This window comes from Photinus pyralis, unplaced genomic scaffold (genome assembly GCF_008802855.1).
Source record: "Photinus pyralis isolate 1611_PpyrPB1 unplaced genomic scaffold, Ppyr1.3 Ppyr1.4_LG10, whole genome shotgun sequence".
NCBI lineage: Eukaryota > Metazoa > Arthropoda > Insecta > Coleoptera > Lampyridae > Photinus > Photinus pyralis.
The window spans coordinates 17,832,257-17,900,238 of NW_022170250.1; the positions used below are offsets into that span (position 1 = coordinate 17,832,257).

Consider the following 67,982-nt stretch of genomic DNA (forward strand, 5'->3'; position numbering starts at 1 on the left):
ATTTCGACTGTTTGCTATTATCTGGAATGATGGGCGGCAGCGTTCAGGCCGAATTCGGTGATCGCCGTCTTTGACAAATTATTAGAAGATGTGAATCTTATTTAAATATGTTCCTGGATAAGGGCGCCATCCTCGAAACAAATTCTCAGGATTACTCGTTATGTGCCAAATCGCATAAATCCAAATTCGGCATTTAACACGTTTTGTAGCCATTGATGAATAAATTAAGATACAGATAAAGACAGTGTAATTGCTTCCTCCAATCATTACTCAACTTTTACGTGAGACTAAAATTTATAATCGTTGCACAGTTTCTCTTGTTTCGTTTCCGGCGAATTGGTTTTATTCGCCGTTTTATGCAAATTAACGTAATCTTAATGAAAGTGGTCGTGAATTTAGGTTAGCTTACAAATGAAATTCATTCATTCGGTTTTGAATTGCTAATAGTTGGAATATCGGAATATTTTCAGCGTTTTCGGTTGGTCTTCGGAATCAGCGCTACTGAATCCGTAATGCCTTAAAACATTTAATAAAAAATTGCTTAAAATGTTATAATTATAATGAAAGGAGAGGTAATTTTCAAATTTCGACCTTATACATATATCATTTAGTAGTTTTGTTTAAAGATTTGCGTCTGATCCATAGGCAACCAACACGTCGTTACTTCATGGGCTAACTCTAATAATCTCAGAATAAATGGGTTGGTGTTATTGTTTTTAGCATTGGAAATGCTATGTTTTGTATGGGTCTAAAGCTTTGATTATAGGTCTGAAGTTACTGGTTAGTCGAGCAGAAAAGAAGACAATTGGTGTCGCATCAAGTGATGATTGTCCTGTACTCGACTGCAATCGGTAGATTCAGGACAAGTCGCGGATACTGCCGACACGGTACTTACTTAACAGTGCGCAAGGGTTTTGTTAATTCGAATATAAATTTATCGCACATCGCCTTGATGGTATTACACGCATGTTATTTAGATACGTTTGCGACACGAGCGAGGTTGTGGAGCAAGTGATACCGTATGAATAAGGGTTACTTGTGTTTTACATATGGCGTAGTACGGTTATTATTTCCAATGCTTCCGATGGTTGTAAGGATTGCGAAATCTGTGAATTTTTAGTATATTAAAGCATTAAGGTACGCAAATTACAATTCCCCTAACAAATATTCAATCTAACCCCTGAAGTCAAAAAGGGAAAGAAATGAATTAAAAAGGAATTTTTTCGCAATTGAATCTCGTAATTGACTCATTGAAATTTCTAAACTGCGGATATGTGACATCCCTAACATTTTTTTTGCAAATATGGCATTTTCGTATTCTACTAATTCGAAATTTGAACTTGAATTTTATATTTTATGTACGTTAAGTATGCTTAGACTGAAACTGAAGGCAGTTCATAACTAACGGTAAATTAGTTAGTTTTACAGACCTGGAGAGAATCCTTCGGGATAAAATACTGTTTCCATTCCATTATGGTGGTCCCTGTTTGGCAGACCTAACCTTGGTGGCGCATTGATCTTTCCGAGACCCCTAATATTGGCAGCTGACCATTGCAAAACAAAATGGAGGAGGGTGGAAACTCTGATGTGAATTTTGATTTTGACAATATTTAGGTTACGGTAGTCGTTGATTATTTAAAACATTGTATTTGCTTTCGATTCCTATGTATCAAAACGCTAGGATATGTAAGCGATAGCTGTGTTGGAGTATCACGGGTAGCTTATAGACCGAGAAAAAACGACAGATTTTGTACGATGAATAGTAAACGTCTGTCATCACAATTTTCTCTTCATATAACTAAAATCATCAGACTACCGAAAGACACTACAATAGTAGACATGCTGTTTTTCATGATGGACCAACCGCGGCTGTTATTATTTTATATTTTATAATGCGTCGTGTTTCATTTGTTTAATTTTCCTAAAAGTGTAAGGTGCTTTTCCAAACAAACTTTCGCGCCATCGACAAATGCCGGAAATACGTCAAAAGTAAATATAATTTAAGTATTTATTATTTTCAGTATTTATTAATTAATTAAGATAGATACTTTTATTCTTTACCAGAGAGGTGTTGAATAATTCAAAAAATTTACAAACATTATAAACAAGCGGCCTCATTTTCTCATTTTCCCAAAATTTGAAGTTAGGAACGAGATGTTGAAAAACGGTTTTCACTGGCCTCTATGAATGTTATTTGGCTACTTTTTCATAAAGAAAAAGTCATATCATTTCATTTGATCATGGTGTCAAAATTAGCCCCCTGGCGGAGAAGGATTCAACTAAATTAACTATATTTTGGTTGATTCAATTGAATGGTGAATTGAAATAACTGAGTTTTTTTTACGAAAATGAGAACCAAATGAGAACCAGTTGATTCTCTTTAAAAATTTCAGAGCAGGCACCCTTCACAAAATGTTCTGAAAGAAGTAATCTAGTCACACATACAAAATTGTACTGAAGCGGACGAATGAACAGACAGAAAGTCCAAAATCATGAACTCGCTTAGGAGTTCGTCCATAAATCAGTTAATTGTTCTAATAATGGCATTGTAAAAAACGTATATTTTAAATCCAATTCGAATATTTATAAGTGGGCGAACAAAGTTCTCACATACAATGTGCATTAATTTGAAAAGCTGGAGATTTTTCATTAAATATGCAAACGAAAAAGTAAAGGTGAACGAACTAGGAAAATTGCTTCGAGCTAACGTAAGCTTTTAAAATTGATTTTTTGCTAAATCGAACAGAAAAGCGGAATTTTCAATAACGTAGGTATTGGCAATGCGATGTTCAAAGTATTAAAATTTATGCATGCTTGAGGATTATGATTTGCAAAAATCCTATAAAATTATATCGCAGGTTTAGATGTGGACTCTTTAAACTGTTTATAGCATACAAATATAGTAATCCGAACACGTAACCACTAGGTTTTATTGAATCCGTGTAAATCACATTGATAACAAGCTGCGAGAGAATTACGTAAACGAACATTATTAACTTATTCATAGAGGAACGCATCTACAGACACATACATTTTCATTAAAATTCAAGCTCAGCAATTTTTTTGTGGGCTGTCTAATTAGAGCCAAGTAAAACCTTTAAGGGAACAGAGTACAAAAGTTTAATGCTTATTTGTCCGATACACTTAATAGAAATTGTATGTTACAATAAGCCATTTTTAGCTAACATCAACGAACGTACATTACATTACAATACATAGATATATAAATACATAGATACAGCCATACCCCAACATAGTTCAAAAGGACGTACCATCTATTACCATCACTTTCGGCACATTAATTACGTATAGCGCTATCCTTTATAGAGGTACCCTGAGCATGGAAGACAAGATTCGCATTATTTATTATAACTGTCAATCAAATTGTTACCACAAATCGCACAGAAAATTATCATATTTGAGACTTTACAACATAAATAAACCGCCTTTTTATTTATTTAAATCGCATAGCAGCAAGAAATGTTACATTTAAAATGGAAGATGTTACTTAGAAAGCTGGCAAATGAAGAATTTGAAAAAATTACAGCTGACAACTGGAAGAAAGTGTGTGAACATGTGGAAAGTGATTAATTTAAAAGAGAAGTTATATTGGTTGATGTTTCGGAACTTTAAAATAAGTGTTAATAATGACACGTGATTATTCGGATTGTGAACTTTTACAAACGTAATGAATGTTCACTAAATGAGTATTATCACATTGGATATCATTGTTAAGATGTTGTATTTATTTTAAATAAATGTACACGTGTAGCTTACTTACTACAATTAGCACTATAATTTCAAAAAGAAACCCCACCGATTGGACATATGTCGAAAGGTAGGCAAGACGCGTAGCGACCAAAATTTGATATTGCACGCACACACAGTCTATAAATCTCGTTTTCCTAAGAATATTGCACGGATCCTTCTTTGTGATCATGATACAAACGCACTGCATCAACATCATATAGGCCAAAATGATAATTGGAAACGAATTCACTTCCTGTCGCAACGTAATCTCCGTTACCATTACGCCTAAAACCATGCAATTAAAATGTTGAACATAATCTTTACTTACTTACGGTTTTTTTTGATATTCTGCAAGCCAGCAATGAATTCACTGCAGCACATCATGCCAAACAAGGTAAACATAGTCCCAAATTTGAATGGCGTAGCTCTATGTAATAAAACTATTTCAGGAATAACAATTATGGACGCGTCTATCATTATGGCAAGCACTAATCTTATTCGTATTCAATTGATAACGCAATAATTACATAATATTTAGTGAAAAAACCGCCCATCATGTTTAGGGCGAATATTTTTAGTTAGATTTGATTTCGCGCGATCGTGAAATGTGTCAACTGTCACATGACTTATGAGACGCGCTAAGTTTGTTTTAAGCGTCCGATTCGCGTACGACATAGTGGTTAATGCAATAAAAAGAGATAGAACATGTTTCTTCTTAGTTAGAAAGTAATGGAGAGATGTACAAATTTCTTTGATATGTTTTTTAAAAACCGAGGTACGTTTGTTAAGGATGGCTGTATCTAGGTATTTATATATCTATGTTACAATATGAACATAAGCGACATCTATGATACCTATAATAACCATAACGTCAATGTTTTAAATCTGATTATACAAGATGCTTCAACAACCTTTACTGAGAGAAAATCATATAAAATTTAGTATTGACTGTTGATAGCATGAAACCCAATACATTGAAGACCCGTCTATAACAGTGTGAAATTATGTGAGAGTATTAGTTCCGAGCAGCTATCTAAAGCTAGCTAAATATAAGGACCTTGTCACAGATAATTACTTATTCGTTCCCTTTGCTGTCGAAACTCTTGGACCATGGTGTGATGAAGCAATATCATTCATTGAAGCTATAGGAGCGTTAATTAAACTTAAAACCTACGACAGTCGTTCAACATTATTCCTAAAACAGAAAATGAGTATTGCAATTCAAAGAGAGAATGCAAGTTGCATTATGGGAACTTTCAACAATTCTTTAAAGCTAGAAGAGATTTTTTATTTACTTTGAATAGTGTTATTGCAATTATTTGTGAAATGCGTTTTAAATTAAAATAAATTATATCGTTTTATTAAAATTATTAGGAAATACAGACGATTACCTTTTTCTTTCCAAAGAGAACCTGGTGAGGTGTTTCAATGTCCAAAGCAGAATATGGTTTGTACTTTGTACAATCCGTTGTGATTCCGGAAAGTTCGAACTTGTAGCTTGCCGGTCAAGCTTTTTAGTAATTTTTTACGACAGATTATTATTATTAAAAGATGGTTGCAGCTATTATTCACCCTTGTTTACCGATTGTCGTCATTGGCATGGCTGTTTGCATTTGTGTGGTGCGGTGAGTGGAAAAGAGTACTAATGGCATTATAATAAACTAAATAAAATACGACCAAGCATTCGTTTATTATTAATTTTGGACAAAACACGAATGATACTAATTAAGTAGTTCCTATTGAACAGAGGATGGCATAGATTGTACAATGTACATGCACCTTTTTGCTGGTCTCCTATTTGTAAAAACTCGAAAACATTCTGTGACTAATTAAAAAAAACATGCATTCGTTTCTACAGAGTAACCAAGTTAATCAAATTAAAAATGTAAAAGAATTTAAATGTAAAAGAATTTTTAATGCGTATCTATCGAAAAACTTCTCACAATCTAAAAAATCAGTTGGATTAAAAATTAATTTCTTAAAAAAACTTCTACGATAACAGAGATACATCAACATCGAAAATACGAAACGCCAAAATGATGGATTAGCAAACATAGCATTATTTAAATTTACAAGGCAGCTGTTGCCTCCAGAACTCCTGCCGTGTATTTAAAAAGTCAACGGCGTCTTTAATGTAGCCAACAACAGTAGAATCGTCTTCATTAATTTTGCATTTCACATCCGGTCTATTTAACAAGCTATCCAAGTATTCCTTGTCCGTTCTAAGTTCCCGTAACAGCTTACTACTCTGATTCGCAGTTACTGGTCTGGGCATCGGTGTATGCCCATGAGTCGATTTCGGCGTATCTTTTACAATTGCAGGCTCGGGCGTATGTTTTACCGATGAAAATTTCGACGAGACCGTTGTAGCCGTACCTTTCGATTTACCCTTGCCCGAACTCTTCGAGGTAGAGCTTAAGCCGGGCGATTTCTTTCGAGCGAGCATCGCTCCGCCCAGCGCATTTTCGATGGCTTTTTGCGCCTTACCAATTCCTAATTGAAAGCCGTCGTAGTCGGGCCGAATACGCAAGCCTCGATAGTGGTACATTAGGCTGTGTTCAAAATCTCCAAGGTAGTAAAGAGATTCAGCTTTCTGGTAGATGCCTTTCATAAAATTCTTATCGACGGCCAGTGCAGCTTCCGCGTCTTTTAAACCACTCTCAGGTTGTCCCAGTAGTAGATAACATTTACTTCTTGCCACAAGACAGTTTTTGTCACTTGGGTTCAATTCCAGAGCCTAAAACAAAGCGCAATTAGTGTATGTTGTCAATTTGTTAGATCTATAGAATTCATATGTCTGAACCCGAGTAATTCCTATATCCATATTAACAAGATAATTAAAAAGCACCCTCACTGTCAAGTTTTTGAACTATGTCGCATATCCTGAACCTTCCAAAATCGAAATAAATATTGTGTATATCTGTTTGATCAATTTCATGTAATGATTTGCTTTCAACAGGAAGATATTAAGTGTAGAACTCGACATAACCAAACGCTAATAAACCAAAATATAAACGGAAACATTTCTTTTACCTTATTGAGAAACTGTAAAGCGATAGCTTCTTCTCCTTGACCCATTTCAAAGTTAGCAAGTGCTAAAAACGTAGTAGGTACAGCTTCTTCGGAAATTTGCAAATTTTTCGATCGATCTTGCCTTCGTTTAATTTTCAACGACTGTTTTATATCTCTGGTCCCCATATTAACCGCAGCGGCTCGATCTTTATCTGTATATAACTCTTCCGGTTTTGTTCTCTTTCGCCTTCTTCTCCTCATTTTTAGTTCCTCTTTCATCATTTTTTGCTTCTTCTTTTGGTCCGTGTCGGATTTCTCCGCATCTTCGGTCGATTTCTCACTTTGCTGTTTTACATCTTCGGCCTTTCCCGAGGGCACACTTAATTTTCTTTCCTCTACATGACTTTGTCTTCTCTCAGTGAACTTGAACTCGACATGCTTTTCCTCCTTCTTCTTGCCACTGTAATTAGCTCCACGCGGTTCCGATTTCTTTACGAGTAGCGATTTTAAGGGACTTTTTTGATCGCCGTCAACATCTTTATCTGTTTGATCGACGTTTGTAAGAAGAAAGCTATGCAAAACCTCTGTATCTCGATTTATGTCTAATATTCTGCAAGTACTTATTGTGCGATTGAGCATTGTGCGTTTTAATTCAAATTAACACGTACCCTTAACGTAACTATTACCTACACTTTCTTAACTTTATATTAAACAAAAAATTCGTCAGGATTTATTTTTACTTGCTGTGCTCGGTGTAATTGTGATAAAATTTACACTTTTATTGTGTTTCCATGGCTACCTTGGTGTGATCAATTGAATACAGCGGCACTTATAGAATTCTCACCTCATACCGTCACCTTTTGGTGTTAGCGTGGCCTTGTTGGAGAGATGGCGTTAAAGTGATACAATTCTGACACTGCAATTTTTATTAATTTCCTTAAATATTTTGTACATCCGGCCTAGAATATCATTTATAGATTATATAGTATTCAAGTTCCGGGATTGCATATTTAGGTTTCTACTTTATTTATTGCCTGTATTCAATAGGACAGAAATTTCCACACAGGTACTCCTTTTCCATTTACGTTGATGAACTTTGGTAAGTTTAAAAATCAAACAATATAAAGTATATACAAAATGAAACATGCAGCAATTGATCTTTTTTAAAAGAATTGTGACTGAAAATCTAAAAGTGATTGATTAATGAGTTAATAATGTTATAGTTCTTATCCTTCGTCTGTTAAAATAGTACCTTTTAAGGTTCAACCCATGGTACAAACGCGCAGATGATATTGTCTAAGTTTCAATGCGTAACTAGGGTAACGATATTAGAAACTATAGTAAGAACGCTGCAAATACAGTAGCAAAAAACCTTCTACTACTTTTCGTAAGTTTAACTGAGTTTCATTATAAGAAAAATGTATTATGGTTGTAACACCTCCATTAGCCTTCTTGGCACTTATCCCAACGGTGGTTCCTTGAAGGAACCTTTCGGAACCCTGATAAAATGGGCGTTGCCCGTTAGGATTGAAACGATTGCAGGATACCATCTGATACCGTAATGAAACATTTTAATTTTCGCCAATCAGCCTGTCATAGCAAACAGTATCGAAAGAAAAAACCACAAATAAGTTGGCCGTTGAAAACCGGCGATCAACAGCCCTTACAGCTGCAGCTATATACTCACATAAAGCGGTGTCGGTCAATCTATTATTCTTCATAAAACCATGCTGATGGGTATGAATGATAAAGAATTGTTAAATAATTCATTAATTGCTTTGGAGAAACTTGAAAGCAAAGCCTGGAGTTGATAACGTCACTTGGGTCTCCTTTTTGGAACAGGAGCTTCACAATCGCAGCTTTCAAACGACTGGGTAAAACACCGGGTGGATAACTTAAATTACTTATGTAACAATAATGGTTTACCAAGTAAATCGTTGACTAAGTTTAATAATCTATTACTTATTTCAGCTAGAAAGGATAATTTCATCGATCGGATCGCAATAAAAATATCGTCTTCAACGAGAGGAGCGAGGAGTGAGGAGTTCTGTGTGAGAAAGGTTTTTTTTTTATTTTTACAAGTTAATTTGGCGGCACTGCTATAAAAAGGGAAAAATGAGAGGTATACATGTCAATAGCTTGTGAGTCAGGTGCCATAACTCCATAGTATGTAAGATTAGAATGTAAGGAATAGTATTGTAGAAGTAGGCAATAAACTCGAGTGGTTGAGAGAAAGCGTTTTTCCTTCGGAATCCAGGCGAGACCATCCACATATGACATAGGGATTAATCCCGTAACTTCTCGGACCGAGAATGCGAATGAATCGAGTGGACCTTGTGTGCAGTTTTGTTACAATTCGCGCCGCTTAGGTTATACTATATTAAGTATGGAGAACGGTAAGGGATTTTCACTGTTCGAAGACAATTGTTTGGAGGAGGAGCGAAGCGACGACTCCAAGTATTGTCTGAGAACGGTAACCCTTAACGTTCGACGTGCTTATAACATTTTTTGCGCGATCGAAATTAAAATTATGCAACCAATATTAGTCCAGTAACTTTGTTCCTAAAAATGGGGGGACAAGCGTCAAATCCGGTAGTTCTGATTTTTTGTGGGATTGCTTATGTTGTTAACCCAATGTATAATTCAAGTTTTCGACCTCGGCTAAAAACCGAGGAATTTTCGTTTTCTTTTCAGATTTTGACGAGATCAACCCTGAAGGACCAGTTTGTCGAAAAACTAATGAATACGGTTTGAAAGTAGATTAAATTGTTTACAATTTGAGGCTACAACCGTTTCTATAGACGTAATGGTTTACGAGATAATGCTTTTCAAAGTTTATCGATTTTTTCAAAGTCGAAAATTGTTAGCACTATTTTGTTGTTCTGTAATTCAAAATTCAAAGGGCTGTAACTTTTGAAATAGTAGCCTAGCCTAATCTTCGAACTGTTTGAAATTATGGATTCTGCGGACCACATTCTATAAGAAAATTTTTTTTCCGGGTCGATCTGAGACAATTTTTTTTTCGGGGCTCAAAAAAAGGCAGTGTATAACCTTCCTTTTTTACCAAAAATCGAATGCACCAAAATTTCTCGGGAAAACACTTTTTCTTATTAATTTTCGTGCGTAGAATCCAAAACAATTCGTACTTTTTCGATCGGACTTCTCAATCAAAAGTTATGGACTGGAAACCAATTTGGAAAGAAAATTCAAAGGGCTGTAACTTTAGTAGCCCAATCTTGGAACTGTTTGAAATTATGGATTCTATGGGCCACATTCACTACCGGATTTGACGCATGGTCTGATGTATACAGGGTGGTGCCTAGCGCAACGCAGCATAGGGATTTCAATGTTAATTTCTTTATAGTCAATTACTAGCTCCCCTAATTATTTTAGAGCAAAAGTCTAAATAATTTTTTTTTTAGAGAAAAAAATACTGCATGTGTTCATACTTTTAGTTACAATTTTCCATTTTTCAAAACCGTAGAAATCGACAAAATAAAAAATTACATTTTTATAAATCAGTGATGCTTTGGAATCTTTTAACAAACTACAAGGGCATCGCATGTAAGTTATCGTTGTTTGACGTCGAACGATATTTAATTCTGTTACAACTATCCGATGCAAGAAAAGGCGGCAATTGGGTAATGTTTTTTTAGAGAATGTATGCTGCATTTGCATCAGATACTATTTGTTTATCAGAGAGAATCAGAGTACCTACATAATCGAAGGAAAAAACTGATTTGACAAACTTATATTCGGATTTTCCACTACTGCAGTCAAAACGTTGAATGTATTGTCGTTTTCCTAATGGTTTTGAGGGACATTTTGAACGTTATTGCACTTGCAGTTCTTTAACTAATTTATAAACAAGTACAAATTTAATATACGGCAAAGGCAAATAATGAAACGTGATCGCTGTTTTTTTAGGTAATTCCAAGGCATATTTGATTTATTGTAAAATGAAAATTTTTATTTTGTCGATTTCTACGGTTTTGAAAAACGGAAAATTATGAGTAATAGCATGAACAGATTCAGTATTTTTTTCGCTAAAAGAAACTTATTTAGACTTTTGCTCTAAAATAATTAGGGGAGCTAGTAATTGACTATAAAGAAATTACCATTGAAATCCCTATGCTGCGTCGCGCTAGGCACCACCCGGTATAGTTACTGCACTATATAAATATGCACTAAGACGAGCAGAATAAATCGAAATGATCGAAGTGGTATGGTGTACATCACTAGGCAACCAGTTTATTTGTCAAAACTGAAATAGATAATTTCATAAAATTATGCATGTCTGATGTAGTTTGCTAGCTTTGCACTTCGGTTATGATTTTATGAGCGAGGTATTCGCCGGTGGCCAAATGGTATGTCGAAGATTCTTTTACAGAACAAAATTGTAATTGAAATGTGTTAAGAAAAACGAAAGCACATCTTCAAACACATTGATGGTGAAGAACGTGTTCTTTCTATAGGAAACAACAGCACAAATTGTACGTTTAATGTAACAATAATTAAAGATTAAATGTAATGTTAAGACTGTTGATTTTGAACCGATTGTTTTTAAAAAGGCGTCGGTAAGTATTTTTGCTGTTCTGTTTTTAGATCGGTAAGTAATTTTGGCGTCGTCGTAATCATAGCAACTGGTAAATTCTACGTACTGTCATGGAAACACACATGGTAAATAGTCAGAATTGACCGATCGCGCGAAAATAATATTAATGGCCGTTTGCACCGACAAATTTAAGCGGCGCTTAGCTTAAGCGTAGCTTAAAATCCATGACAACCATTGTCTCAATAATCGTTGCCTAGGATTACGCTTAAGCTAAGCTCCACTTAAATTTGTCGGTGCAAACGGCCATAAGAGGTATTAACTAAGTCTCTTTTCGAATAGCAAATATCCCTCTTCAACAAGTGAATTCATCTGTAGCGAGTTCGCAAATATCTGAAGTTCTTTCCATTGAAGATTTCTACTATTCTGAATCGCAAGGGCAGGAACAAATTTCGGACGAACATGCTTTTGATATGGAACCGGCGACGCCAGCAAGCGCGCGAGACAATACATGATGTACGTTTCCATCGTATTGCTCTGCAGTCTCTCATTACCAAACCGTTTTATGATAAGTAGGGATTAAGGTGGGCTAGATTAAGGAATCCTATTTGTGCTTATTTATGACTAAATGGAGAAGTATTATGCCCGTTTGCACCGGTTTGGCTTAAGGGTTTCGTTTAACTAAGCCCGCTTAATATTTAAGCTTTGTTTAAATTTAATATCTTTGCACCAGCATTCGCTTAATTAAGCGAAATAATTAATAAGTAAACTATTGACAACACTGCTAAATTTGCTCTAAAGGATTGCTGCGATTTCTTTATAATGTCTAACTGACTTTTGATAATATTATATTTCCCAATTCACATTTCGTTTTGCATTACTGCTACGAACCGTGCTGTTATATAATGGTGAAAAATAAAAAGCTTAGCTTAGTTTAAAGCGTTTTATTAAAACATTTAACATCGGTTTCGTGATGGAAAATTTTAAACGGAAGCGCAATCCCAACTTTATTATTTTATTTTATATTATTTTCATTTAAGTAATCATCTATAAATGCTCTTCGTAAGAGGTTTCCTGCTCCTATAGGCTCTGGTTCATTGTGTCTGTTTTGTATATCTCGTATTTGCCCATCTTGAATCAGTTGGTCTAACACGTGTACATCTACTTCATCTGGTGGCTCTCTGTCACCCATTTCCATTGCAATGTTATGTAAAATAGAAGTTGCAACTATTACCGTTGTGATTGTTGTTAATTTTAAACGACATCCATATGCCAAAATCGGAAACCTTCTCTTAAGAACGCCAAAGCAACGTTCTATGGCATTCCGAGTCCGAATGTGACTTTCGTTGTAGAGGTTTTCCGCGGCTGTAGCTGGATGCATCCCGCTATCTCCTATTAAAAAATCTAATAAACATAAAGCTACGAAACACACTGGGTTCTTGCCTAGTAATAACCAATTCTCAAATTCATTGTTTACGAATCTATCTGGAAATCCTATAAACTGATTATAGGCATGCAATTGCTTCCGCAACCCTAACAATAATTCGAGAGACGGTTGACAAGTGCATACCCCCAAAATCAGCAAATGATTGCAGGTGTCCTCCTGTAGAAAATAGTCTGAGGCAAACCAGAAGCTAATTAACAGGAGTCACACAGTTATTGCTGAAAATTTTAAAAGATCAAAATTAGTCAACACATATAGTGATATTTCGTTCTATATAAATTTGTTCTTATTTTCTGCATACTACCATTTTGGAAACTCCAAACGATCCTCTATCAAATGCAACACACGTAGCCGCACACACTCCCTAGATAGCCGAAAACTAATTCGTCATCCTCGTCCTCTAATAAGAATAGTTCCATCGTAGAATATTAAAATGATGAAAATTACTGACACACTTTATATTTTCTGACATATGTCAATGTACAGGTTTAGTTAAGCGGTAATAAGTTTTCCCCTTAAAATTTGTAAAGCTAAGTGACACTTAAGTATAGCTTGGGTGTTCGTGCAACAAACTTAATATTTAAGTGACACTTAAATGACGCTTAAATTTTAAGCCAAATCGGTGCAAGCGGGCATTAATTGCATAACGTCCTGGAACACTACAACTTATTTACTGCGCAAGAAACAGCAAATTGTACAGATATCATACATGCCATTTTGTCAACACTTTCTTATTTTATTGTTTATTGAGGATCTAAGAATATGTGTAATCGAAATATTGAGTTTTTTTCAATTTCTTTTACATTTTCTTTATTTTCTTATCGGGCGTTTCGGCTATATTTATGATGATGAGAATTTAGGGTTTTCAGTAATTGCATAGATATGAGATTCCACAATAAAATCGACTTTATTTTTTGACGTAGAGTGATTGGTACGTTTTTAGGTCGATAGCTCTTTATTTTATCCTTACACGTCAGTTGCATGTAGGAATTTTCTGATAGGTAACCATATCTTAATGTACATCGTGTAGGAAACGGCAATTAGGTTACGCAGTCGTTAAGTCAACTTTTAATTACAAGGTAGGTACATGCAGAAACTTCAAACTAAAAATTATGCATTGCTTGAAAATTCTCTACCTCGGAGAGCATTTCGTAAAAGGAAAGAGGTAAAAAATTTTCAACCGTAAACGAATAGGTACTTAAAATCAAACGTTATAAAACTGAAAATGCTTGACATCAAAGGTGAGGTTGGTATATTTGAACTACTTAACTGTCGCAAAGTTGCTTATTGTAAACTGGTTATGTTCAACTAACCTTGTTGTACGCTTGAAGAGCTTTCAATAAATTTTCAGCTTTGACATGACTGTTGGCTTCTTCGTACCACAATTTCGCTTCCTTTTGTTGGTATATTAGTTTTACAATGGACTCGCTGCGACCTCGTTGTTTATTGTTTGACATTGTCTGACATTATTCCGTGGCCCCTGAAGAAAAAACAGAAATGACTTCATTGAATAGAAATGAGTTTCTTTTCTTTGAAATTTAATATACATAATATTTGCAAATACGAAAGAAAATTGTTGAGCCAAAAATTAATAACTAGCAGCATACATGAATAAACAGGAGGCTTTGACTTTCACAGTGATTGGTTAAAACACGAGTCAGAATTATGCTGAAAAATAAAACGAGTGACGGACTTTACAATACTATGGTGCCGTTTTATATTTTTCCTGTGAAGATGGCACATCTTCTACCTTCATATAATGAATGCAGTATCGTTATAGACGTATGAAACATTTTGTGGAAGACCTGCAAACACGTGCTGTGGAAATACTCACAAAGCTCAATGACTGGTTCAACTTTAACAAGCTCTTCCTAAACCATAGTAAGACGTACTGCATCCTATTTTCTTCGAGATCGGGCAAAAATGCTCTAACCTGTCCGCCAATCGTCAACATAACAATGAACCTGCAAAAAACAGGACCTAGGTATGTGTGTCGACGCTAACCTCAACTGGAAATGTCACTGTCTGTGTTTAATCAAAAAACTTAATACTTGTTGTTTTCAAATTCGCAGTATCAAACAACTGATTGGGTTACATTATACGCTCTCCTACTACTATGCCGAGGTTCAGTCGAGATTGTGTTATGGCATTATTTTCTGGGGATCATCTACATGCGCATCAAAAGTGTTTATGGTGCAGAAAAGAATACTGCGCTGCTTGGTGGGTATGAAGAATTGGGAATCATGCAAAACCCACTTTATTCAGCTTGGTCTTCTCACTCTGCCGTCTATTTTCGTACTGGAGGTTTTATTGTACATATATAAAAATCTTACACAATTACAACACAAGAAGGCAACGAGATTTCTCTGTGCCGGTATCAAAACTCAAAGTATTCCAACAGTCACCCAATAGCATTGGCATTAAGCTCTTCAACAACCTCCCCAGCACCATGAAAAATATAGAGACTTTCAGGGAATTCAGGGTCAAATAAAAAAGTTATTAGTTCAAAATGCAATCTATAAAATCGACGAATTCGTAAACATCTGCAAATAAATTTATTTACTTTTTAATTTAAAAACTTTGTAAATTGCTATGTTACTATGTAATCTTTTTAGCGCATTTCCACAAAAAAAAAAAAATGCGCTATTGTGGCCACTTTGTCCGTGTGTCGTCCGTCCGTCCGTCCGCTCGTTTTGCGACGCTACTAGTTCTTTATCTAGCTATTGTTCTACTTTTTTCGCTATTTGGTTTGTTATGGTGTCGAGTCTTGCACCAAGGAAGGAATTTTTTCTGTACCGCTTACAAAAAAAGTTATTGTAAAAAAACCAACAAACCGTTTTTTACATGTTCCATAATTTTACACTTTTGCCGTTTATTAACCATCCTAGAGATAATTTTGTATTGTTGTCTGTCGTCTGTCTGTTGGTCTGTCCGTCTGTTCCTTTGCCTGTCTGCCCCTCTATCTGTCCGTGTGAACGATAATTTTGTTTGCTTTTGCTTTGCTTTTACATCTCCGTTAGTTATGAACTGAATTGCATGAAATTCAATATGGGCATAGCCTTAGCCATATAATACGCAATGCCAAAAGTTGAGTCGAATCGATTCAAAATTCACAGTGCCCTTTTCGCATCTCGACCATTTATAAACCGAATTCCAAACTTTTTTTCTTATAAAAGTATTTGAATGAAATTTGATACATAGGCACTTGGAATAAAGGAAAATCTAACGCCAGTTTCAAAATTTGGTTTTGCGCATGCGCAGTGCCAACTTTTTTATTTATGGAAGAATTTAAACGAAATTTGATACATAGGCACTTGGGATAAAGGAAAATCTAGCGCCAGTTTCAAAATTTTATTTTGCGCATGCGCAGTGCCAACTTTTTTATCTATGGGAGCATTTAAGTGAAATTTGATACTTAGGCGCTTGGAACAAAGGAAAATCTAACATTAGTTTCAAAATTTAGGTTTGCGCATGCGCAGTTCCAACTTTCTTATTTAGAAAAGCATTGAAATGAAATTCTTCTTATAAACTGAAATTGAAGTAGCACGTCAAAAATGGATTGCCCATGTGCAACGCTATCTTTCATATTTGTGGCCGGATTTTACGATTTTAACAGAAGTTGCATCTTACAAATGGGAAATGAATGCAAGTGGAAATGCGCTTTATGTAAATCGTTTACGATTACTTTTTAACTTGTTTTTTTTACTGTTCTGATTAGCCCTTACACAATGTTAATCCATTGTCAAAAGGAAACAATAAAATTGAATTGAATTGAATTGAAGACCTGCAATTCATATTACGGTAGGGTTGGGTTGAGACACATTTTAGAGGATGGACATTCTATTCAATATATAATGATTTATTTGTTACAATCGTTCTTTACGGACGTTTTCTCTTTTCGCAATCGCTTTTCTTCCAACGTTTTAGCAAGCTGTGCTTCTTTTTCTAACTTCAATCTTTCCTTCTCCTTACGGTGCCTTTCTTCCAAACGAGTGTACAGTAATTTCTTATTTTGTCCATAAAAGATACCCATTACTAACAGACTCCATCTACATGCCTGGATTACAATTAGTGAAGTGTCCCTTACTTGCCGGTGCTTACCTTTATGAGCGGAGAAACCGCTAATGGGTTGCCATAGTCGGTTCTCATAATTTCAAGATTGAACAAATTGGTTAAAACTGGCGAGTTGTCACTCTTTGACAGAAATGTGCTATGCGATTATTAGCTTGTCAAATTTGTACACAACAGGAACTACGCTCGAATATAGGGACGCAACTGACGACGGTAAAATACCAGAAACCTATAGCTCACTATAGGTAGAATGTTAATATAACCCAAATAGTGTATTTTAATCGATTGGAATGAGAGCAATTTAATTTCGAGACGTTTTCAAAAATCAAATTTCAAATTAATCTCGAAACGGAAAGTAATACAGCTCGAAATCATTCAAACGGCTATGAATTTTTCAAAATTAAGTGCATTACGTTTTGGAGGAATAGTTGTTACGTCGCACTGCATCGCCGCATTAAAATATACTTTTTTATTTTCTCGATAATAAATAACCATTATTGCTTTTTAAGAGAATGTGTTGCCCTCAAAAGAGACAAACTTTTCATCATACAAAGTGACATTTTTAATAATGCAGAAGCGTATGTGCGTATATTCCCGCAATAACGGATATTAAAGATACAGTTGGGGAAATACATGGCATGCAAAGAAAAGAATCAATTTTTGCGTTTGTATCTGTTCAGCAGGCAAATTTATAAATATTCTAGTATTATAAAAGTGCAGGAAACTAATTACAATGAAACTTTACCTCAAATTAGCCGTCTTCACACATCTTTTGACGTATACTTCCTTGGCACGACTCGATTGCTTAAAGTTTCTTCCAACAACTAACCCGGTATAATATACAACCGCTGCATTTCGTGTTCAAATTGCAAATATAAACCTTCGATGATTGATGGCACTAACAGCCATTGGTTACTGGGAAGTTTCTTATATTTTCCGCTTTATATAAACGGTACCAACCCTACCCGCAGGATGAATGTTACTCGTATTTATAGGAAAGCTTTCCGTTTTCGGAGACAATTTTCTATAGTCGCGAGGAAGTGTACCAATCGAATGCGAGCGGATGACAACTGATTACCTAAATCTATCTTACCTCAAACAAAACCGCAAACATCAACCCCCTGCTACCTGTAGCGGAATTAACCTACCACATGCAAGGATCTTACACGTTATCCAATAGCCGGTCTAATTTCTAAAATTGCATTCTGTTAACACTATATGATACTGTTTGCGGGATCTAGTAATGCAATAAGAAAAAACGTTGGCCTGAACCCTTTAATTGACATGCTTTACTTCCAAATTTATAATTAACATTCGCAGAAAATGTCGTAACATTATTGATACATTTAAAATTGTCTTTGCGACGACGACGGACACCAATTAAATCTCATTTGGAAATCCTCTGAAAGAGGTCGGCAGTGCCAGCCCTGACCATGGCCGCATTGGCTATGAAAAAACAGACAAACTTGTAGATTCAGTTAATAGAAAATTCGTGATAATCCCTCGAGGGATTAAAAAGACATTAAGCATGTACGAGAGATTGATGTATTTTACTTTGAAAGTTACGAATTACACGAACGAATTCATGTGCAAGGCAAATGCTATATAAAGTAATGGCTAATTTAGTTGTTCAGATATTGAAGATATTTTTTGGGTTAAAATTCGCGTGCCCCTTTTAAGCAATGTATACCGAAGACATGCAATACAAGTTATGCAGTATTTACTAAACTATATAACGTCTTGAGATAAATATAAACATGGCCGAGCTTTCTCTTTACGAGGTTCCCAGACAATGCATTATATTTTGAACACATAATTTTGGCCGAAAGCCGTTGCGTTTAAAGGGAAATAATAATACGACAATTAAGTCAGTACATATAGGGACACTATTTAGTTTATTCCCGAAAGCGCACTTACGTCCTAAATTCACAATTTAGATATCACAGTAAGATTTAAGGTTGCTTGTTGTACATCAAAAATTCGTAATTAAAGATTTATTTTTAATCAAGGTATTTTAAGTGGGACTACCAAACACTACACTTTTTAATAGGATTCATAGGTGATCCTAACGGACAATTAAAATCTCTAGTAAAATTTTCGGAATTGCTAAATGGTCCAATAATCCTGTACTCGGCAGGAGAATGCGGATCATGTTTCAGCAAGTACTTAAAGTACTTATCGGTATATTTTGAACACCATATTTGGGCTGCAGAAATCCAAAACATTTGATTCGGCGTATAATTCAATCCAGGAAGCTGTAATTCGGCTTTGTTGAGCTTGGCCCATTTGTTGTACGCCGAATATGCCTGTTTTATTCCACCATTATCAGCAATGTTTTCTCCTAAAGTATTAACGCCATTGATCTACAAATGACGTTCAATTAAATTACTATATATAGCGCAGATTCGCCCAAAAATCCCCTGGAGATATTCGCGACTTAACGCGAATATTCCTAGGAGTGTTTTTGGGAGCATTTTCTAATGCGAATGAGTTTTAATTACCGTTAGGTTTAATTCGGGAAAAGTATAGTTCCCATATTGCTCAATGATACACTGAGCTTTCTCTAGAAACGCCTTTTGGGTTTTATCACTCCACCAATTTCTCACGCAACCCTCCTTATCGCACAGCCTTCCTCGATTATCAAACCCATGCGTCATTTCGTGACCCACGATGAAGCCTACTACAGCGTAATTCATATAATTCGGACGATCTTTGTTAAAGAAGGCGCCTTGTAGTATTCCGGCAGGCAACACTGAAATTAATTAACATAAATTGGCACATTCCAGTTTGGACTTTTACCAATGCTGTTTTCATACGGAGAATAAAAGGCATTAACAACCGCTGGAAACGTGTGACTCAGCCAATCGGTTTTATTAAAAGGTCGATGCAGCTTCGAAAAGTGTTTGTCCATTTGAAATTTTCTTATCGACATCGCATTTTCCAGAAAAGTATTAGCGTTGATTTCTAGCTGAAAAAACTTGTAAATACCGTCCATATGTTACGCACAAAACCTTGTCGTAGTATTTCTCCACGTTGCTGTAGTCGAGAAGCTCAGAAGGATAGGCGATGTGTTTGACCATATTATTTACTTTTTCGATTGCGCTTTTACGAGTTTCGTCATCGAGCCAGTCGACTGTCCTTAACGTTTCAGAGAACTCGTTGAGTATGTTTTGGGCTAAATCTTCGGCTTGTTGTTTAGTTTGTTCGTTAAAATACTTTTTCACGTACAAATGGTCGAACTCCAATCCGATGCTAAAACATTTCTACTGATTATCTCTAGTTATCTCTATGCATACCCCACAACAGTAATCCTTTTACAATCACTCATGCGAGCTTTACTCGAAAGATCAAGTTTGGGAGTGGTATGATAGAGCGATCGTTTCAATCTAAGTCTTTCGTATAAATAAGGAACGAAAGTGTCCACAGTTTCAACAAACATATAGTTAGCAATTGTCCTAAAACACATTAACGAACTTGGACCTTGGTGAAGAAGAATCATTACCTTTTCGGGGTTTTTTCGAGCAACTCCTGTAACTCCTCGACGTACTTTGGCACTTGTAAGACGACTTGTTCACTATTGGTAATGTTGATGCTTGGATGGTTGACGACATTGCGAACCAGCTTCAGCCAATTAATTTTCGGGTAACTCTCTTGCAATTTTTCGATGCTGATTAGGATTCCTGATTTGGGTGTTTTTATAGTGTCCTGAGACATCTAACACACAAGCCTCAATATATTTAAATACATAAATATACCCACCTTTGCAAGTTTCGCTTTGAAATTGATAACATCTCGTACTTCATTTGATGCGGTTTTATTGTCAATTCCGAGCTCATCGGCTAATTCAAGTATGTATCTGTAATAAGCACGGACACTGAAATCGTCAAGCCCATTCAAAAATTTGTTATCATAATGGGCTTCGTCTAGCTAAACAAACAACGTACATTAGATCCGTGGCCAACGCTTTATCAACTTACTACCAAAATACGCCGGCTCATATTCCTTGAATCTATATGCAATGCAAGTGTGATAAAAAACTCATGTATACATCCATGTTTCCTAAATTCATATATTTGGTCATCCCACTCAAATCGGGAGTGGTTCCATTGACTACCTTCCAAAAGCGGCCACCCACCTAACCTTTTTAGTACCGCACTTACTGTTTTCAAACCATCTTCTTCGATCATGTTTAAATCCATGCAAGATTTGTACAGGGTATCTACCATTTTGCGAGGATTCGACGCATTCATTGGTAGCGGTTCATCAAACAGACCATTCAGTTTGTTATTAACAACTTCGCTGGCCGTCAAGAAAATGTTAACACCCTGTTTTCCATCGGGTATTATCGTATCCTTCACAAAATTCCCACAGGCAAATTTGTAAAAATTATCACATGGGTTTACTCCTGGATCCATGTGTATTAAAGTGGTTCCCGCGGAGTGTACGCAAGTGGGGGTGAAACAAACGTCTCTACAACTAAATATTTTAAAAGCGTTTATACGATCAAAATAAAGATAATTACTTATTTTTTCTGCCAATTGTGAACATAACTATCAATCCGATTAAAGTAGAGAGCAATAGGACAAAAGCAATTGTTGTAAGTATAACTAGTAGCTTTGTTGAGGTTTTTCGAAGCTGAAGAGGCTCGAAATGGCTAGAAAACAACAAAATCTTATCTCATGGGTGTATTAAAATAAATCAAAATAATCGATATAGGTGTAAATCTGTAATTGGAGTCTTGCAATGAAATGACCCATTTAAAATTTAACAGTAATTTAAAACATTTCCATTATGAAGTTTTATAACATTTAGACATAACTACATTATAATTAATTGTTACGTTTACTGCGGAATTTCATGTCTTATAAACTTATAAGTTACTTCAATATCCATAATAGTCATAAAATTTTGTGACAGCAATTAAGTCCACAATTGCCATAGCAACATCGATTATTTATATAAGGTAGGGATAACAAGATTTGACTATATTTCATACGAAAGTAATTTTGAAAATTCCACCCTACCAAATTAGGTTATTACCAAAGCATTTTTTTTCTATTGATGTTCCTTCTCGTGATAACGGCCAATAAACAGTGATTTTTCTCATCTTTGTCGTTTCGTCCAATAAACAATTTTTTATAAATGAAGGTTTGTGCAGTACGTAATCTTACGAAATCAAAGGTATATTTACCTATTTGGAACTTCCTTGCCCAATTCAGCTTTATCCATATCGAAGTCTTCACTGAGACGCTGTCGCGAAACGCAATTTTTTGTTGACATATATAACACTTGAAAAAAAGCATTAGTTATGGTAGTTAGTTTGTTAATAGGACGATAATGAGATCTAATACAAATAACAGGTGGTATACATTACATAACTTAATTGTGGTAGGTTTACCAGCTATTTCTGAGGAAAGTAAAATAATTATAAGAATTTTAAGTAAAGTATCTCGCATGAAAGATATCAATTTTCAAAATTTAAGTTCAATGCACAACCTGAAGATGTTATCCGATTTCCGTTCTTTTGCTATGCTTTTCGTTCTTCTGTCAATAGGCAACTTTTCCGCACTAAACGTTTCGAAAAAAAAATATTTTTTTCGACCCACCCTACTGCTGATTGCTCTGCGGATTGTTTGCTGATAGGGTCCTACGTACGTTTATGAATGGGTCATCCTGTACAAGCTCAAATTTCACGTTAGTAGACACCATAAATGCAATATTTGTAGTAAACATCATACTTCTTTATCATGGTGAAATATTAAGTCATGAGTTCATGACATATGTAATAAAATTAGTTGCAAAGCGGTATCTCAAATCAGCTCCATATGATGATGGCAGGCAGCAACGATACTAGCAATTACAGAGAAAACAAAGAGCTACCCATGTGTCCATACAGGAGATGAAAGTTACGAACCTAATCAAGGGCGTACTGAACATACAAACACAATACAAAAACCTATTGTTTAAATACCGCGTGCATACCTTACTGGGTACAAAGTATCCAAAATGAGTTGCTGCGAGTCGCCTTTGGAATTTTTGTTTACATGGGAAATTCCAAAGGCGACTCTCATTTTTGATCGACTTAGTGACAAGTTCAGGGGTTACATTTTCTCAAAATCATCCAAATTGAAGAAAACTTATTGACCACCTTCTTGTCTATGTATTTTTTTAATTTTATCAGCTTTTTCGTATGGGATGTTCTTTCTATAACATGCATGTGTGTATCCTAACAACAATGACAATAACGATAAGCAAATACTTCATATTTTATTACGAACAACAATCACCAAACGTTACATTTTTTTGTTGGATTCATCGGTGAACCTAATGAACATTTAAAATCCCTGGAAAAGTTTATTGAGTTTCTAAAAGCTTCATTGACTTTGTACTCTGCAAAATTTTGTAAATTGTTGTCACCACATTTTTGGCACCACAGTTGCGCAGCCGAAATCCAGAACAATTGCTCTTGATTGTAAGTTAAACCAGCAAGCGGTGCTTCTGTAGCATTCCTCTTTGTCCATTTCATGTACGCCAAATATGACTGTTTTAGCCCACCAGTAAGACCCAACATTTCAACTTGAGATCGTAACTAAAATACACTAGCGATTATCTCAATTACTTATACAGGGTGGTCCATTAGAAATATCTCAGGAACGGTTTGGAATTTTTATTCGGGAGAATCAATCAAAAGGAATCATTTAAAAAAATTTTGGCCGCTTTCCGGTCGTATCAGAACGATACCGGAACATTCTTATTTTAAATGGCACTATCTTTTCTGATGGTATTTTTGAATTACTCATAAAAAGTCAGTATGATTTTGTTAATAGGATGCTATGTGTAACTGACATGGTTTCGAAGTTTTCACAGTTGCAGAGGTTCAGTAAACACCACCCTGTATGCTTTATACTTACTTCGATTGAATTGAAAAGCATACTAGCTACACACTCCTCTTTTTCCAGAAATACTGCTTCAATTTTAGTCCCCCACCAATTATTTACATTCCCATGCTTATCGTATTGCCTCCCAAATCCGGTTGTAATTTCACTCCCGATCAAGGAGCCAACAGTGGCGTAGTTCAGATAACGAGGCCGACTGGCGTTGAAAAATATTCCCTGAAGAATATGTCCAGGAATATCTACTGAAAGTATTACTGAATCTGTACGTTATGTATTTTATACTTACGTAGCTTATTTCCTGTTTGCGAGTAGATCAGGTCCATTTTGTTTAATACGGTATGGTCCATCCAGTCTACTGTACCAACCAAATGGCGTAAACAGCTGTAGTGCATGTGTTGCAAAACTGAATTAACGGACATCATTGCTTTTAAGTAATTTTCGGAACTTATCTCCAGCTGCGAAGCAATAACAAAATAACCAAAATGACAGTTATTGGGGAAGTAGTACTTTATCGTAATAATTAGCGATTAGTGTGTCATCTAGTGTGAGTAACCCGATGTGAAATGAAAATGCGTTTAACTTATCAATGGCAGTTTGCCTTGTAATCTCATCAAGCCATTCATTTTCATTTAACATAGCGCGAAATTCCTCTTGAACAGCAAATGCGATTTCTCTAACTTGCTCATAGTCCTGATTTTTGAAGTACTTACCTTCATGCATTGCGAGCAATGGTAAACCTACACTGAAAACTAGAACTGATACTTTTGCAATTGCTAGTTCAGATTTACCTTCCTTGCACAACATCTATACATTTTTTCCAAGTTGGTTGACCCTCCACAAATTCCTCGTTTTCCATTACCAGCATACCCAAGTCTCTGCTAAGGAGTGAAATTAAAGACACTAAAACTCTTACAATGATATAATTCGCTTGAATTCTGAAAGAAGAAGCTGTGGCAATTTTCCTATAGCCGCCTTGTGCTATTACTCGTTTGGGGTGTTCTCCAATAACTTTTCCAAATCGCCCAAATACTGGGGAACACGTACAACAATTGGTTCTTTATAGCTAAATGTTACATCGGGCAAACTAACGATGTTCGTTACATACTCCATCCAATCAGTCTTTGGAAACCGATATTGCAACTCTCTAAGCGTCATTTGGTTATAAAAGGGGGATCTGTTCATCGTAGGATGGTAGCTAACGTAAATCTATAGGTTTTTAAGTATCGAGTATGATGCACTACGCTTACATTGGTCAGTCTTGCCGCAAAGTCTAGAACCTCTTTCAGTTCAACCAAGCTCTTTGTTGTGTTCACGCCAAAGTTTCTTATAATTTTCGATAAGTGCTTTAGGACCGAGCTTTGCAATGTAGAATTAGTAGCGAAATTAGGTTGGGTTGGTTCAATCTGAAACGGAATGAGACAGATAAATGTGCAATTAAGTATCACACTCACCGTGAGAATGTGGTATGATGAATTTCTTTCGTCCACAGATACCTTGAGGGTAATAAAATGGTCGTGGTTAAGGCCCACGCGTTTGAGATTGTATACAAGATTGCTCCAGTGAAAATTGGTGGCATTCCATCGGCTTCCAATAAGTAAGGGACAGCTGCCCACGCTGTTGATAATATCTATGGCCGTTTTTATACCTTCTCTCTCAATGGCTGTAGTATTCATGCAAAGATTGTACAACTTCTGCAACTGATGGTAAGGTTTTGGAGCACCTAGCGAAAGCGGGCTTTCTATTATTATTTTAAGTTGTTCTTGTATTCGCTGGTGAAGCAATGCGTGGTTGTCTAGGCAGACTTTATCATTTTGCAGGTAACTTTCCCGTAAGTAATTTCCGCACGAGAATTTGTAAAAATTGTCGCATGGGCTTTGGGTTGCATCGATGGTTTGTAGTATCATCGCAGCGGAGTGTACGCAACTTGGGCTTAAACACTCATTACTTGTACAAAATAAACCTTGCTAAACCAACGAAGACATTGACTTACCTTGAGTTCTTGTCGCGCAAAACGATTAGGATTCCCATAGCTAGTGAGACAGCGACAGTCAATAGTGTCCAGCTTATGTAAGTTAAACGTTTTTCCAGGGTGCTGGGCCTATTGAAAGAATATAAGATCAAATATAATTTTTTGTTTTTTTCCAATAAGAGCCCAAGTTCTAAAACTAGTAGTTCCAGATTTGCAGAGGAAATCTGGAAAAATGATTATAATAGGCTGGAATATGGAGTAAGCAATTCTTGATAACTGGGTCTGTCTTGGAATAATGATCAGAGGGCTCATCGGTTAGGAGTTAATCTTTGATTAAACCAAAACAGTGTCTTACAGAACTGTTTATAACGATAACCTCCACTCAGTACGACTGGGAGGATAATACTAGTATTACCTACTGAATCGAATCGTATCATAATTGACGCGAAAAGTACGCAGGGTGCTGGCTGTGAAAGGTACGGAAGCAACGGACAGAGGTACCGAAACCATGTTCCAAACCGAGGTATGTGCAATTTCAGGACAAAACCATTCCCAAAGTCTTTCTTGAAATCCCAAACGGAGATTGGGTCCATCTTGCACAAGTAACTGCACAACATGGGACTGACTGACAACTAGTTAGTTTGTTTAAGTCTCCTTTCACAAGTGCTGATGATCGGTCGACCAATTATCATTCGAATTTAAATTGTTTTCACAAAACATCAGCACTGATCATCGGTCCTTTGTGAAACAGGTTTAAAAACCCCTATTCATCCCCGAACAATTTGATATATATGATGTATATGTTAAGAAAAATAGCGTAAACCTCCAAATGATATGTCTCTGTGCTCACTGTCCGTCCGTCGATCCACAGCCATAAATCCTAGTTTAATGAAAAATCTTTTAATTTAAACAATGCAGAAAATTGTATTGGAGATTCGACATGTGTTTTATTTTTGTTGGTTCTACATTGGACGAGGGAGTTAAGATTTTCTATTTATTATATATAACAAGATAATGATACAATAACGTAATTAAGGCATATATTTCACAGCATTGATATATCAAATTATTCTGAATTAATGTTGTCCTATGTATACCAAAGTTTAAGTTAATTTTATGTCAGATGTTATAAGTTTGTATTGATTTATTAAAACGAGATTTGTTTTTATACCGAAGTAGCATATTTCTAAAGTGTCTAACTATCAATATAATTAATTCTTTCTTCAATCAAGCACAAGCAAGCAGCAACAGAACGCTAAATAAACAAGATCAATGTTACCGACATCAGAGGTTTAGTGAAATCTGAAACGGAGTCTAAATATTGCAATCCACATTCTACTCACCATTTTTTTGCATTACGTTCACTGCCGTTCAGCATCATATATTTTATGCAGCCTATTTATGTTATTATATATTACTTTAGCAAAAACTGCAAGACCGTGTCAAATTGTACGAATACTTCTCGGAGTTTTACACGACATAATTTAATAATAGTTATGGTATAATTTATTTAAGCATGTAAATGGTTGTCAAGGTTTTGCCTTTAAATGAACGGAATGCACAAAAGTGTTTTATGTAACAAAGCATTTAGTTGTTTATTTACCAAACACTACACTTGTTTTGTGGATTCATGAAACTGTTTGGTGCGCAATTAAAATCGTTTGAAAATTGTTCAGAGTTACTAAAAGATCCAATAACTCTGAATCTCGGTGGAGAATGCACGTCGAAGTAGACAAGTTCACTAATAAGTTCCAGTCGAGCTTTGAAACACCACAATTGAGCAGCTGATATCCAAAACATTTGATATGGAGTGTAGTCAAGCCCAGGCAACTTGAGTTCATGTCCATTTCGCTTAACCCAATTTCTATATGCCAAGTAGGCTTCCTTTATTCCTCCGTTATCGGCTATATTTTCACCAAGCGTGTTCTGCCCATTTACCTTTAGGCAACAACAATAAACCAGCAAGGAAACTCCACGACACAATACTTACATACGTCTCCACATTTGGCTCAACGTAGTTGTTATATTGCTCTGTAAAACACTGAGATTTGCTTCTAAAAGCTACCGCAGTGTCTGCGCTCCACCACTCATTTAGATTTCCTTGCTTGTCGAACTGTTTTCCCTGATCGTCGAAACCGTGAGTGATTTCATGGCCGGCGACAAAACCTAAAGTTCCATAATTCATATAATTTGGACGTTCACTGTCAAAAAACACATCTTGCAAAATCGCCGACGGGAAGTCTAAAAAATCAAATGGTATTCCTTAAAATCCTCTCTACCCGTCCACCCTCTACCAATACTATTTTCTTCTAACGTGTAAAATGCGTTCACTTCCGTTGTGAAACTGGAATGTTCAATCCAATCTGGTTTATCCACAATCCTGCGCAGTTTTTCGTATTCGCGATTTTCATTAAAAAGAGACACATTCATTATCGCTTTTATCAAACTGTTAGAGCTCATATCTAACTAAAATACAGCGCTATAAATCGCAAGGGCATGTGAAATGGTTCTTCAAACGTACTCTCGCGTAATACTCTTCAATTAATTTATCGTCGAGTAACTGATGGGGGTACCCAACTGTCGCCGATATCACCGCTGCCTTTTCTAGTGCATGTCTTCTGGTATTGCCGTCAAGCCAATCGACGAGTTTCAGCATCGTCGTAAACTGATCCTTAACATTCTGTATAATTTGATCGGCGCTCTTCATGGACTCATTTTTAAAATATTTCTTAACATACAGCGCCGATAAAGGCAAAGGCAAGCTAAAATCCAATGTAAAACGAATAGTACTCTTGAAACTTTACCTTTTAGAGATAATGTCTAGACACAATTTCCATCGGGGCTTCCTATAGAGAACGCCAGTTAATACCTGATTATACCGTTCTTGTACGCGTAGCACTTCTTCTGTTAACAATGGCACCATGCTCAATACTGTATTAGTTATTATGTAATTGGCCTGAACTCTGGAAAGTATCCATTAAATATAGGCACAGTTGAAAGAACTCATTCACCTTTTTGGAGTACGTCGAAGTAAACCACTCAAAGTTTCAAAATATCCTAGATCGCTAAGAACAACTACTTCGTCGCCCCTAATTTGGGTTGTGGGAATATTTACAATCCCTTCTATACAGCGTAGCCAATCAATTGTTGGTATTTTGCGGTGTAATTCGGCAATGGTAATAGGGTTATATAGCAATGTATGATTTTTGCGCCTTTCTTGTGGTACATACATCTATCAGTGATTTTAAGCATTTCAATCAAACATCGCTGCTACTCACCAGAGCAAGTTTTTGTGCAAATCTGATAAATTCGCGTGCTTCAGATTCAATTTTAATTTTATTAGCACCAAAGATTTCTGCTATACTGACCACGTAATTAAAATAATCGTTAGAGGATGAGAACTTTGCAGAGACCAGGTGCTCGTCTAGCTTTGGCAAAATTTGATCCAACTATAAATAATAACAATGTATTCTTAACTATATGTTGACTTACATACAACTAAAACACGTTGGGATGAATTTTTTCTATCTGGTTCAATTCCAAAGTTAAAGAAATAGTTATACTCCAGCCCATTCCTTCGAAGCTCATGTATCAATTGTATCCAATCAAAATTTCTTTCATTCCAAGAATTCCCCTCAAGAAGAGGCCAACCGCCCAATCCCCTAAGTATATGCTTAGCGAAATTCAAACCATCTCTCTGCACGTTAATGGTATTCATACATAAGTTGTACAGCTGTCCTAGAGATCGATATGGTTTTGACCTGTTTAGTAAATTAGCGTCTTGAAGTAACGTTCTGAGTTGGCTCTGAACCGTTTTTTGAATTGTGTTAAAAACACTGACTTCTGTTTCATCGTCGGGTAGTATCTCTTTTCGATAGTTGCCACAGGCAAATTCGTAAAAGTCATCACACGGATTTACAGACAGGTTTAAAAACGCCAGCGTCTTTGATGCAGCTGTTATGCAACCACGTGTCAAACATGTGCTTCTGTTCAAAATTCCAAAATGATAATGATAATACGGTGCTATGGTACTTACTGTTTGGTATATACCACGACGACAGCAATTAGAAAAGCACCCAAGCAGAAAGACGCTAGAAACAGAAGCGTACACAGCCACTTTAAATGAATATGTACCTTCTCCTTCCCTTTAAAGGTTCTAAAATGAAGCTCGAAAATGAAGTCAAAATTGACACAACTTACATTTTATGTATACGCTCCACAACCATTTTCAAAATATGGAACTTTTACAAGCACATCAGTTTAAGACTAACAAAAAACAGCGATTGTTTTACTTTTATATAATTTATTCTATTACAATGACATAAATTATTACAAAAAACCTCAGTATTAGATATGCCATATGATTTTGTGTATAATACAATCGTAAGTTGCATAATAAAAAAAATTATTCTTCTTTTCGATAAGTAATATCTGAAAAACATATTCGCAGATTTCGCAATCCATGCAATCGTCGGAGACGTTGGAATTGGCAACCGTATATCGCCATATGTACAAAAAAACAAATTTCTTATTTAATCGGATCACTTGCTCCACTCGTTTGCAAGCTCGCTCGTGTCACAAACGTCACACTTCTCAATAATAAGTCTAGTTTTCATACATGCGATTATCGCAATTTTGTAGTCAACTTTTTGCAAATATTCGAATTTCGTATCAAAAAAATTCGCGTCTATGAAATACTCGTCAGCTTTATAAGACGAATAACAACGGAGAAAACCATCTCGTGCGTTTGCAAACCCCGAGGTACGGAACCTACGATATTTTCCACCCTCGCGTTACAGTAGATTGAATCCCTCTCCTTTTTGTACTTGCGAATTGCACCAAAACTCTTCTTTCGAATTATCGACCATTACTTTACTTTTCTATTAATATGTTCGATAGATATTAAGAATTCGACGTTGAAGTACAATGTAAAATTAATTGATACACATGGATATATTTTGCAACGAATATAGAACATTTAGACAAATAATACATTTCTCAACAAAATAACAACAACTTGCAAATATCTTTTAAAGGTGTAGGTTTGCATCTCACCAAAAGTCACACTTTTGTGGAGGATTCATTGGTGAATGTTTGGGACATTTGAAATCCCTAGCAAATTCTCGAAGATTTGTCAAGGTACCAATAACTCTGTATCTTGGTGGTGAATGTACGTCAAATACATTACCCGGATAGTTATCTTGCAGCTTTTGACACCACGTCTGAGCAAATGATATCCAAAATTGCTGGTTTCGAGTGTAGTTTAATCCAGGAAGTTTATTTTCGGGCTCGTTACTCTCCCTCCAAGTTTTGTATGCAAGATGCGCAATTTGCAATCCTATATTGTCCGCAATATTCTCACCTAGAGTATGTTTACCGTCGACCTGCAATAATAATAGTGCGATTTCCGATTTACGTACGAATTTCCACTCACTTTTCTGTGTAATCCTGGAAATGTGTAATTTGAATATTGTTTTTCTATACATTTTGCTTTCCGTACAAAGTTCTGCAGTGATTCTTTACTCCACCAATTTGCAAGATTTCCATTTTTGTCATATTTGGAGCCCTTATGGTCAAATCCATGCATCATTTCGTGACCAATTATCATGCCAACTTTCGCATAATTTATGTAGGAAGGTCTATTTGTACCAAAGATCGGTTCATTCAATATCGCAACTGATATATCTATATTCGTAGAAGTTTAAACATGTAATTGCTATACAGGGTGTTCATTTGAAAACTTCCCACCACGGATTTATTGAAAACCACTAACTAAAGTGTCTCGGCTTTTTTCCTTTACTCAGTGGTTTTCGATAAATCCGTGGTGGGAAGTTTTCACCGCGTATAATGAAACAATAACGTATGAGAAAAAGTTTGCCCTGACATGTATATCTGATTTTTCAAGTATATTTCGTAAACCGCAAGATATATTTCAGAATACATTAAATTGTACTTCAGATTAGTTTATTGGACTTGAAAAGGTGTTAATGTAATTCAGAATCGTGAATTGAATTTGAGAAATCATCATAATATAAAGTTATGATTATTATTATATTTTATGAATTACATTTTACACTTTCCGAAATTGAAATTATGGTTATGGTTTCTGAATGATAACTAACATTTTCTGAAATCCAATTGACTACTCTAAATTACAATTAATTTAATGTTTCCTGAAATTAAATTGACTAATCTGAATTACAATTAATATTTTCTGAAATTCAGTTTACTAATCTAAAACCATATTTAACACTTACTGAAATCCATTGGACTAATTTGAATTACATGTGAATGTTTCTGAAAAAGGGTGTAGTAATGTCAATGTGATTGATAAGTTATTTATAACGACCTTGGCCTGTGAAGTTCCATAACGTTTGTAAACAATCAGGCCTGTGATGTATCATTAAAGGCGCGTATACATCTGAGCATTGGGTCGAATGAGCAAGGCGAGCGCGAATGAGCATTTGGAAAGGGGGCTGAGTACACATCTGAATGGGACACGCGAGCGAGACACATGAGCTTCGCTCAATGAATGCTCGTAGTGCGCGTTTCAATATGGTATGTCCTTTCCGTTCCCTGTCGATGTCCACACTGAGCACGTATGAGCGTGTTCGCCGCAAGCGCTCGCTTTAATCTACCGACAAAATTTGGATCGGGTCGAGCGTGCTCGGCGCACGTTGCTCAGTCGTCCACATTTGAATGCTCATTCGCGCTCGCCTTGCTCATTCGGACCCAATGCTCAGATGTATACGCGCCTTAACGTTAAACTTAACGTGCAGGTTATCTGTTAAAAACGTCATTTTGCCTATACTAAATTTCTGACACATCACAGGGCTGAATGTTTCTACCCCAACGGGAAACGACAACAATACATTTTCACTTGGCATTTTCTTTTCTAAATTTGAAATTGGGTTCTTTTTGAAGGAATTATGATAACACTGAACGTAATTCGGCCGATATACAAATAACGGACGGTGGAAAAATACAAAGAAAAATGTTGTAGGGCCATTTGTTGAAAATTGCGTAAAGGGTAAATTGCATCATTATTTGCAAAATATCTGCCCTCGAAATTAACCTGGGATACTTAGGAGCGCCGCTACGGAGTGTTCGTGGTCTCTGAGTTATGGCGGTATGGGGGTGCCATGAGGTACAGTTGGGGTGAAAAATGTACCACACCGTAAAATTGCTCGGAAATCGTTACTCAGAAGTATACTGTACCGCGACGCCCTAAGTGTCCCCGGGCAATTTTTAGGGTTATATCTGGACTTGGGGTATATCTGAACACTGCGTCGAAAATAGCATTTCGTTACGGACTGTTTCCAACTGAATTTTTTTCCATATTTCCCTCGTCTCCCATAGTTACAAACCTATACAATTTTGTGACGGCATATAGTATGCATTAATAACTGTGGTATCGGCGTGTGTAATCCATTTAGTTTCTTCTTTTGATTGGAACAGTTTGTTAAAAGTTTTGTTGCTGTTAAAGATTGTGATAGACATAATTGATTTGAGATAGCTACTGGTATCGATCTTTAACTGAAATTTAAATTACAGAGTGATTGCTTGGGTATTACAAACCACCTCTTTGTAATAAGCATCCAATACACCGGGTTCTTCTAAGGGAGGTGGATATCCAACATAAGATGCCATAGATAGCGCCTTTTCAACTGCATTCTTTTTAGTTTCTGCATCTAACCATTTTGAAGCTTCAATAAGTTTTAGAAGTTCAGTGCGTATGTTTACAATTAGTGCCTCTACAGCATTTTTTGTGCCATTGCTAAAATATTTTTTCGCGTACAAAGAGTACAATGGCAAGTTTAGACTGAAACGAAATTATGTTAAGTTGCATATAGTATTTTACATTATTAGCCAGTCAACTTCTCCTATCGCCAGTAAAAACTATTACCTGGCGTATAATGTACAATATTTTATTTGTTACTCATTTTTAAACAATAGTAAACGTAAATAATTACTTCTTAAATTGATCTTGAAGAAATGTCTAAAATATCATGTTATCCATGTAACAGAGACTTCGCATTAATTCTGGCCAATGAAATTACTAGATTACTAACTTGTAAAATTTTTACAGGTCAGCTGTCAGTTTTACAGGTCAGCTGTCAGTTTTACAAGTCAGTAGCGTTTAAACATGACGTTTACCCGTTTGCGTTTTGTCTTGTTAATCAACGTTTACAACTGAGTAACAAATAAAAATATTTATATCCTATACTACACTATACATATACTGCCCTACTTTACCTTTTATGCATATCTTGAAAACACTCATACCAGCGGGGCGGATTTCTCGCATTTGATATTCTTTGCCCTATGTACCTTAAATGGTCATCCGCATAATGGAACATCCAGATCACCGTTTCAAAAAACAAATAGTTCGCTTGTACCCTGAAAAAAAAAGGCTATGATTTGTACTGTGAAAAGTGAATCCAACCTTTTATTGGTTTCATTAAGCAAGTTCAGCAACTGTTTTAAGGTCGGAGGAAAAGCAATAAGGGGTGATTTCTGTAGAATTTCTTCTTGTGACCTTTTAAATAGGTTCTTAAAGAAAGAAAGCCAATGTTCCCCTTGCAGTATATTGTTTACGTTGATCATATCTTCTATTACCATCTCTCTATTGTTGGGTGATTTGAATATCTAAGATTAACTTTTATAAACATGTTTAACTGATTATTAATTATTTAATTTTGGTTTATATTTGGATTAAGGAGAGAGTCAACACATGTTTTTAAAATCAAATGTAAAATTCATAAAACATACGTTGAGTGAAAGAATCGAGCACTTGGCGCTTTAAGTTAATACACACCGTAGACAAGTTATTCATAAATAGCACAACGCTCTGTATATCTTCAGCTGCCTTCGATTCTTCAAGGTCAAACAATTTTACAATATCATATAAATATGTATCATTTTTGATTGAAGATGATATACCCGACGTCTTTAACTGAAAGCAAGCCTACGTAAACTTTCAATATATCTTATCTTACCTGTATTATATTTTGTAAGGTATTATTATCATCTAGATAATGTTCAACATTTACGGAAAAGAAATGCGAATACGGAAGTCCAAAATCTTTCAATTTCAGTATCATATCCGCCCAATGGAAACTGTTAATATCCCACTTGCTTCCCTTCATCATAGGCCATCCACCTATTCGTGCCAGTATTTCTTCGATGACTTTCACTCCCTCTTTCTGGGTTTCGTTATGGCACAGGTTACACATCGTCTTCAAGAGTTGATAGGGCCTTGTAAGATTTTGTGGTAGAGGCTCAATAATCAGACTTTTTAGTTGTTGGTTTACAATGTTTGTCATTTTAGAAAATATATTCACTTCCAAGTGCGGTGGATCTACAATGGTTTTTTTTATAAATCCACCACAAGCGAAATCGTAAAAGTTCGTGCAAGGTTCAACTGAAGTATCCATGTACTTCAAAGCATAATGGGCAGATTTTATACATCCCTGGGTTAAACATATCGGTCTAAAAAGATGTAATACTGCTCGTAGGTATATATTGATAAACAAATCCCCGGTACTTACTTAGGAGATCTTTTAATAAGAAGGGCTATAATAACTATTGCCAAAATGACACATAATATCCACAGTAACTTTACGACGGCACTTACGACGTCTTCTTTGTTGCGTTTAAAAGTTTTCTTTAACTTCCACTTGGTTTGGCTTCTGTAAAAAATTATGTAACATGAGATTTGACATAGGTAATAATATTAATAAGCAGTTGAGAAACTAGAAAGTAAGTGGTTAACAAAGCAATCTTCGATATTAAAGGGGTTAAGGGTTAATAAGTTAACAATAGATTTATTATCTTAATAACTTTAAACTAAATGTATGAATGGTGGCATTTATAATAAAGAAACATAAAAATTCGTTTGGGGTGAAAGTATCAAAGGCGGGTGTTTAATTTTAAGTTAGTCTTGATTGTAGTAGGTAAAATTATATATATATATATATAAAATTAAAATAATTAAAATATTTGTATTTGGATTTTAAGTAAATATACTTAGCTACTTACACAGTTTCGCCAAGTCTCCCGATAATCGCAGGAATAGTGTCGTCGTGAATAAAATTTTCGGAATCCCTTACGCCAGTAAATCGATTGTACGTTTCTTCAAATAACGTTCTATCCCCTATGGTGCTCGTGATTATCGCTACCGTTGCTTTCGGAAATGCTAGTTGCATGAGGGTTTCATATGATATGCGCTAATTAGCAAAACGTACCGTGAATGAATGATCAATTAAGGCTCTTTTCCTTACTTACTTTCTTTTTTCTTCTGAATAGGTAGTCCATTTTTACATTTACCTTGCAGGTAGAAGCGGTAATGAATCAAACACGTATCTCTTACAACAATCGATACGGCGCCCTTGTTTATACATATAATTGTTGACTTACCGTTCCACAGAGATTTAAAAACGAACATTTGTTTGCTGCAAAACACTATAAATAATTTCGTTGGTGAAATCTATGTTAGAATAATAAATTTGATTCTTATTGCAAGAGCAGTGTGTGAATACAGGTTAAGCTGAAACATATACGACTAGGTTTATAATATGACCTAGACCTAAACGCGTCAATGTACATTTTTAATCCATAACACCTTAACTCGATATTCATGCATCTCCTAAACAGTTTAATCACTAACGGTTTAATGAAGCTGTTCAATTCCACAGAGAATCATTAATTCAAGATGCAGTGACAAAACACATCTACACTTTTCTTTAGCAGTTTTCCTAGACTTGGGCAAGGCGTTTGATCTACTATCGAAGTAAAAAGTGTAGTTACCTCACTTTAAAATTTATTTTAAAAAAACTAATGGGCCGATTTTTATGAAACTTTGAATTGTATGAATTCGACAAGAATCAAAGTGCAACTGACTGACATTCCATTCTCTACAAGAAATGCGTCGATATGGCCGGCAATGCAGCGGATGTAGATGGCCCTTTTGCATAGTCACATAGATCCATAAATTGTGACATTAGGGTGACTGATAGGAATATAAGAATGAGCTTTTGCTTGAAACCAACTAATTCTTAAATCTTCATAGACTGCTGGAGGTGGATTAGTTATACAAACGCGTTGAAAAAACAGCTTTTTTATTTATACACCTGTTACAAAGATAATGTTGTGTGCTAATAAATACAAATTCACTATCATAATTAATTGGACGCGCTTGTCGCGCTATATAATTACAGTGTAGATATGCTGGAAATAATCTATACAATTCTACACGTGAGAATTACATTCACCAAAATTGACATTTTTTTGACGGATTCATTGGCGAATTTAATGGGCAGTTAAAATCTTGGGCAAATTCTTTAAGGTTAGACACGGATCCAATGACGCGATACCTCCCAGGTGAATGCGTATCCAATAAATTACCATAGTAATCTTTTTGTAATTTTTCACACCATAACTGTGCGAAAGAAATCCAAAATAATTGACTTTGAGTGTAATTTAATCCTGGAAGCCCACTTTGAGAACCATTCTCGGTTTCCAATCGTTTATAAGATAAGTGAGATATCTCCAAGCCAATATTATCTGCTATGTTTTCACCGAGTGTAAGCCATCCATCCAACTAATACGAAAAAAATGTGTACACGTGTAAATTAGCAAATGTCTTACCTTTTTGGTCAACTTTGGAAAAGTATAATTCTGGTATTGTTCGACAAGGCATTTCGATTTCTCCTCAAAAATATTCTTCGACTTTTCCGTCCACCAGTTTACTATATTCCCGTTTTGATCAAACGTCCTACCCATATCATCGAATGCGTGCATCATTTCATGTCCAATTATCATACCGATTTGTCCGTAATTCATGTACGAAGGCCTATTGTTGCCGAAAAATAATTTTTGCAGAATTGCAGCAGTAATATCTACCAAAATGTGAAATGAGCTGCGATCGGCGATGAAAGTGTTACAAACCTATTGTATTTTCGTTTAGTTTATAGTACGCATTTACGTCTGTTATTTTCTTATGGAACTGCCATATAGTCGTACTGGCAGAGTTGAAAAGAGCGTCAAATTGTTTACGTGTATTAAACACATTAATTTTCATAATTGATTTTAGGTAGCTAGTGGTGTCGATGCTTAGCTAAAATTTGTTATTAAGAGTTGTAGAATTAATGTGCTCTAAATACGACCTTTTCGTAATATTTTTCTAATGCTGTCGAATCTCCCAATTCAGAGGGATATCCTACGTATGATCGCATGGCGTTTGCTTTCTCAAGAGCTTTGATTTTAGTGGATTCGTCTACCCATTTGGACGCCTGAATTTGATTTAAAAGTGTAGTACGTATATTTGTCACCAGTTTTTCTACTTCTTCTTTAGTTTTGTTCTCCAAATGCTTTTTAACATATAAGGAGTATAATGGTAAATCGATACTAAAATGTATAATTCTCTATTAAACAATGCAAATGAAAAATTAAAGTGAATATTGTCGAGGAATATGTACGGTTTTGGTCAGAAGATGTCTCTCGATTATCTCATAATTAATATACAAGATCTCCTGTGAGTTTTGAGCTTTTTGTCAAAATCAGGAAAGTCCCTAAGATAAAATTGAACTAAATCACGGAGGAACTGACAGTACTTTTTCTACGGTTTAGGTATCTGACGAAGGACATTACTTATGACCACGACTGTACTTTGGTGCATTTCGTAGGATAAGTAGTGAGGTTGTTTCCTAAGCATGGAATTGCCGAAAGGCCGTAAAACAAACCAGACTCCGCCCTATAAGAATTGAACTTGAATACACTCTAAATGAACTATTTTTTATATACATTTGTATTTACATACCTTGTATATACGTCCTCAATACATTGATACCAACGCGGCCCACGCGAAACAGAAGAAGCTGATATTCTTTCTCCGATATACCTTAGATTGTCTTCAGCATAGTGAAACATCCATAGTATTGTTTCAAAGAATACATAATTAGCTTGTGCTCTAAAAAAAGATAAATTCTGCAACTACTTTACCTTGTTGTACCCAACCTCTTTGGTGCCGTGTTGATTAGCGAAACAATTCGTAATAATTTATACTGCGTAATAATCGTTAAGTGTTGAATCCCTTGCTGTCGATTAAGTATGGATTTCATTAGGTCCAACCAATTTATACCTTTAATAATATGTTCTAATCCTGTAACAGTAGTTTTTACTTCTTCATTGCCGTTAGGATCTTTAACTATCTGCAAACAGCACAAACCGCATTACACATTATTGATTTATTCCGATGCAAATCCATAACTATTTTAGCAACAGTAAAGAGGCGAAATGTTTTAAATTACTGAACTAATTCAAATTTTATGATTGTAATAACGAAGTTATAGTTCAATGGGACTTAATGGATGGTACTCAAAAGGTAAAATATTGTGATTATATTCGACCTCATCTCGTAAATAAGCATATTATATGGTAACAATACGCCACAATTTTAATACCCGCAAGCGCTTTAGGAAAAGGAAGCCGCCACCCTCTTCCAATGTTCAAATGAGGATTTTTCAACACATCATCAAAACGATTTACCGAGTCGGCCGCATACAGTGCTTTCTCTGAGGAGGTAACTAAAAGCCAAGTTTAATGTTCCCGAATAAACCTCGCGATAAGAAGTTATTGTTCTCTATTGTAGATATCGTATTTCCTTTCGATGCCTTAAATACTTAACGAGATTCTGGAATTTAGTACGCAAATAAAATTCAGACTTGTCGCAACGTCTTTAAACATCTACATGTTGTTTACTTACGGAACTAGACTAGGTCGAATATAATCATGCGATCAAACGAATTTTGTGATGTTCAATCTTATTATATGACGACCACAACCTCTAGAACCTATATGGGTTGCAAGTTGCAACAAGAAACTGAAGCTGACATTGTATACAGTGCGGAGCTGGCCACGGAAGGGGAAATGGGAGCTTTAAAATTGTGACGTATTCCACAGGACTTATTTACTTCGACAAGGTCTTCATATAATCAAGATCGAACATTTGATCTTATGATTATTATTAAAAACGTTCAAATAAAAAAGAATTGTATCCGCTACTTATGGGTAGATGGCGAGTGAGGAGTTAAGGACGGGGACTGACATACCGATTGTAATAAAGTTTTAAATTCAAATACACTGTCGATGTCTCTTTGTGATGCGACTAAATCCAGATTAAACAACATAACTATGTCGTGTAACCGCTCTTTTAACTTTATTGCAAACTTGATGTTGTCAATCGTCATCTAGAAACAAACCTTTAGCAGTTCTCTATCAAAAGATGCCACTTACAAATATACAATAGTGAGAATTATTCATAGCTTCTACTCTCATATCAAATAAGTATGAATACGGAAGCCCTACTTTGCTTAATTTGATCAACATTTCGGTCCAATCGAAAGTATTACTGTCCCACGCGGTGCCTTCTAGTAAAGGCCATCTTCCCAATTTCCCAATCAGTTCCATAATAGTTTTTAGACCATCCTTTTCTGTATCGTTATGGTAACAAAGGTTGCACACGTCCTTTAGCAGCTGATACGGTCTTGAAAGGTTTGGAGGCAGCGGCTCTTCGATTATAGACTTTAATTGGGAGGCTACGATAGTTTGGATATATTGAATTGGAGTTTCTTTTAATTTGTAGGCCTTCACGACCGTGTTTTTTAGGAAATTTCCACAAGCAAAGTCATAAAAGTTGGTGCAAGGGTCTACAGATGAATCCATGTGCTTCAATAAATAGTAGGCCGACTCTATACATTTAGAAGTAACGCATGTATCTCTAAAACAAAAGCTTATATTGTAAACTCCAAATGACGAAGTACCGATTTGATAAAGCAAATCATATGAATTGTAATGTTTCACGACCAATATAAAGTGCATACTCACGGAGGTCGTTTGGTTAGAATCGCTATAATTACTATAGCTTGAATGAGGAATATCAATGCGAAAATTAAGAGAACGATGTGCAGCCCACTAAAATTTCTTTTTGCTAAGGTCTTTGATTTTAACCACGCGAGGTTTCTGCAAGCAAAGAGATAAATATATTATTACTAATGAGTGACTACTGATTAATTTCATTAGTTAGTAGTTTTTATCGGTGAAAATCAGAAATAATAAAGATATACACACAGTGCATGCGGTTTTTTTGAGAAAAGTGGATTAATAACCACCAATAAGGGTTTTACACCCTTATCAAACTACAGTCTTTAGAAGACATTTACTAGCTTGCGCAGGGAAGAATTGCAAACAATCGGCAAGCTGGAGTGCGGGACGAATCCGCAGACACCCCACACGAAAGGGACGTCACTTTTTGACCAGAAAAACAACACGTGTGTGCAAGTTCAGGTTTCAGTCATGCATGCTTTATATTATGCACCTCAACTTAGTTAATTTGAAACTGTTGTCGCTTAACGAACATTCATGCGTGTTTTACATTATGCACCCCAATTTAGTTAATTTGACAGCGCTAAAGATACGAATCGATTGCGAATCTTCGAAAAGGGCGTACCTACGTTCCAGGTATAATACGCATGCCTTGTTTTTATTTCATCAGAGATGAGACAGAACTTTCTTGTGCTCAATGTAACATGCGTAGTTTAATAAATACATTATTCTGTTTATAATTGGTTATGTTATGATGGATATAAAGTCTAACAACCAACGTGTGACCGCCACACCTGACACCTGTCCACGTGCACAGGGTTACCATATGTATATTGGCAGGGCACAATCACCCGTAATAATCTTATCATCCTCCAGCCAAAGGCACGGTAGCCCACCACGGTTGCACCGATAACAGGGAAAGTACTGAACGGGGGGAAGTACAGGGCCCGGAAAACGGACCAAGCACTCAGCCGAAATAACAGTCAAAATCTCCAAAAAAGTACATTTTCGACTAGAAAACTTATTTCGAATGATACTGGTTTATTAAGTGAGCCTCGCGTTAATTCACAGCGGCAGGTTTTCTTTGCAAAAAATTCACAGATTTCGCAATCCTTGCAACCATCCGAGGCATTGGAAATAACCGTACAATGCCATATGTAAAACATAAATAACCCTTATTCATACGGCAAACTTTCCAAATAATAAGCGTCGTAACATGCGTGTAATACCATCACGGGCGATGTGCGATAAATTTAGATTCGAATTAGCAAAACCCTTACGCACTGTTAAGTAAGTACCGTGCCGACAGTATCCGCGACTTCCTGAATCTACCGATTGCAGTCGAGTACGGGACAATCATCACTTGATGCGACACCAATTGTCTGCTAGGACTTCGTCCCAAATTTCCGAGTATAGCGGAACTCAGTTTTAGCCGGAACGAGGAAGAGGGGTGTTCAGCACAAAAAGGATAGGGCACCTCTGAAAGGAAAAAATCGGGAATTAAAAGAGTTATTTTTAAAGCCCTTTAGATCCCTTCGTAATGTAGGCCAACCTGTAGATCAATGGGGATCAATCCTAATCTACCTTTAAAACGGCAAATATTGTAAGTGTTGAAACCATTCAAAAAGACCGAGTATCATAAGGTTGGAGTAGTACCCTGGAGTGTGGAAACAGTGCAGGCTGATATCCCCAAGACCAAGGATACGTTGGAAAAATCTCTGAAAAGATAATTAACAATAGGCCGGCTATCAGACAATATGACTTTCGATGAGGGAAGTCAACAGTAGATGCGACCTGCACAACATAAAGGAAAAAGCGAATGGGGAAACGCGCAGGACAAGCAGGGTGTGCCTGATGGCATCACTCGATGCCAGGAATGCCTTTAATACCGTGGCGCACCAGAGAAGATGGAAGAGATGGACGTATCTCCTAAACATCACAAGAAGTTATCTCACTGGACTGATGGCGGAGGTACCTTATACGGAGGAACCCTCAAACTCAAAACCAGAGGACTCATGCTCAGAGATTTGTCTCAAAGCCAGAATACTCACTTTCATCGTGATTACAAAATTTTTTCTTAAATAATAACCGTTGCAATGCGAGTAGAAGAACGATCAGTACCAATATGGAAATGCGACAGTATTTTTTTGTCGATCTTTAAGATATTATTTCCATCTATTATGTTAAAAGCGTTAATTTTAAAAAATAGATTATTTCCATCTATTATGTTAAATGCGTTAATTTTAAAAAATAGAATCCGTGATTTTCAGTAAATGCATTGACTATGGCAATTTTTTGAACTCAGCTCGCATTCGGCCCATTTAGTAGATTTATTAAACGGTAGAGCAAAGCGATGCAAGTCCGTGAACACGATAACTGCCAAACGCTTGAACCGATTCGGTTCAAACTGTGCACAGTTGACCTACATGCCCCATCTAACAAGCCTATTGAAAATGGGTCAAACCCAATGACCTGGTAGCATCAAACCGAGGTGCTGCTCTGCCGCTTTCTTAGATCCGCTTTAGGGGTTTATTCTATTTAAAAATGTGCACAGACGTAGGTAATACGACATGCTGTCGAAGCCGCGGCCTCAAATAATAAGTATTTCTTAAAGTAAAACGTGTAATCTTTAATTTATTTGCTAAAAAGTGTTAATCAAAACACACAAACAGAATGCGTTGTGCGAATTCAATCTCGGCTTACACTGACTCGCCAAAGCGGCTAATTACTGTAGCAATAGTAACGTCGTTAATATTTTCGTCACCTGTTGCACGAATAAATTTATTGCGTGTCTCTTCTGACAATGTGTCGGTACCCAATGTATCTGTAATTATCGAAACCGTTGTGGTAGGAAGCACCACTTTAATGAGGGTCGAATACTGTTGTTTCTACGAGATCACATTTTTAATGAAAATCTGAAGAAATAAAAACGGCACTTACCTTTTTGTTAATGGGGAATAAATTTGTATATCTTTGTCTGACGTACATACTTGCAAGGGGGATTTTACTTATTTGTCTGTGCCGCCATTACTCCTTGACACAGTACAATCGATTATGTCACAGATTTATGTACGTGCGCTAGTCGTACAGAATTTATTATCATTTTTGTGAAGAGGGCTCATTATTTAATTACTGAAGCTTAGTAAGGTTAATTCTAGAAAAAAATTCTGGAAAAAAATTCTGGAAAAAAAGACTCAATTAGAGTCTTACGCTCGTTTCAGGCAGATTATTGGCATTAATTTAATTTGATTTTTCAAATCGTTCATTATGATCGCATATAGTTACAAAGCGCCCTGAAACATAACTTGCGATTGTAATCAATAATTGTTATTTAGTGGCAAACAGAGGTCATTGACAAAGACATTTAGATGTCCTAAGTATTCTGTATTATGGTGTAGGTATAGAATTATCCTTTAGTAAATTAATTTGTGGTCTGTGCTCTGTACTAACAATTCTAATCAACGAAATTTGACAAGTGGTTGCAAAAAATGACATAAGCATAACGATTTCCAGAGTGTTTGAAAACTTGCAGGGTGCTAGTGTAATTAACAATTAAGAAATAAAACACTTGCTACCATGCAAAGTTTGTATCTAATTGACGATGAATTAAGGAAACAAGGAATAGACGTAGCCAGTCTACAAGAAACCACACTATCAAGTGGCGTGGTTGCGACAAGGAATTACGACTGGCGGATACGGGGGTCGTGGGGGGAAGAAGAAGAGAACCAGCAGGGGTATGGCAATCAAGAAGGACGGAGGTATTGAGGTGGAGAAACTTGAAGAAAAAAGCGAGAGTATATTCATGGCCCAAATCAAGACGTACATAGCAAGACTAACAATCATAGGTTGCCACATGAAGAGGAAGAACTTAGTATAGGCAAAGTTATCAAGCGCGAGCATGACAACGGGACCGGCAGCGAGCTTAGGAACATGGTACACCTACATCGACTGAGGGCGGAAAACACATTCAGCAAGTTCAAAACGGTGCTGACAACATGGAGGAGGGGAAACTCTGAATCGTAGATTGACCACATAAGGACGAAATGAAAAGAAATAAGCATCACGAACACAGTAGGCGTATGGGCAAAAACAGTAGGATCGGACCACAAAATAGCAAGGGGGAAATTAAAGAGGCAAGAAGGGGGAAGGAAGACCATCTTGGAACAGGATCACCGGTACGCTCAACGCCCATGTCACCTAACAAGAAGCGAGCAATGGATAATCACAGCAGAACAACCGAGAGGTTTGGGCAAAACCCACACAAACCTTCAACAAAGGCAGAACTAAGGAAAGGGAAGGCTGAGAAAAACAGAGCCTTTGAGCAACACGAAATCAAGGAATTCGCCGAGTTCGCGGAAAACATCGCCAAGCTCAGACTCCGAATGGAGAGGAATGCGCAAATGTATAAGCCCATAAAACAGAAACAAATAATATATAACAATGACAGCGTGGGAGAAATTAAAACTAAAAGAGTTCACGCTGGAAGGACTTACTTAAAATTAAGCTACAATTCTGAAAAGGTCTTTCTAAAAGTCGACTTCAAAAACGTATTCAACCCAGTGGAGCGAGACGTTTTACTTCATGAAGTCAGAGAGAAGACTCCTCTTCCTCCTCTACAGCAATTCTATTCATCTCCTACTTTACTGTTCTAAGGAAATTATACTCTACTTTTTTGCGCCCAGCAAGGGGCCTATGGCGTTCAGTTTACCTATTCACTTACTATCTTACATCAAATTTCGCATTAGTAGATTCCATAAATGCCGTATTTGCAGTCAAATTTCGTGTTACCCCTTAGGGCCGGTTCTACAATGTGAGAATAAAACCAAGAATTGGTATACCAGGGATAAACTTATACTCGGTTAAATTTTTGAGTTGCGTACTACAGTCATCCGACCACCCTAGAATAGCTATACCTCGTATATCCGGGGAGTAGCTCATTTGTACGCATATTAGTTCAGTTTGTGCTGACATTTGTACTGATTACAAAATTTTTTGTGATTTGTGTATTGATTTCGCGGGACTTAGAAATGAAAGAAAGTGGCGAGGGTAAAAAAGGTGCAGTAATTTTACATCTGATGAAGTAGATGTGCTGGTTAGCTTGTTTGAAGAATTCAAGGGTATATATATAGGAAGTGTTATGAAGTTATTATGAAGAGAGGCGATTGCATCGGTCACCTGGGTCACAATGCCACAGGCAGAGGTTTTGCTAACAACTGCAAAATCTGCAACTGAAATGAGCATGTTGCCTGTTGCACGAAAACGTAAACTTAAGAGCTACTTTGTTTTGGGTGTTATCGCATGATTTCTGTCTGTGGTACTTTGAATCCTATCCTGAATCATTTCTAAAAGCATTTCACATGTACGCTTTTGCAGACGAAACCGTGTAAAGAATTCCAAATCGTCATATTCTTCAAAGAAATTTGGTCTCTAAACCATCGAATAGGCATTCTAGTTATGTAAAGCAAAATAACGTCAGCTTACCGACGCCTAAACATTTTCGGATTATGTCCGTTCTCAAACTCATCCCAGTCCAAGGTTGGTATATTACAGGTTGCCTCGTAACTGTTGACCAATAGCAATCGAGGCGCGAATACGTCACTGGTATCCCACGATTTAAACGAACTAATAAATGCATGCAGCCATACAGCTGGAAAATTTGATACGGTTTGATGGGTAGCTATTGTTTACAGTTCTTTCATGATGTTTGAATCTTTTAACTAGTAAAACACAAATATAAAGTTTTATATTTTAAAATTTAGTAATTATAAATCGTTATATAATACAGTCAATCTTCGTTTGATGTACCAGTGTTTACAGCTAAATCTAACAATCCATCGCGTGGTCACATTTTGCTTCCAATATGTCGTTACGTTCCATCAATAATTGTCGTTTTTGTGGCATTTTTTTTGTATTAAAAGCCGATTTTTAATAAATTTCTTCTTAGTGTTTCCCAATGTAGGCCAATTTTCTCCTTCATTTTATTAACTAAACTAATGCTCGTAGGGACTTTTTTACCGATCATGTAAATTTCACTCTTCAAGACGCCTAAATCAGAATTATCCAATGTTATTTTGTTGGAAACTCCATTTTACGGTTTCTTTGAAGGAGATTTCAATGTCCTATCCTCGGTAAGTTTGGTTTCGTTTCTACAGAATAACAATAAGTAGGTATTTATTTAAGAAGAACATCATTGAAATTAACATTACCTAATTTAGTTATGAGTTTGATTGATTTGCCGTCACAGCAGCAGCTAGCTCTGTAGCCTTTTCCAAAGGAAATGTCCACATACTGGCAGTTTTCTGTTTGTCAAAGAATTCCACGACCCTTTTAATAATACTTCTAGGTTCTGAATGCACAGGTATTACAGGAGGTTCAATATTTATAACCTTACGCGTATGTCACATCTGTCACATAAGCGGTAATGACAAGATAACGAAATTTGAGTGGCTACCAGTGACATCACTAGCAGACGACTGGATCCCAATTATTGCAGTTACGAGGCAACCTGTAATATACTAACCTTGATCCCAGTCATCTTCGGCAGAGTCGAAAATATTTATGTTTATTTATGATAAAAAAATCACAAAGAAACACGTGCTGTCAGCTTGACAAGTAGGTAAGTGACAAACGAGAACGACATACAAAGCCGCTACCAATAGAATGGGAGAATAACTTTAATGCCTGGTATATCCAAACAATTTCAAAGGGATAACTTATCCGCCATTTTATGCCTGGAATAACGCTATTCTGCAAATGTAGAACTAAATTTTCGAATGTTACTCCAAGAATAGCTTATCCGTGGTATATACTAGCATTGTAGAACCGGCCTGTCACTCTAGTGTCTACATTGATGAGCTGTCTGTAAAAGCGCAACCCACAATTTTCCAAATTAGTACGGACTCATTTATTATCCTATACTATAGGGCCATAGCTATTCGTGATGAAAATGTAAAAGCAATTGAAACAAAACTATTTAATAATGTCAGGTATTTACATTGTATTTCCAAAATATTGCACGGTGCAGATTTACCAAAGTTCGCATTTCTCGAATGGATTCATTGTAGAATTCGCAGGACAGTTAAAATCTCTTGAAAAATCTTCCATATTAGATAACGTGCCAATTACCCGATATTTATAAGGTGATGTGCCGAACGGTGCAACATCAACGTGATTGTATTGCGATTTTGAGCACCACAGTTGGGCGAAAGCTATCCAAAACATCTGGTTTTGGGTGTAATTTAATCCAGCATATTTTCGTTCTGGATTAGTTTTTTTGGTGGAAGTCATATAGGCTAAGCGAGAAATTTTTAACCCGGCGTTGTCGGCTACGTTTTCACGAAGAGTAACTTTTCCGTCAATCTGTAATATAAGTTTTAAAATGAACACAAAACACAAAATTGCATCGGACCTTGTCTAGATTTTCGTATTGTTTAATAAAACACTGTACTTTGTTTTCATATTTAAGAATCGTGCCCTCACTCCACCAATTGTTCCAATTTCCTTCTTTGTCATACTTTCTTCCTTCATTGTCAAAACCATGTATTACTTCATTTGCGATTATCATACCAGCTTTTCCATAATTCAAATACTTTGGGAAATCGATGTCGAACACCAATTTCGGAAAAGTTGTACCCATTACATCTAGATCAATAAATGTTATGCCGTGCACCCTGCAAGTCATATCTTACCCAAACTGTTGTACACCATATCATATCCGATTCGGGTGTTTGATTTATCACGCCGCCTAACCATCATAACTTTATTGGAGGGTTGATGTAATCTACCAAATTTTTGGTTTTCATTAAATATATTAAGTAATAACGTTGAATTTAAATAAGATACAGAGTCAATAACAAGCTATAACCAACCCGTTAATTCAAACTACCACTCATATAAAGTATACCTTTGAGTAATACGCTTCAAGAAAGTGATCCTCTAGTAAATCATCAGGATAACCCATAAACCAGTCAATAGCGTTAGCCTTTTCGATAGATTTGTTTCTCGAAGGTTCATCAAGCCATTCATAGGATTTTAATAGTGTTAGAAGCTCTGCACGTATGTTGGTGAGCATTTCCTTTACATCATTTTTAGTATCGTTGCTAAAGTACGTTTTTGAATACAATGAATACAATGGTAAACTCAAACTAAAACATAAACGCATTTAGTTTGTTAACGACGTAATTTTTAATAGATAAACCACCTTTTCAATTGATCTTCTATGCATAAATGAGATCGTGAAATAAGATTTTCTCCTGCCAGCTGCAGGTGTCTAATGCGTAACGCTTTGCCTGCATAACGGAACATCCATTCCAACACTTCTAAAAAGATATAATTCGCGAGTACTCTGAAGACAATTACATAATCGATTGCGGTCGACTGTTTATGGACACTTTACCTTGGTTGTGCTTTGGCTAGCAATATAAGCACCTTGCTTACTCGAGAAGGAGATAACACGATTAATTTATCATCATTGCTTAACGGATCTTCAACTAAACCTTGGAGATATTTTATCCACTCCAGTTCACGAAAATTATCTTGCAATTTCTTAATGGTCAATACGATAGGTGTCTCATTACGGACTTCTTCATTGATCTTTGTAAATTTAGTTTTAATATGCGTATTATTCAAGACCATTATCCCACGTTACTGTGACACTCATAAGCGTAATAAATTTAGGCAATGAAATGGGAAAATGGTCTCATTTTCACATTATTGACACTTGCCTTCATTATATTGTTCCGAAATGTAACAAACTGGATAAGATCTTCGGTTGATATCGCACTCAGATTTAGTACACGTAATGTTTCATTTACATACTTTTCGGCTTGTATCAAAGGTGCTGTGCAACAATCTATCTGAAAGACACAATTAATAAGTCTTTATTTTCTTACTCACAGTTAAAACATTTTTAGAGGTGTTGTAAAGGTTGGGTTGAACGTCTATCTGAATAAAGGAGTTGTAGGGAAGTCCAAGCTTCTTCGATTTAACCATCACTTCAGTCCAATGAAAATTGTTTGGGTTCCATTTAATTCCTTCCAAAATAGGCCAACTTGATAACTGGGTAATTATACTAGGGATCATTATTACGTCTTTTGCATTATTGTCAAGACAAAGATTGTACAGTTTTGTTAAAATATGATGATGTTTCGGACCAGAGAACGAAGTATTGAACAGCAGTTCGATACGAGTGTACATCGCCTCGGACACGTCTGTAAAAATATTCCTGGTCTGTTGGTGTTCTTCAAGGATTATTTCGTTTTTGTAATTGCCACACGCAAATTCATAAAAGTCGGTGCAGGGATCGACAGAGGTATCTAACTTGTGTGAGATTTGAAATGAGGTTTCTATGCAGCCTGGAGTCAAGCAAGCTTGCCTAAAAACAGAGTTTGAGGTACCAAAAGCATATTTATACCGATTAACCGATATAAGGGAAAAACTTACGGATCTTCTTTGCTCAATACGATTATTATAATTGCTTCGATAAACAGTAATATCAACAATATAATCGTCGATATGTGCAATACATTTAAACGGTCACTCGTAATTTTTCTAGATTTGGACCATAGCTCGCTCCTGTATTGTAGGGACAACAATGTAAAATTAAACTTGAACTTACACTTACACTTACATTAATTCACTAGTACTTGAATGGATTGTTGGATTAGGATCTGAATCTTGAAACGTTGTAACGCTGGTGGATGTCACAGTTTTAACTCCGTTCTTTTCCGGTATCGGTTTCTCGCACCAACCATCGTCAATTTTTCGCATGTCATTTGGGTTTGGAAACGCAAGTTGAACAAGTTCGGCGTACGTTTCATGCTATTTAATTAAAACAATAAATTTTTTCTTGCGCAAAAAATGCAGCAGAAGAGATATTGTGTACTTACTCTTGTTCTGGTAGCCAAGGGTTTCTCCATTTGTACGTTCAACCGCTAACGCTCACTGGTAAATAAATATGATGCATACGTTACGAACAGAACAAAATCCAATACGTATACGACAATCAATATAAAAGTTTATGTAAAAAAGCGTTAGTTTGTAACTCGGTCATCGATAAGTACCAGACAAGTATGTAACAGTTTTGTTTCAGTAAGATTTCCGTAAGAATCCCAAGATAAGATTGAGGGTGCGTTGAAGAATCGTGTTATAAGAAAATTGTCGTTCTCAGTTATACTTTTGATTTAGTAAATAAGAGTAAGTGATATAAAATTATGGACCAGCAAACTTAATGTACTAACTTCTAATGCAGAGTACTTACCCTTACCACAAAAATCAATGTTGGAAATTGGTATCATTATTTAATCAATTTACAGCCAAATTATCATATGAGTGCACAATAGCATCATATGTGTTAAGAACTTTAGTCATTCCAATGCAGACTGCAATAATTTCATGACGGACGAACCTAACATTTTAAAAGCAGCACATCTACAAAACAAGTTGGAAAGTACTCGATGGGCGGTTTTGTGCGACGGATCGAGGTTTTATTAGTGCTGAAATACAATCTGCATGCAAAAAATTTTGACACAAAGTGGTACACGGGATGATTCCTTCGAGAGATAAACTTAAAAAACCTTTGCAGTCGAACGCCCGAACAGTCAAAGTAAATATATAAGCGCTACTGTTTTTCAAAAATGCGCTAAAAATTACAAAGTACCACAATTTGTTAAAATAAACGCAATTGCATTTGGCTGCTAAAATGTTAATCTATGCGGGTGTGTATTTGTTCTCGCAACTTATACACCGAAACAATATGTACACTCATTGCGCGGCCAGCGCCTTATAAGACATTCGTATTTTTCCACTCCTAGATTATAGTGTATAGTATTGAATGTTTGGTAATTTTTTCAAGTCGCACGTCGCACAGAACGCAAATATGATTTTTGTGTCAATTTTCTTTAAAATTATTACGTTTATAACAGTGGCGACTCATAAGTTACTTAGCTGATGAGACTGGGGCACGGTAAAAGCGAAGGGGGGAGGGGTCTCCAGTTTAGCTGCATTTTTGAAAATTTTTTACTCCAAAAATATTAAAAAAATTATTGGTTTTCTTATATATTTTAACGGGTGTACCTATAAAGTACCTAGACATTGAAAGTAAAAGAAGTCAGCTGGGTGAGTTACTTAATTTTACAGGCCCTTAAATTTATGTGACAATTAGCGACTATTTTAGTCGCGTTACTTAAACAATAAAGGTCACGTAACCCAATCATTTTTTCATACCAAGTCTTAGTAACAGCTTTATTTGATTTCCAACAGTTGCTTAAAATCAAGAACGGGACGCTTCCACTACCACAAATTAGATGAATGTTAGTAATGTTTTCATTATATCATACATTAAATAATAAAACTCAATAGGGATACGGCAAATTCTTTCAATATATCCTCTACTTCTACACTTTTTGTCATGTCTGCATGCACATGCAGTAGAAAATGTGTTTGTCCCTTTTGAGTAATTTATCTACTCAATCTTAGAAGAGGCGCGGCCCCCCTTGCAACTCGCCCCCTCTGACCCATACTTCCGACGTCGCTGCAAATGAGTTTTAAATAAAAATTATATTGATGAAGTCATAATTGCCCCGGCAGATAGCATTTGCCTGAAATAACTATTTGCCTACGACATATACACCTTTATTACGGCATGTTAATGAATATGTGAAAAATCGACATTGATATCATGCCGGCTAAAAAAGTTATAAAGAATTGAGGGTATCCATGTTTCTTGAACTGAACTGAAGTTATAAATTTTTTGTATTTGTATTTGTATATTTTTATATTGCCAGTACATTCCGTACAGAAATATGTATGCAATATTTGTCATAAATTGTAACAGCAGAAATTATATAGAAAAGAATAACAACTAACAAGATTAACAAATTACCAATATAACATAAATAAATAATAAATATAATGAAACAATATAAATAAAAATAAAATTATCTACAGATATACTAACATGCCAACATAACTACGGAAAGCGTTTTCTTTTTATTTCGATAACGAGATGTAGTCACTTAAGCAATAAAATGTATATTGGAGTAAAAACTGTTTGAGTTTTAACCTAAACTGTCTAAAGGTAGGGATATTAATTGCGTCTGGTAGTACATTAACAATTTTGCAGCATTGATAATAGTTATTTACATATGAGTATGGTAAATCAAGGTTTACGTTAACGAGTAAGATGTTTACTGCCGAAGCGTAGCTGAGGCAGGAATTTCGAAACGAGTAACGTTAACTGATTTAACATACAAATAATGTAAAACATTTTATTTGTTACTCAGTTGTAAACGTTGATTAACAAGACAAAACGCAAACGGGTAAACGTCATGTTTAAACGCTACTGACTTGTAAAACTGACAGCAGACTTGTAAAACTGACAGCAGACCTGTAAAAATTTTACAAGTTAGTAATCTAGTAATTTCATTGGCCAGAATTAATGCGAAGTCTCTGTTACATGGATCACATGATATTTTAGACATTTCTTCAAGATCAATTTAAGAACTAATTATTTACGTTTACAAATGAGTAACAAATAAAATATTGTACATTATACGCCAGGTAATAGTTTTTACTGGCTCTAGGAGATGACAGGCTCGCCAGTCAACTTCTCCTATCGCCAGTAAAAACTCACTTACCTGGCTAATAATGTAAAATACTATTATTTCATACTGCACTTTTTTCTATTAAAATGCCATACAATTTTTGATTAGAATGTTGTACGCATTCAAATGAAAGCAAAAGTGGATCACTTGATTTATTTGATCTGACTGTAGTTTGATACATTAAATATATAGGTTTAGATGGATGTCAGTTGATGTTGCTAGGCAACATTTCCAGTCTGGTAAAACACGATTTACCAGACTCAAATGGGTCTGGGAAAGCGGCGATTACTAGATAGTATGAAATAAATTAAATTATTCTGGAATAATGCTGTCCTATGTTTACCAGGGTTTAGATTAGTTTTATGTCTAGTGCTACAATTATGTACAGCCTACAGGTTGAAAAAAGCGAGTCTTATTTTTATACCCGAAGCAGCATATTTCCAAAATTTACGTGTCTACAACTGTTAATATATTTAATTTTTTAAAATATGATCGGCAGGAAGTTCTGAAGGGTAGATTGCAGATGGTTCTAATCGCCCGTTCGCGTTGTACTTGAGCACCACCCAAGTTTATTATATTGTATAAATGTGCGAGTGAAAGTTCGAATGATACAGGGTGAGAAGCGTAGATCTAGTGCAAAGATTTTTTAAAGCATTTAGCGAGTAGCAACAATTTCGCAATTTTTTACATACGTTATCAATATGTAAGGACCATGTAACATCCTGACAAACAGTCAGGCCAAGTATTTTTGTCGACTCTAGACAGGTTAAGCCTCCAACTCCAAGATCTTTTGTATTACAGATACTACGTGTACTTCCAAAAGGAACCAACACAGTTTTGTCCAAGTTAATAATCACTTTATTATTAGTGCCCCATCGGTGTAGTTTATCCAGCGTATGCTTTATTATAAAAGTAAGATCAGACGTTGTTTTTGCCTTAATTAAAATGTTAGTGTCGTCAGCGTATGAAATGACGGTTATATTCTTACTATTGTTATTTTCCACAAGATACGGTACAAGGTCATTGCTATATATTATAAACAATGTAGGGCCTAAAATTGAACCCTGTGGTACCCCTGACTGTATAGTTAATGCGTCACCACGTTCACCACTTGGCAGTTTGGGTGTTAACCAAGGAAGCGTGGTTCGTTTTTGTTGTTTATGTGGAAGTAGGGAAAAGTTTAAATTAAAATGATACATAAAAATATGGAAGAAAGGCTTGTTCAGAATTTCTGGTAGTATACACAACCTCCCAGTGCTCTAGTGAAAGATCATATTTAAATTGCTCTTTATTGGTATCTGAGAATACCCGACGCTTACGCCGAATTGAATGAATGTTTTCTAACTTACTCGGGCTTTGTATAGTCAATAGCTGACCATAGTGGGTCAGGTCAAAAGGTCGCGAAAATCAGTTTTCCGCGAATATCTCGCGACCTATTGCTCGGAGGGCAATATAGGTTATTACAAAAATTGTTCACGGTGCAATTATCTACAAAAAATGACTCCTGCATTTTCCTGTAAGGTCAATCGTTCTTTGAAGTAGAGCGCTGAGAAAGCTACTAGAATTCATTCATATACAGTACTGTATACCGTACACCAAGGCGTAAACTCGATTGCTCTTTATTCATGTTTTTTAATATATTAAAATTAAAGTCATGAATAAAAGACCAGATTTAAACAATTCTGCAGAAAAATTGCAAAAGCAAAAACGATTATAATTGGCGTTGGAAAACTTCCTTCGTCTAAATGTATTGTCTAAATTGGCAACATTTCGAGTACTAGAAACTTTAAGTAGCTGGGCATTATGGTCCGATACGTCTAGGTTAATATTAAGGACAGTGGACGAAGATAGATTTTTAGTAACAAAAAAATTGTCAATACATGTTGCAGATGTTTTAAAAACACAAGTAGGTTCTTTTAGAGTATGTATGTGAATGTAGTCGCATTCTCAGCGCTCTACTCCAAAAATGGTTGATCTTACAGGAAAATGCAACACATTTTTTATAGATAATAATTGCAGGATGAACAATTTTTGTAATAACTCCTGTTGCCCTCAGACCAATATAGGTCGCGAGATATGCGATTTCGCGACCTTTTGACCGCCGGCACGATATCAGTGTCGATTTTTCACATATTAATTAAAATGTCGTAATAAAATAATACAAAAATTCAGCTCACTAGGAATTTTTCCGTAGATAAAACCTATAATGACTGGACTATCATGGTTTTTCCAGTATAATTTTCATTTTGTTACAGTTTTTTTGTCAACGATTGTTATTTTTTTCAATTGGATATTTGACTGCTCAATAGACACTGAAACGACGAAGCAGAGCATTTATTTTTTTCCGTTATAACTTTGGCACCTGTAGACAACTGAGTTTCTTTCTTTTTTTGTATTGCCATTAAGCACAAAGCTATTCCTCAAAGTTCTAAAATGAAAAAGAAGAAACCCTGATTGTGCACTTTTATTGTCAGATGACAGTTACATTAGATCCAAATGCAAATAAATATTTATCTAAAAAATTTATTACATTCTTTTATACAAAATTACAGCGCATCATACTTTTTTTTAGTGATATTGGGAAACTACTTTCTGATAAATGCATCTCTGTACAACTTATCACTAAACTCCAAATAGACGCCGTCTCAAAGACAGATAAAGAAACTGAATTACTATATGTATAATAGTAGTAAATTTCTAGGATTATTTGTATTTTCCAAAATATATAATTGTTCCAAATTAAAGTATAGCATACAAGCAGTAGTTATTATTGGTGTCAATAAATTGGTTAAGATTAAAATTAAATTTGAGTGATAATACAAAAGTCAAATTACGTGCACAGATTGCTTTCTCCTAATAAAATCAAGCAAAACAAACACTACCTAAAGATTTACACAAATACGAATAATAGGTTTCAATAAATTTATAAAAAATAGTAACATACATCATCGTTAAGTTTTTAAGATTATTATGTAAACCTTTGGCATATCATTTGAATTTGTAAACGTCTATTTTAAGTATAACTAAAATATATACATCACAAGTATAAATACATCATACATAAGTTTCAGTCTACCTTTACAACACTATAGATCTTTCTTATAAACCAAAAGCAGGCAAAGAACCCAATTGTGCCAGTCAACAGGTTAAACAAAAATACCATAATTAATGTGTAACCGAAGTAAAGTAATCCAGATGTGAAATCTTCTATTTGCAACTTGGTGAAGAAATAGTGGCAACAATATAAAAATAAATAGAAGGCGGTAAATCCGGAAGTAAGATAGGATCTCCACCACCAATGATAATCTTCCGCGCAAAGGTGGAAGTAGCACAGTAACAAAGTAGTTTCCGCACACGTTATAACTAATATTAAAAATACAAGAAACAGAAAGCCAAACATGTAATACATCTGTGATGACCAAATTGAATTCAAAATGAAAAATAACTGAATGAATATGCAACCGAATGGCAGGACACCTCCCATTACTATTCCCGGTATAGGTTGAGTGTAGATCGATTGTTCGGGAATAAGTCGTGGTATTTGATTCGTTCGTACAGGATGTTCCAACGCCTATGTATTAAAATATTAACTCAAATTTTGCAGCTGGTTTAATCTTACTCTTTTTCTAAATCCGAAGTATGCTCCGACAAATGTGAGTGGTACCGAAACACCGAACCACAAGGCTAGTAATGCGAGAAGGGTTGTAAAAGGCACTGCCGCTGAACTTCCGTTACCCCACAAAAACAAGTTCATTACGAAAAATAGACAGAAAACTATGCTGCAATACAAAGTCTGATTAGTCAAGTGAGCCGAAGCGTAGCTTATTTACCCTGGGCTAAGCATGGAGGTAAGTAACACGTTGGATTTCCACTTTTCCCCTCCGAAGCTCTTGTAAACTCTAGCCGAGACGTATCCTGCTGGTGTTCCAAGAAGAACGTACAAGACCATGGCACAGGTCATCAGTGCACCTCGATTTGCAGGACTTAGGAATCCCATACACGCGAACGCCAACGTAACCAAAGTCATACAGAAAACTTGAACGCCCGAACCCAACAGAACAGACAGTAACATTCCTTTTCGTGGCGGTCGAAAAACGTCCCCGTGCACAAGTTTCCAACCGAACTCTTCCTGCAACGAAATTTATTAACGGAAATTTCACAGACTCTACACTTACTTGAGCATCCTCGCCGCTGTCAATCTGATTGTACCTCGCTATATCCTTGTGGAGGGTTCTCAGTAGTATCATCGCGACCATTCCGGAGAGGAATAAAACAATCACCAAAGAGTTGAGTATACTAAACCACTGAATGTTGGTATGCGGCATTGATTCCAAAATGTAATCCCATCTCGATGACCATTTTATTGTGTTGTTCATAATAAATGTTACAGAGTAGGTGTATTTAATTTCAAAGTTCTCATTTGATCCTAGGGCCTTGTTTGGAATTTCTAAGGGTTCTTGAGATGTGCAATCCAGTACGCTACAAAAAACGGCCAGTGTGTGTTAGTTAAGGGCAAATTATAATTATGTTCTCAATTAACAATCAATGTGGGGTATACCGCCACCGTTATTCCATGTCCGGGTCGCCAAATAAGAATGGTCATATCTCAGGAACTAGTAAACGTAGAGCTTTTAGGTAAAAAATTATGTAATAAAAGTGGCCAAGAGAAATTGCTGGAAATTATTTTCGAGGGTATAAAATCACCACTAGGGGGTACAACAGTCACGATCAAATGTTTTTTTCACATCAATATTGATTTCTCATGTTTAGTTTAACCGATTTTTAGCAAAGTTGGTCGTTTGAGAGAAAGAAGTTTGGCCAACCAACAGCCTATTTGCTTTATAATTACCTGGTAATTTTACGATCGTCACTAGAGGGCGTTAACTGAAATTGAATTATGATTTTTATTGAAAAAATTAAATGAGATGATTTTATTTTTTTTTTATTGATATTGGCCAAAATATATTAAGATATATGAATTCTTTGAATTTACCGCCCTTTTTTTATATTGGACGATTTTAATTACCTGGAAAACCCAGATATTCAAAAACTATCAGAGATAGGTATAGGACATTACCAAAAGTTGAACGTTTATGGAGGAGCTAAAAGTGAGATTTTTAATTTTAAGTTTTGTAACTTTGGACCTATAAAGAAAACTGTAAATTGATTTTTAATTGTTTGATTGTAGATGTATTTATTTTACTTTTACTTTACCCAAGATAAAAGATATAGAACCTGGAATCAAAATTTAAGTAATAATTTTGACAATATATTTAAATTTTTCCTCTGAATCGAATTATCTTTCTTCGTATATTAACCAAGGTAGTACAATTACACATTTTAAAAAATGTATTCAAATACAGAGGGTTCAATTAAAAAAAATGTACCTATTTATCTTCCTACTTCATCACTGCACCCTATATAATTCAAAATATTTTTAAAATGTGGAGAACATTCAATCATATCATAATACAAAAGCACCTTATGAAAAAATCTAATCTCAAGGCACAATCCGTCCGCACAATCGTGCTCACTCTGTACAGGGTTAACTATCTTAGAAACTAGTAGACAGAGCTTTCGGGTACAAAATGCTGGTAATTATTTTTGAGTGATTCGGGAAATTTCAAATTCCAAATACACCTAATTTAAAGGACAAATTATCCATGCAAATGCAGCTATAACTACAAGAATTACATTGGCATTAAAAAATTATCTAGTGGTGATAGACCTTTAACAATCAGCCTAAGGAACTATGAACCGTTAAACTTAGTTTCTTACTAACCTGTGATGCTTAATACTTCTGGGTATAACTTTAACAGATATGATTCTACCTCCATTTTCTCCAAAACTCGAACCCCATTCCTCTTTAGCACCCGAATGGTATGTAATCGTCAAATCAACATGGTTGTAAATATAGTAAGCGTTTTTATTTGCGACATTCCTATAGCACGTATCCCTCTCGTCCTTCGAATAGCAACCCATGGGGAAACCGATGCTGCAGTACTGATGCTGATCTTCCGTTTCGTAGCAGCTTGTTACAGGCATATTATCGACAATCCAATGGTGTTGATAATTCAAACTGATACCTTTTCTTAGCTTACTTAACAACGTATCTGCATTTCGATCGTTTTTAGTGTATGTTTTATTGCACAATGGCACACAAGTTTGATTCTTCATAAATTCCACCTTGTAGGCGGACGGTCGGATACGTTCGCCGAAAACTACCTGACCCAGATTTTCAACTGGGGATTTTTCATTCTCATTCGGTAAACAAAAATCGAAATGACTATATTCGTAGGGAATAACCGATTCTTCTGTGTTTAGCCGATTTACATATAACAATACCCGAGACTAAAATATTTAGCTATGTAATGCAAGCAAATGTTGTCTTGTACCTTCTTACCTCACAACTGCCGAATTCTTCACCTGATTTACAAAAATTAACAGGAGCAAGTCCAGGTAAGTAGAATGCTTTTGTAAAAGTAAGCAATAGGGTAACAATAACTATGTAGTAACGCATTTTTCTAAGTAAAACAGCCACATAGAATGTTCATAATTTGATGCAACGTATTCTTTTAGCCGGACTATATCAAGAAACGTCACCACAGCAAATACAGATAAAACACGCGCCGACACGTAAGGCTTTTATACTCTCTATAATTAGGTTCTATTGTAACTAATGGTGTTTTTTAAACGAAATATATAAGTGTAATAATTGTAGTGTTCGTTTTGTGAGCCCCAAAACACTCACATTCTCTAATAAAAAAATTAATTTGGTTCGAGTCTTCGGTTCCGTCTGTCTCGAGGTTTGAAACCTTGCTAGTTGCTGCTTTGCTTCATAATGTTGGTACTCCTTTTCGATAAAAATGCAATGTTGCCAATTCTAGTTCATGACAATACAGGTTCAGAGATATAGAATCTATATCTCTGTACAGGTTGCTTCAACAAAGATAGAATACAACAAACGTTAAATCGGGTATATATACCATAGTATAAGAAAGTGATAAACGTGCTTAAAATGAAATCATATTGCCACCAATGGAAGCCTTAAATGAAAATCTACTTATTACTACAGTGGCACCACGCTCAGAAAGTCCCTGACAGGGCGTGTCCGAGGGCGCTAGAAATTTAGACCGTACATTCTGATGCAAAATTTAAAAACACGAAGGGAATTAAATACCTTATCAGATCGTAGATCCAAGCTATGCGTCTTGAAAAAGACGAGTTTATATAAAACTGGAGACGGAAAACGTAAAAAAAAGCAAATACAAGAAGCAAAGTGTAAACTAAAATAACGTGAAACGTCAACTGTCAAAACCAAATAATTAATAATTATGGCGCGGAATGTATCGCGTCGTTTTGCAGACTTTCTATTGGCCAGCCTGAATTATTTCAAAATTAGTTCGCATATTTTCCGGGGCTTTTCTGAGCATGGTGGCACTGTACTCGTGTCGAAAACGTTAACTTTCTGAATAATAAGCGGCGTAACATGCTTGTAATAGTATCACGGCCGATGTGCGACAATTTTAAATTCAAATTAACAAAATCCCCGCGCACTGTTAAGTAAGTACCGTATCGACAGTATCCGCGGCTTTTCCTGAATCTACCGATTGCAGTCGAGTACGGTACAATCAACACTAGACGCGAAACCACTTGTCTTCTGGTAAATTGATACCCATACAAAACAAGCATTTCCAATGCTAAAAGGTATGGTCCGTACGCTCTTCAATTGTGTGGCATTATTTAAAAAAAACAGATGTCTTGTTTTCTATAGGTTGATGCAATGGAGCAGCAATTATCATTTTAATAAATTTAAATTACAATTTGTATGTACCTTAATATGTATGTAAGGTAATAGTGTTTTTTAAACTGTACTTTTTGTTTAGAACATCCTGTACAACGAATTAAAGTGTCTGTTGGTAGAACTGGACGGGTTGGTTTCTCGAATCAACTGCGTCGCTCTAGTTGACGCATGCGTCATGCGATCGTCGGATCTTGAACTGCGTTATTTTTGTAATTATCTTTTACGGAAGTTTAAGAGTTTATTATAGAGAATAGTAGTAGATTCTTCAAGTAAAAAGTGCAATAGACTTATTTTAAGTCGAGCGGTAGGTGGCTTTACTACACACTAATACTTAGTTGTTAGTCCATATACAAATAGAGGTATCGTTGTGGTAAATGGCGTACTTTGTTACCATAACCTCACAAACTGTTTTAGTTTTATAACTTGAAGTACTCAATTTTAATGTGGTATTCACATGGCGTGTTTCAGATGCGTCGTAAAAGTAGCCGCACAGCAGCGAAAGCTACACCTGAAAAACCGGTGGAGTCGCCGAGGAAATCACGTAGACAATCAAAACGCCACAAGAAGTCGTCATCTCCATCGTCTAGTGAGGAACCAGTAGAAGATGTTGTAGTTGAATGTGATCAAAAACAATCGGAGATACAGGCTGGCAAGTCTGTTGAGTCCAAACCAGAAGAACAGACAACATGGAAAATTGCACCTTCATCTACACCAACCGGAGAGGTACAGACGCTGAAGTTGTGTTTAACGAGACCATCATCGTTATCTCCTGAAAAGATAGAAAAATGCACTAGACGGCGAAGGAGCAAGTCAGGAGGTCAAACGGAGGAAGATGTGGTTTCCAATGAAATTATGCTTAGAAAACTTAGACATCGAGGCTCATCTGGTGAGAAGTTTGAAGACCAAGACGAAGATAGTGACCACCAGGAAGATAAAAAAGGTAAAGGTAAGTCTAAAGCTAAACATAAATCAAAAAGTGAGAAAGATCAACAAATACAAGACTTAACGGATATCAGTCAAAGTGAAATTTCTGAAAATGTACAGGTGACACCTCAGTCACCCCAAGCCCCTATCGATATTGCGGTTGATAATGAGAATGTGTCCACTAATGAGAATGAAACAGTTATTCCCGCCGAAACAACTGGCCAACCTGTTGAAACTACCAACTGTGATAAAGCTATTGAAAACGTGGAAACTAATGTCAGTGATGAAAACAATAGAGACAGTGATACACCACCTCCCACACTTGAGCAACAGGAAAGTGATAGAAATCATTTAAATGAACAATTTAAGGGTTTCGATACTGCCCCCGAGTTAGTTAGGGTAGATTCGGAAGTGGTTAAAGAAGTTGTAAGTCCCCAAGTGCGTGAGGAAGTAGTAATCGAGTGTAAAAATGCTGATGACGACAGTGTCCCAAAAGTAGGGGCAGAAGTCGTGAAATCGCCATCTGTTGAAATTAATCAAGAAGAGTCAAGAGATGACGAACCTGAGATATCCCTACCAACGTCTGATGGTCAGAACAAGCCTGAAAGTAATTCTTCAGATGGGGGAGGTAAGTACCTATTTGTAATTTTAATATTCTTCATTGACTATAATTGGGGACAAATTTTTGTTTCACTCTGCCATTTTGATCTTGAGCAGTGGAAGTGGTGTGGGAAGTCATCTGATATACACAGATTGCTAACCTTATGCATTTCATGGGTAGCACATTTAGGTATACTGAAAAGCGCCCTCTATTGAGCAGCAGTATAAACAAAGTATAAAAAAAGTATTGACCATTCTTCCTCCAGAAACAGGAGGTGCAACTTAAGATACTTTGGCTGGCCATTAAGATTTTTTAACATGTCAACAGATGGCACAATTATTAATTTGTTATTACTTTATTTGGAATGTGTCGTTTTTTTTATTTTTGTTGTCTCGTCCAGTATGGGTTTCTTGTTTTGGTTGTTGAATATCAACTTGTCTGAATTATGGCAATTGCCTGAATTTGGGATATTGACCCTAACACTCCTGTTTTTATAGAGCATGTGATACCCTCTGATGAAAGTGCTTCGCATAGCACCCCTGTGTCTACAGAGCAGGTGGTTGCTATGATTCCCATTGAAGAAAGTCCACCAGATACTGCTCCTGTGTCTACAGAGCAGGTGACTCCCATTGAAGCGAGTGCACCAGATGATACACACAATGTAAGCATGGACACTGCAGAAGAGACCAATCGTTCTGACGACGATTCCGCATCGGCAGATGTAACTATGGATACAACTTCGGTTAAGGACTCAACAAGTTTGGATATCACTCAATCATTTAGTCCAGATATTCGGCAAATTGTGGAAGTTAATGAAGAACTTCAAAATTTAAAAAATGACACGTTGCAAATTTTGGAAAAGGTAGCGAAGCCTCGGGTTGCACGCACTTGGGGTAGTCCCTATATATCATTAGAACTCATGAAAAATTCCCTCCAAAAGATCGACGTCAACACAATAAAACTATTTTGTCCGAACGTTAAACTTCTACAGGAAGATGAAGTTAAAATGGATATTCGTGAGAGAAAATCTTCACACATGCAAGAGGGTAGGGAGAGACGTATCAATCGAAAGGTTTCCATTGATTTCAAACCAGAAGATGGAGAATCAAAGAGGTTAAGCACACAAAGTTCTGTAAACTCTGAAATAGAGGAGGCTGTCGAACCGGAAGTCGACAATTCCAATATTATCGCCATGAATCGCAAGATCTCTATTGTTGATGATACGGCTAGTAAACTGAAACCTCCTCCCAGCCCGGCCAAAAATCCGATTTCAGAGTTGCTTTACATAACAAACCTTGTGCGACCCTTCACTTTGAAACAACTGAAGGAATTACTGGAACGAACTGGGAAAATTCGCGAGAATGGATTTTGGACAGATCGTATTAAATCAAAGTGTTATGCGTATTACGAAACTGCTGAGTAAGTCAAAATAGGCAGTGGTATCACACTGTAATCACTGAATTACAGGGAAGCAGAGGCAACGCGTAATGCCTTACACGGAGTGCACTGGCCAATAGGAAATGGCAAAAAATTAATAATCGAGTACTCGACAGAAGAGGATTTGGAAAAAGCAAGGAACCCGACACCACCCCCACCTCCTCCTGTTGTTCCTCCACCTCTTATGGCCAACGTAGCAACTTTAGATAAACAGGTTCCTGTGGATGAGGTATAAGCCCTCTCTTAGTATTTTCATTTGTTTCTATTAATCTTTTAGCCACCCAAGAACAGTAAACCTGAAGAAAGCGAAAGACCAGTGAAGGAGCATCAGCATTCAAGAGGTGACGGTCACGTTCGGGAGTGGGACATCGGTAAAGAAAACATGCACAAACCCCGATACCGAAGCAGAGAACGAGACGAAAGGGATAGGGAACGGGGTCGTGAACGAGAAAGATTGGAAAGACACAAACGTAGGAGAACCCCTTCACCTACCGACAGTATGTTTACTTTTTTGGTCTCAATTTATGCAGATTAAGTCAGCTATGCATTCCAGCAATAAATTTGCATATTTGATCTGAGTTAGCAAAAATATGCAAACCACCCTTAAAGATTTCATAATTCTGTTTCTTAAAACAACATTGATTTATTGCTTACTTTATTACCATAAATTATCCATTGCTATCTTCATTTAATTTCTAATAATTATAATTACAATAATAACAATTCTAGATTACCTGAATCGCAAAGAAAAAAAGAAAGAGGAAGACGTACCTCAAAAGTTAATGGACGACCTATTTAGAAAAACAAAAACCACGCCAAGCATCTATTGGCTGCCTCTCACTCCCGATGAGGTATACCCACAATAATGTCCTACCAAGTTTTATTCTCGCTTTCTAGATTGCAACAAAGCAACAGCAAAGGCTTCTGCGAATGGCAGAACACAAACGGCGAATGGAAGAATCGTCACGTGGTAGTAGGGGTGATTACGGGCGGGGGGCTCCATACCGTCGAAGATATGATTAAACTTGAGTATATTATCGCAAATCGTGTTTCGCAGGTTTACACATTTCTCACTCGCTGAACTGACTTGCTCATTTTTTTGCATGTAGGTTTCTTAAATATTTCTAAATTTCAGATATCTGCCTGCATTTTAAGCGTTAACTCGACAATTTTGTTGTTTTTTTTTTAATGAATTGGGATGTGTTTTCAAAATTTTTAATATGGTTTCATTTGATCTTTTATTTTTGGGTACAAGTGGTGGTAATGTGTATAAATTGTGTGTGTGTTAACACCTTTTATTATAGGGTTATCTACAGCCTAGGTGGTTTAATTAAAGATGAAGCTCCAATTCAACTTCGACAAGGATATCCATTCCACTTTTACTGGCATCTTCTGTCACAATGTTACTAATACTGTTTCCGCGTACCATGTAATTAATTGTGTGCATATTAACAAAGAAAGTTTTTTTCGTAGTGGCATGAGAAACATTGCCTATTTGTAGACGTACAATTTATTAGCTCATTGTAAATATTTGATTAAAGTATTTATCACACTTGTCTACTTTTAATAATGTTCAAATTCCCGTTGTAAAAAAATATATGTGAAATCTAGAAATAAATTTATATACTGCCATTTATGTTGTGTTTGCATTGTGGAGGTTATAAGAAATTAACACCTTGGCTTTGACAATCTTTTATTATTTGTTTCATAGTTGGGGTTGGTAGCAGTATTGTGTTGTTTGTACAAGTACAGATGGGCGAGTGTTGCAATTCAAACCAACCCTTCAGCAAAGGTAATGTGTAGTATTATGTCAGAATCAACAATCTTTCCAGAACCTTCCATCCTCTGTAAAACCCAAGGATGCTGTAATTCTAAATCTATTGCAAACTAGCGATGTCTATATTCCAACTTGCAATCCATTCAAATTTTAATCTACCTGAACAGTGCGAGAAAATAAATAATATAAAAGACTCTGAATTAGAAACCAAGAGTATTTCACTGTACGAGGAAATGAAGATGGGCGAAATAAATAAACTTGATGAACTACCTCAGTTACATAAACAAAATATTTTCATCTTTTAATAGCTGAACCGTTATGTTATATAATAAATTTAGCTCTTCAATATGGTATTTATCCAGAACGTTTAAAAACAGCAGTTGTAAAACCACTTTAGAAAAAGGGGAACCCAGTAACGTGTGCAACTCAGGCTAATCAGCTTTTTTTATCCAGTTTTTCCAATGTTTTTAAGTCTGTCATAAAGAAACAACTTACTACCTAACAACGGTTAATAGTAATTAGAATCAAATAACGCACAAGGATGCGTATATCGCGAGGCCCTTTGGCCTGGGCAAAAAAAGGCTGATTGACCTGTAGTTGCACATGTTACTGGGGTCCCTTTTTTTTCTTTGGGGTCCCCTTTTTTTCTTTGGGGCCGAGTACTTTAATTTTCGAGCCAAGTAATATCATTTTACTGACGAGTTTTGTATTAAATTTCAATTGTCATATACTATGCGATCAAAAATGAGTTGCTGTCGGGTCACCTTTGGAATTTTTGTTTACATGGGAAATCGTACTCAACTTGAACTCCCAAAGGCAACTCAACAGCAACTCATTTTTGATCGCCCGTTAGAACATTTGATTAATGCCAATCTGTCAATGATCACAGGAGTCATTATAGACATTTAGCAATGTGACTGCGCTAAAGGAAAAGTGGCAGGTGCGGCCGGTAAAGTGACAAGTGCGGCCGGTAAAGTGACAGGCGGCAGGAAAAGTGGACTGGCCTCCCTCTGTCATGGAAACTAACATTTTCCTGACATAAAGTAGGCATGAAATAGCTATTTGTATAACAAGGGAGGAAAGTTAAAGATTCCCTCCCGCGTGTGAAGTTTAATGCCCGACGCGAAGCGGAGGGCAGTAATCACACAAGGGAGGAATATGTACTTTCCTCCAGAGTTATACATATGATTTTTTCTACTACCTCAACTTTAATTTAGCAAAGATTTCTACGGTAAGATGACCGCTTGCCATCTAGTTACCTACACTAAAAAATTTAGGATGTATCCATGGTGAAGTTATGTTGCCATGGTAGCGGTATAAACAGTACAGTAAACTTACACGAAGCTGCTGTTATACACTGAATGCGTTAAAAAAATTATGCAACAAATCCACATTGCTTACTGTGTACTGCTCAAGCTTTCACTCGCACATTCGATAATATAATATTTCAAATTGGGGTGGCAGTGCGCATGTGCAACGGATCCTAGTATTGCAAAAACGAGCTCCTTACCATGTAAAACTCCCTGTACTTAGGATATTTTTTAAAGAGTTAAAAATACTAACGGTAGTTGACACATATATCCTCGAAATATCTTGCTACGCGTTTAAAAACCAATCAAGTTTCATAAATCCCGACACACACGTAAAAAAACTCACTTGTATCCTTGTAGACATAGGACCACACTCTTTCAAAAGAATTTGTTATTCCGAGCGTGCCAAATTTTCAATGCCTTACCGAGCAATATTAAAGAAATTACTTCCTTTTCGAAATTGAGAATAACGCTCAAAAACTTTTTGATGGAGCAGTCATATTACCACTTGAGCGAATATCTCGAAAGATGATTTTATTGTTTATTGTTCATTGTATGCTTTACCTTAACATTATAATTTATGTAAAATTGACACATTGTTCCGTACGTTCTGTCCTTATACAAGTATATGGAATGTATTTCGTGACAAATAATAAATATGATATGATATGATAACAGTAGCTTGTGTACTGGTCGTTTCTGTAATTTTTCATCAGGAAATATGGAAATAGAAAGTGATTTAGAGGAAAACATTCCCTCAGACATTTTAGAAGAAGCTAATCAGGCATCGCTTGATCTATTGCCTGCAAAATCTAGGGACAGATACGAAATAGTTATTTACATAAAAGTCAGGAAAATGACACGTCATTACTGGCGAGGAAATTTGAAGTACGAGGCCCCTTTCGGGCCAAGCACTTTAATTTCCGAGTCAAGTAATGTCATTTTATTGA

The 67,982-nt window shown here is 36.1% G+C and overlaps 9 protein-coding genes across 19 annotated transcripts; 1 reads left to right on the forward strand and 8 right to left on the reverse strand.

Annotated features, from left to right (window-relative positions):
• Positions 1-5,380: 5,380 nt before the first annotated feature.
• Positions 5,381-7,644, reverse strand: LOC116161940 (tetratricopeptide repeat protein 25). Its single transcript, XM_031475438.1, has 2 exons — positions 6,784-7,644; positions 5,381-6,487 (listed from the first exon to the last, which is right to left on the reverse strand). Exons 1-2 carry the CDS (start codon positions 7,399-7,401, stop codon positions 5,810-5,812), a joined length of 1,296 nt encoding a protein of 431 aa, XP_031331298.1. The 5' UTR covers positions 7,402-7,644; the 3' UTR covers positions 5,381-5,809.
• An 11,110-nt stretch (positions 7,645-18,754) lies between these two features.
• LOC116162129 (neprilysin-2-like) lies at positions 18,755-22,095 on the reverse strand. 2 transcript variants are annotated; one of them, XM_031475662.1, is made up of 10 exons: positions 22,021-22,095; positions 21,352-21,483; positions 20,810-21,299; positions 20,589-20,756; positions 20,332-20,543; positions 20,126-20,284; positions 19,841-20,081; positions 19,629-19,797; positions 19,331-19,581; positions 18,755-19,192 (listed from the first exon to the last, which is right to left on the reverse strand). In XM_031475662.1, the coding sequence occupies exons 1-10, from the start codon at positions 22,056-22,058 to the stop codon at positions 18,854-18,856; spliced, it is 2,199 nt and encodes a 732-aa protein (XP_031331522.1). In that variant the 5' UTR covers positions 22,059-22,095; the 3' UTR covers positions 18,755-18,853. The 2 variants fall into 2 exon arrangements, with proteins under 2 accessions (XP_031331522.1, XP_031331521.1); XM_031475661.1 differs by having other exon boundaries at positions 20,807-21,299.
• Positions 22,096-23,083: 988 nt separating this feature from the next.
• Positions 23,084-27,169, reverse strand: LOC116162130 (neprilysin-2-like). 5 transcript variants are annotated; one of them, XM_031475667.1, is made up of 11 exons: positions 27,038-27,169; positions 25,716-25,823; positions 25,177-25,669; positions 24,973-25,128; positions 24,711-24,931; positions 24,514-24,660; positions 24,436-24,467; positions 24,233-24,375; positions 24,012-24,180; positions 23,741-23,967; positions 23,084-23,418 (listed from the first exon to the last, which is right to left on the reverse strand). In XM_031475667.1, exons 1-11 carry the CDS (start codon positions 27,073-27,075, stop codon positions 23,113-23,115), a joined length of 2,040 nt encoding a protein of 679 aa, XP_031331527.1. In that variant the 5' UTR covers positions 27,076-27,169; the 3' UTR covers positions 23,084-23,112. The 5 variants fall into 5 exon arrangements, with proteins under 5 accessions (XP_031331527.1, XP_031331526.1, XP_031331525.1 ...); XM_031475666.1 differs by having other exon boundaries at positions 24,233-24,467; positions 25,177-25,654; XM_031475665.1 differs by having other exon boundaries at positions 24,233-24,467; positions 25,177-25,666.
• A 59-nt stretch (positions 27,170-27,228) lies between these two features.
• On the reverse strand, positions 27,229-29,920 carry LOC116162401 (neprilysin-2-like). The gene is made up of 10 exons (XM_031476016.1): positions 29,895-29,920; positions 29,731-29,850; positions 29,191-29,680; positions 28,973-29,143; positions 28,706-28,926; positions 28,499-28,657; positions 28,216-28,456; positions 27,989-28,160; positions 27,685-27,935; positions 27,229-27,632 (listed from the first exon to the last, which is right to left on the reverse strand). The coding sequence occupies exons 1-10, from the start codon at positions 29,918-29,920 to the stop codon at positions 27,294-27,296; spliced, it is 2,190 nt and encodes a 729-aa protein (XP_031331876.1). The 3' UTR covers positions 27,229-27,293.
• Positions 29,921-30,109: 189 nt separating this feature from the next.
• LOC116160899 (neprilysin-2-like) lies at positions 30,110-36,430 on the reverse strand. 2 transcript variants are annotated; one of them, XM_031474042.1, is made up of 11 exons: positions 35,982-36,430; positions 35,736-35,923; positions 35,246-35,386; positions 34,694-35,186; positions 34,513-34,650; positions 34,141-34,343; positions 33,951-34,094; positions 33,276-33,471; positions 33,062-33,230; positions 31,129-31,379; positions 30,110-31,078 (listed from the first exon to the last, which is right to left on the reverse strand). In XM_031474042.1, the coding sequence occupies exons 1-11, from the start codon at positions 36,009-36,011 to the stop codon at positions 30,746-30,748; spliced, it is 2,286 nt and encodes a 761-aa protein (XP_031329902.1). In that variant the 5' UTR covers positions 36,012-36,430; the 3' UTR covers positions 30,110-30,745. The 2 variants fall into 2 exon arrangements, with proteins under 2 accessions (XP_031329902.1, XP_031329901.1); XM_031474041.1 differs by having other exon boundaries at positions 33,276-33,516; positions 35,982-36,429.
• A 533-nt stretch (positions 36,431-36,963) lies between these two features.
• On the reverse strand, positions 36,964-40,418 carry LOC116162402 (neprilysin-2-like). Its single transcript, XM_031476017.1, has 8 exons — positions 39,990-40,418; positions 39,806-39,943; positions 38,712-38,905; positions 38,515-38,664; positions 37,862-38,102; positions 37,644-37,812; positions 37,344-37,594; positions 36,964-37,296 (listed from the first exon to the last, which is right to left on the reverse strand). Exons 1-8 carry the CDS (start codon positions 40,416-40,418, stop codon positions 36,964-36,966), a joined length of 1,905 nt encoding a protein of 634 aa, XP_031331877.1.
• A 7,162-nt stretch (positions 40,419-47,580) lies between these two features.
• Positions 47,581-50,969, reverse strand: LOC116162403 (neprilysin-2-like). The gene is made up of 12 exons (XM_031476018.1): positions 50,842-50,969; positions 50,465-50,519; positions 50,206-50,396; positions 50,019-50,150; positions 49,473-49,950; positions 49,301-49,432; positions 48,973-49,169; positions 48,778-48,921; positions 48,481-48,721; positions 48,266-48,434; positions 47,986-48,218; positions 47,581-47,936 (listed from the first exon to the last, which is right to left on the reverse strand). The coding sequence occupies exons 2-12, from the start codon at positions 50,492-50,494 to the stop codon at positions 47,604-47,606; spliced, it is 2,280 nt and encodes a 759-aa protein (XP_031331878.1). The 5' UTR covers positions 50,495-50,519; positions 50,842-50,969; the 3' UTR covers positions 47,581-47,603.
• Positions 50,970-55,625: 4,656 nt separating this feature from the next.
• On the reverse strand, positions 55,626-59,984 carry LOC116161268 (transmembrane 9 superfamily member 2). Its single transcript, XM_031474567.1, has 6 exons — positions 59,583-59,984; positions 58,962-59,530; positions 57,355-57,658; positions 57,010-57,308; positions 56,799-56,958; positions 55,626-56,750 (listed from the first exon to the last, which is right to left on the reverse strand). The coding sequence occupies exons 1-6, from the start codon at positions 59,697-59,699 to the stop codon at positions 56,247-56,249; spliced, it is 1,953 nt and encodes a 650-aa protein (XP_031330427.1). The 5' UTR covers positions 59,700-59,984; the 3' UTR covers positions 55,626-56,246.
• Positions 59,985-61,130: 1,146 nt separating this feature from the next.
• Positions 61,131-65,497, forward strand: LOC116161201 (apoptotic chromatin condensation inducer in the nucleus). 5 transcript variants are annotated; one of them, XR_004143378.1, is made up of 8 exons: positions 61,131-61,287; positions 61,452-62,535; positions 63,006-63,927; positions 63,976-64,174; positions 64,223-64,442; positions 64,675-64,796; positions 64,843-65,050; positions 65,250-65,497. XR_004143378.1 is itself a non-coding variant. In XM_031474458.1 (7 exons), exons 2-7 carry the CDS (start codon positions 61,452-61,454, stop codon positions 64,966-64,968), a joined length of 2,673 nt encoding a protein of 890 aa, XP_031330318.1. In that variant the 5' UTR covers positions 61,131-61,287; the 3' UTR covers positions 64,969-65,497. The 5 variants fall into 5 exon arrangements, 4 of the variants coding, with proteins under 4 accessions (XP_031330318.1, XP_031330319.1, XP_031330320.1 ...); XM_031474458.1 differs by having other exon boundaries at positions 64,843-65,497; XM_031474459.1 differs by having other exon boundaries at positions 61,146-61,411; positions 64,843-65,497.
• The last annotated feature ends 2,485 nt before the right edge of the window (positions 65,498-67,982 follow it).

What these genes read in the sequence shown, in the direction of transcription:
- LOC116162403 (XM_031476018.1), bottom strand. Translation starts at nt 50,494, where the DNA reads ATGGAGAAACCCTTGGCTACCAGAACAAGA. An exon ending in TTCGGAACAATATAATGAAG is followed by an intron (nt 49,170 to 49,300) that starts GCAAGTGTCAAT and finishes AAATTTACAAAG; the next exon opens with ATCAATGAAGAAGTCCGTAA. An exon ending in TATGGTGTACAACAGTTTGG is followed by an intron (nt 48,219 to 48,265) that starts GTAAGATATGAC and finishes TTATTGATCTAG; the next exon opens with ATGTAATGGGTACAACTTTT.
- LOC116162129 (XM_031475661.1), bottom strand. Translation starts at nt 22,058, where the DNA reads ATGGATAAAGCTGAATTGGGCAAGGAAGTTCCAAATAG. An exon ending in GGCAAGGAAGTTCCAAATAG is followed by an intron (nt 21,484 to 22,020) that starts GTAAATATACCT and finishes GTTGTTTTCTAG; the next exon opens with CCATTTCGAGCCTCTTCAGC. An exon ending in CTCGAAAAAACCCCGAAAAG is followed by an intron (nt 20,285 to 20,331) that starts GTAATGATTCTT and finishes AATGTGTTTTAG; the next exon opens with GACAATTGCTAACTATATGT.
- LOC116162402 (XM_031476017.1), bottom strand. Translation starts at nt 40,418, where the DNA reads ATGGATTCATCTGTAGACCCTTGCACCAACTTTTATGACTTTGCTTGT. An exon ending in ATTGAGGACGTATATACAAG is followed by an intron (nt 38,103 to 38,514) that starts GTATGTAAATAC and finishes TATACATTTTAG; the next exon opens with TATCGATTTACCATTATACT. An exon ending in ACTAAACGAAAATACAATAG is followed by an intron (nt 37,595 to 37,643) that starts GTTTGTAACACT and finishes ACATTTTGGTAG; the next exon opens with ATATTACTGCTGCAATTCTG.
- LOC116162130 (XM_031475663.1), bottom strand. Translation starts at nt 27,075, where the DNA reads ATGATGCTGAACGGCAGTGAACGTAATGCAAAAAAATG. An exon ending in TTGCGCGACAAGAACTCAAG is followed by an intron (nt 25,670 to 25,715) that starts GTAAGTCAATGT and finishes ATTTTGTACAAG; the next exon opens with TAATGAGTGTTTAAGCCCAA. An exon ending in CATCATACCACATTCTCACG is followed by an intron (nt 25,129 to 25,176) that starts GTGAGTGTGATA and finishes ATTCCGTTTCAG; the next exon opens with ATTGAACCAACCCAACCTAA.
- LOC116161268 (XM_031474567.1), bottom strand. Translation starts at nt 59,699, where the DNA reads ATGCGTTACTACATAGTTATTGTTACCCTATTGCTTACTTTTACAAAA. An exon ending in AGAAGTATTAAGCATCACAG is followed by an intron (nt 57,659 to 58,961) that starts GTTAGTAAGAAA and finishes CGTTTTTTGTAG; the next exon opens with CGTACTGGATTGCACATCTC. An exon ending in ACCTCCATGCTTAGCCCAGG is followed by an intron (nt 56,959 to 57,009) that starts GTAAATAAGCTA and finishes TTTGTATTGCAG; the next exon opens with CATAGTTTTCTGTCTATTTT.
- LOC116161201 (XM_031474458.1), top strand. Translation starts at nt 61,452, where the DNA reads ATGCGTCGTAAAAGTAGCCGCACAGCAGCGAAAGCTACACCTGAAAAA. An exon ending in GCGTATTACGAAACTGCTGA is followed by an intron (nt 63,928 to 63,975) that starts GTAAGTCAAAAT and finishes ACTGAATTACAG; the next exon opens with GGAAGCAGAGGCAACGCGTA. An exon ending in TGCCTCTCACTCCCGATGAG is followed by an intron (nt 64,797 to 64,842) that starts GTATACCCACAA and finishes CTCGCTTTCTAG; the next exon opens with ATTGCAACAAAGCAACAGCA.
- LOC116162401 (XM_031476016.1), bottom strand. Translation starts at nt 29,920, where the DNA reads ATGGTTGTGGAGCGTATACATAAAAT. An exon ending in CATCCCAACGTGTTTTAGTT is followed by an intron (nt 29,144 to 29,190) that starts GTATGTAAGTCA and finishes TATTATTTATAG; the next exon opens with TTGGATCAAATTTTGCCAAA. An exon ending in AGCCAAATGTGGAGACGTAT is followed by an intron (nt 27,633 to 27,684) that starts GTAAGTATTGTG and finishes TGTTGCCTAAAG; the next exon opens with GTAAATGGGCAGAACACGCT.
- LOC116161940 (XM_031475438.1), bottom strand. Translation starts at nt 7,401, where the DNA reads ATGCTCAATCGCACAATAAGTACTTGCAGAATATTAGACATAAATCGA. An exon ending in CTTTACAGTTTCTCAATAAG is followed by an intron (nt 6,488 to 6,783) that starts GTAAAAGAAATG and finishes GCTTTGTTTTAG; the next exon opens with GCTCTGGAATTGAACCCAAG.
- LOC116160899 (XM_031474041.1), bottom strand. Translation starts at nt 36,011, where the DNA reads ATGGACTACCTATTCAGAAGAAAAAAGAAA. An exon ending in GGGAGACTTGGCGAAACTGT is followed by an intron (nt 35,387 to 35,735) that starts GTAAGTAGCTAA and finishes AATTTTTTACAG; the next exon opens with AAGCCAAACCAAGTGGAAGT. An exon ending in TTATGAATAACTTGTCTACG is followed by an intron (nt 34,344 to 34,512) that starts GTGTGTATTAAC and finishes AGTTAATCTTAG; the next exon opens with ATATTCAAATCACCCAACAA.